The sequence below is a fragment of the Benincasa hispida genome, chromosome 4 (assembly GCF_027475165.1).
Source record: "Benincasa hispida cultivar pf3 chromosome 4, pf3_genome.v1.1, whole genome shotgun sequence".
Classification (NCBI taxonomy): domain Eukaryota; kingdom Viridiplantae; phylum Streptophyta; class Magnoliopsida; order Cucurbitales; family Cucurbitaceae; genus Benincasa; species Benincasa hispida.
Window position 1 is genome coordinate 43820283 of NC_143481.1, and position 72089 is coordinate 43892371.

At 31.1% G+C, this 72089-nt stretch overlaps 2 protein-coding genes and 1 pseudogene across 2 annotated transcripts; 2 read left to right on the top strand and 1 right to left on the bottom strand.

The window, feature by feature from the left end:
- Positions 1-3697: 3697 nt before the first annotated feature.
- LOC120076212 (putative carbohydrate esterase At4g34215 pseudogene) lies at positions 3698-7219 on the top strand (annotated as a pseudogene).
- Positions 7220-10847: 3628 nt separating this feature from the next.
- LOC120075343 (serine/threonine-protein kinase STY8-like) lies at positions 10848-22798 on the top strand. Its single transcript, XM_039028645.2, has 16 exons — positions 10848-11268; positions 13336-13450; positions 14526-14638; positions 14776-14868; positions 15069-15144; positions 16122-16232; positions 16910-16960; positions 17220-17359; positions 17673-17780; positions 18640-18713; positions 19695-19870; positions 20878-20970; positions 21114-21194; positions 21375-21425; positions 22276-22416; positions 22502-22798. The coding sequence occupies exons 1-16, from the start codon at positions 11075-11077 to the stop codon at positions 22547-22549; spliced, it is 1665 nt and encodes a 554-aa protein (XP_038884573.1). The 5' UTR covers positions 10848-11074; the 3' UTR covers positions 22550-22798.
- Positions 22799-35532: 12734 nt separating this feature from the next.
- Positions 35533-37602, bottom strand: LOC120075147 (uncharacterized). Its single transcript, XM_039028327.2, has 2 exons — positions 36149-37602; positions 35533-35864 (listed from the first exon to the last, which is right to left on the bottom strand). The coding sequence occupies exon 1, from the start codon at positions 37330-37332 to the stop codon at positions 36172-36174; it is 1161 nt and encodes a 386-aa protein (XP_038884255.2). The 5' UTR covers positions 37333-37602; the 3' UTR covers positions 35533-35864; positions 36149-36171.
- Positions 37603-72089: the final 34487 nt, after the last annotated feature.

Sequence of the window (72089 nt, forward strand, 5' to 3'; positions counted from 1 at the left end):
TCACCACCATCCAGTATGCAAAATTTCAAGCAAGATTTATATTTCCCTTTTATTTTGTCCCTTGTTTTTATTTCTTTATCACATTGGGAAAATTGTTAGAATTTAAGTTGGGGGTGGGGGATGTATGTGCTTTGGCTAGAGACCTTGAGCATCTGAGCTCGAGCTATTTTACTATATGTGTTTAATATGCATGTTTGTTCATATTGTGTGGTTCGGTATGACAAATAGTTGATGACGTACTCTCTTGTGATTTTAATTTGTATGATAGGATGCTTGAAATGAATAGTCATGATTTTGAGCCCTTTTTTAAAACAAATTCTTATCTTTCATGCAAGTTTAAATTCTTTGGCTATCTGCATTAGACCTTGAATGCTTAGAATTGTATTACTTAGCTTATATTTTTATTGTCACTTCGAAAGGCCCCGCTGATTAGATAGTATCTTGCATGATAGGTTGAAATGTAATATTGAGGAGTCAAAATGATTTATATGCCTGTTTTAAAAAAAAATAGCTAATAAAAATTACTCTGAAAAGAAAATTATGAAAAAGAAAAAAGAAAAAAATGAACTTATAATGTTTATGCATGACTATAGGTAGAAAGAGCTACTTTTGTTGTGATTAGTTAGGGCACTCGCGAGAAAAGATTGAGTATAGTTTCCTATAGTGATGTGTGAAAGCTAATGTCCCAAGGTAAAAGGAATGCAAGTTTAGGGCCCTATAGTTTAATTTCAAGCACCTTAATTGATATATTGGCATCTTGATTTCTTTGATCCTTATAGTTAATGCTTGAGCTAGTGTAGGGAAAAACAAATTGAGAGTCATTTAAAATCATTTCGATGTGCTAGGACTTAATTAGAATGGTTTTGAACTCACTCATGTATGAAGGTCTAGAAATAATTTTAAATTGTGTTATCTTGACTGATTATAAATTGATTTCATTGTTGAGTGCAAGTTAAATCTTAGGAAATTGTTGAAATTTGAGTAACGAACCATCCAATTCTAGTGAGCATATCCTTGTGTGATTATGTGTTTTATTCTATGTTGCTCGAGGACGATCAAGAATTAAGTTGGGATTGTTTGATAGCACTGAAAATGTGTTATCTTGCTCTGCTTAACTTGGGGTTGTTCCTGAATTTTATTTGTTTATCTAGTTGTTTTATAGGTTTCAAGCACTTAAGAGGTAGAATCGAGCGTTGACCGAAACAAATCTTAATTGCATCAACCGAGAACAAAGAGCTGAAAAATGTCCATTTTTCCCCTGCCTGCACACTACCACGACACTCTGAAGATGTTCTGTGCACAAACTTCGTCAGCGTTGCGACACTGCACCCTAGCGCCACGTCGCCATCTCGATAATTATAAATAGAACATTAGCTACCTAGGGTTGGGAACCTTTGATTCCAACCAATTGTAGGTCGATTTCTCTCTCTTTCACTTTCTAGTTTGTTCATGTATCAAAGCAATTCCTTAATTTTCATCATGACAATTATGGGTCAAGGTATCTCTTTCTAGCTTGGGTTTTAGGATTTTTCTCTACTTTCATGTACTTGTGAATCTTTGAACCCAATTATATTGTGACTGTTGATTCAATTTTGTTTTAATTGACTATTATTATATTATCATATGCTTTGGAATTGTATGATTACTGCTTTTGATTAATGTATAATTCGTGATACTTGATTGTATGTTGATCCATAGGAAGCAATAAGTTAGGTTAGCTTGTGAATCAAACGTGACAAGTAATGTTCTAACCAACTTAGGATTGAATCAAACGAATATTTAACCATGGCTTTTCCTATTAAATATTCCATTTAACGTTCCCTAGATCTTAATGCAATTAGGATGAAATTGTATTCGCATATTTTACATAATACAACTTGGACTAATGAGTTGTTTAGGATTATCAATTAGCTTTTTCAATTAGTTCAGTTAGGTGCAAGACAACACTTAATTCGGGTGATGGAAATTTGATGATCAAGTATATTAAATAGAGAAATTCTATAATAACCCGAGCTAGGCTTTCTTCATATATTTTTTCTCAAGCCTTTATTTTGTTGCATTTATTTATGCAATTTAATTCTTCTTGCAATTTATTTTTTTGAAACCAAACAAACCATATCTTAAACTCTCCCCACTCCCCCCCCCCCCTCTGGTTATCCCGGGCTATAAGTCATATAATTGAGAAATTCTTTGATTCATTTGTTCGACCCATGCTGCCACTAAAATATTTAGAAGAAATGATTTAAATCATTTGGTTCAGAATTAGGCAACAAATTTCATCGAACAAAAAGCAGGTAAACAACAACAAAAGTAATCAATTGGGACCCACTTTTTACATTACCATCTATGAAGCACAGATACTTCATGTGAGGCAAAGAATCAGTATCAGACACGTATGGGATATCGATACTTCCAGATACTTTCCAGAAACGTATCTGACATGTGATTTGACGTATCTATTTCTATGCATACTTTTTTTTAAAAAAAAAAAAAAAAAAAAAAAACATTTTCCCTATCTAAAATTAGGCAATCTATTTAAAAAGCTCACTACCCGAGTCCAAAACTAAAAGAAAAATAATAAATAACGGACCAAACCCTGACTAGAATTATATAATCTCCATCTTCACATTTAAGTCCCTACAAAGTCCATCAAAATATAAACTATTTGGATATCTTCAACAATTCAATGAAGAAGTTGTTCATTTATCTTCATACTTCTCCCTCGTATGAGTCACTTTTCTATTGTATTTTATTAACTATTGTCGTTCAACATCTTAGATGTTGCTTTTTTTGTATTGTATTTCAATATTTATATTCTATTTTGTGCTATTGTTATTAACTTGTATGCTAAATTTATCTATATCCTATATTTTCTTTATAAAAAAAAATGTATCTTCAACGTATCAGTATCCTCATTGTTTAGATATATATATATATATATATTATAAAAATATATAAAAAAAAAATGGCGTATCCTTAGACGTATCCGTATCTTAGTTTTTTAGAAATTGATGAATAGTCGTATCCGATCGTATATGTATCATGTAGCCATATCTGTATTTGTGCTTCATAGATTACGATGGATGGATTACCTTTCTATTAGCGCAAACGTGGCTTCAGTTCTGTTTTACTTGTAGTCGGAAATCAATAAGACAAACTTTTCAAACAACCATTGTTTGCTAATAATTTTCAAATGTACCCTATTTTTCCACTTAATCTGTAAAAATTAGACCAATAAATATTTAATGATAAAAATTGAACCCTCAAACTTATAGAATTATTATAATTTTTATAATTATAGAAGTTTAAGGATCCACTTTTACCACTTGTAAAAATTTATGAGATCAATTTTTACAATTGAAAGTTTGAAGCTATAATTGCAACTACCACCATCGTTTAGGGGGAGTGGTTTTTGCAACTTGTCATTTCTATTTTTCAATCCTTTGTTGGTGGAAATCTATAAATGAAGCCAACTCATGACAACTGCAAAAGAATGAAAGAAGGTTGTAACTCTCAGCCATACGCCATTGAATCAAAACAAACCTCATTTCATCACAACAAACCTACCAAAGTACTTTAAAAAACCCAAAAACATGCTTTATATACATAAATAATTATTAAGAGACCAAAACAAAGAAGGCAAAGACAAAGGTGAAGCAAATTAATTAAACAAACATTTGTGTGCAAAGAAAAAAAAATGACGGATCCAATTCCTAATTCAAAAGTTAGGACTTCTCCGAACACCATTTTCATTCTCGCAGGACAGAGCAATATGGCTGGTCGAGGCGGTATCTTGCAGGACCCAACCACAAACAAAATGGTATGGGATGGATATATCCCGCCCGAATGTCAATCCAACGAATCGATCTTTCGATTGACAGCTGATTTGGTATGGGAACAAGCCCATGAGCCACTCCATTGGGATATTGACGTTGTAAAGACCAATGGGATTGGACCCGGCATGGCCTTTGCCAATGAGCTTTTGGCAATAGCTGGGGACAGGGTTGGTGTCATTGGTCTGGTTCCATGTGCTATTGGAGGATCCCATTTGAAAGAATGGGTTAAAGGGACTGATAGATATGCTAATCTGGTTGAAAGGATTAAGGCTTCGGAAAAAAATGGGGGGAAAGTACAAGGATTTTTATGGTATCAAGGAGAGTGTGATGATGCAGTTGAAGACGAAGCTATGTGTTATGAAAGAGAGCTCACTAAGTTCTTCACTGACTTGCGTGCTGATGTGAACCACCCGGACCTACCCTTCATTGTGGTTCGTGATCGTACTTTTATGTCTATAAACATATTTACTTTAGAGAAAAGCTTTCGAGTACATCGTCTTCACCTCAAATGCTCAATCTCGAGCTGCAACCTAACAATTATTTTAAAAAAATATATTTTTTTTTAACTCCAAATACTCAAGTGCAACTCAAGATACATCTATTTTTGTATATGATAACTTCATCATCATTGAGTCAATCCAACTTGAATAATCAAAGGTTCCGACTTGACCTAAGTCGAAAAGATCAAATCAAGTACCGATTTGCCTAAGCTTGGATATCTTAAACATAAGCTCATAACCCAACCTAGAAACCTTACTCGATAGGTTGAAATTAGATTGGACTTAGACTGACCATTTGGATCGGCTTCTCTAAGTAAATTATTGTTTTTTATTAAATTTAAAAATAACCTTGAAGACTTTATATGTAGAGTAAGCAAACTCCTCCATCTTCTAAGTTTTCCAATGTGGACAAGATTAGATTAATTCTTTAATGGTTTTCATTTTCTAACTCTCACCCACCGAATAGGCATTAATCTTCTCGTTTATTTTTATTACTCCTCATGTATAAATGAAAATTAGTTAATTGGCTGTTGAATTGATTTTTTTTTTTAAAGAATATTACTATTTATTAATTAGTATTAATAATTATATAAAATATATATATATTATTACGTTGGATTGACCTTTTCATCCCAACAACTTAATCCAAATACGGGCATATATATATTATCATGTTGGATTGACCTTTTCATCCCAACAACTTAATCCATATACGGGTCATATATATATTATTATGTTGGATTGACCTTTTCATCCCAACAACTTAATCCAAATATGGGTCAAACAGGTTGACCTAATGGACTGGTCCAATTCAAAAATGATAGATTTATAACCCATCCAATTTATGAAAGGGTTGAATTGAGCTAAGCTAGTTAATGATTGACCTTGGATTGGGCTTGGGCTAGATTTGGATCAACCTTTTGGCTCGATGATGAGACTGATGCATCCCACCCTCATCACATACATAAAAATATAAATAAAATATTTGAAGAAATAAGTAAGGCTCATTTTTCGTGGGGAAAACTATGATTAGAAAATTTGGTGGGCTGCACAAATATAAACGTAGCCTAAGATTAACCTAACTATTTTTCTTTTTCTTTATTTTTTAAAATATTTTTTGTCTATCGTGATTGAAGGGGATGCATGAACTCATGGGTGTACCAAGCTACACCCAAATATTGCTAAAAAGGGAATTACAATATAAGCGTGGGATGCACAAATATAAGCATAACCTAAGATTAACCTAACTATTTTTCTTTTTCTCTATTTTTTTAAATATTTTTTTGTCTATTGTGATTGAAGGAGATGCATGAACTCATGGGTGTACCAAACTACACCCAAATATTGCTAAAAAGGGAATTACACATTTATTGGGAAAATTATTTCAAATGGTAAAACTGTTGAAAATATTTACAAGATATAACAAAATTTTAGAACTATCAACGATAGGTGCTCATAGACACTGATAGACTTCTATCAATATCTATCAACGAATAGATATTGATAGAAGTCTATCAGTGTCTATAGCGTTTATTGTTGATAGTTTTAAAATTTTACTATATTTTGATTCATTTTTCTATATTTGAAAACAACCCACATTTGGTCAACAAAGTTTAGAGTTTGGCATAGCATACATTTTGATTTTGAGTTTTCAAACTCGATGTTGTACTTGAGATTTGCATTTAGTAATATTTTGGTCCTTCAATTTTCATGGGCAAAGGGATGAGAAGTCTTCCTCATCTCCGTTTTCGCAAAATTCTCGGCCAAAAAAAATTCCATCTTGGATTTCTTTACCAATTTTTTATTTAATTTCAGTTCAATAATGATTTTTTAACAAATTATCATTTTCTTAAATCTTTAAATGCAGCATTTTCAGTACAATCATTATTTAATTAAAAACATTAGAAAATTTCCTAATAAAATTAACAATATTCTATGTGCAATTCACAAAGATGATTAAAACACTACAGACATGTTTGGTAGAGGTAGAGAATTTGAAAACAAGAAATTCAATGAAACTGGAGTTGTATTTCATGTTATATGTGTTTGGTAATAGATTCATAAATTGAATTGTAATTTAAACAATTATTTAAAATGTGTTTGATTCTACATAAAACTAGTTGTAGTTATCCATTAATATTTAGTTGATATTAAACTATTATTAATTTATTTATGAATATGATTTATGTTTTAAAAAAATTATATAGTTATTATTTTGTATTATAATGCAATTTATATTACATTTCTAAGTACATATCATATTTTTTTTTAAAAAAAAAAAGTTGAAGTGAGTTTATAACATAATATATTATATTTCTAATTTTTTTTATCTTTATTTAATATAATTCTACTTTTCTTAAAATTTAAAATTCAAAATCCGGATATAATAAAAATATAAAAATGTTGTTTTAAAATTTACATTGTTTGGATATGGATTCTCTAAAATAGAAATTGAGTTCTTAGTGAAACTGAAAACATAAAATATAATATGAATTCTCTACCAAATAGAACCTAAATCTCCGTATTCATACATCACTTATATATATATATATATATATATATATATATATATATAAAAGTGATATTTAATTTGTATTTAAATGGTAAAATATTTATACATAAAAAATGCAGGTGAAGATAGTAACTCATGATTTTTTCATAAGTCCAAATATAAGCTTCAAGGAAGAAGTATGGAAGGCTTTGGAGGCAGTCACGCACAAGCTACCAAACGTAAGAATGGTGGACGGTCCGATGGCCGTGGGCAACTTTGACGAAGGCCTTAACGAAGATAAAGGTCATCTCAACGTTAAATCTGAAGTGAAATTGGGCAAAATGTTTGCTCATTCCTTTTATTCAAACTTTGCCCACAATTTCATTTCCTAATTAATGATCCTATGAAATGACACTAATGAGACGATTTCGTCAACCAATTTCATAGATTAGTATTGAATAACTCAGCTTCAATAGTAAATACTATTGAAATTTGTATATTTATATCTAAAAATTTCATCTTTCTCTTTCTCTATTTTACACATTTATTGAAAAACTTTGTTTTACAACCGTGCATTCCAAGTACAATCTCTCTAATTCTAACATATTGATAATTAACTCCAGACTTGTTATATTCACGCCGTTGGTCAAATGCACCCAATTTAATTAATAATATTCTCCAAAAAATTATATCTTATATCATTGTAACTTTGGAATAGTTAATTAATTTCATTATTATCAAAGTGAACTTAACTAAATCTAGTAGTTGCAAGGATGACTCATCAACCTTTTTTATGTGCAAATGTAGCAAATAATAAGGCCCAACTCAAATGAACATTAACTACACTAATTGCCCAACTAAAATAATCCCCAAATTGTTGATTTCTCTTCATTCTCCTTCTATCTACATTAATTTCTCTCATCTCTCTCTTCATCCACCATCAATTTGAAATTAAAGGTTGATTGACACGATGACTTTTTAATATACTTAAAATTTTAATATCGTCTTTGCTAATAGTTTGATAGTCTTCTAATGTACTCAAAATTTTAATATGCTTGTTGACTGATGCAAGATAGCTTTTGGTGTACTCGAAATCTTAATATATTTACTAATTGATGCCTAATAGTCTACGATGTACTTGAGATCTTAACATCCTTACTAATTGATGTTTGATAGCTTAATGATGTATTCGAAATTTTAGGATGCTTGTTGATTGGTGTCATGTAGTCTATTGATGTATTAAACTATTTTAATATATTTCTTGTGTACTCATATTTTAATATGCTTGTTGATTGATGTTAGTAGCTTAGCTTGTTGATGTACTCAAAATTTAATATGTTTACTTATTGATATCATATAGTTTGTTGATGAACTCAAAATTTAATATGGTTTACTAATTGATAATTGATAGACTATTGATTATACTTGAAAATTTAATATGGATGATACACTTGAAATGTTGATGGTTGTCAGATATACTATTGATACATTTATGTCTAACTTTAAGTATTTACTGATTGATGTCTGATACATTCGATCTTATATTTGACATTTAGAATGTTGATTGATGATAGATATAATGTTGATGCATTTATGTCTCATTTAGTTAAAGAAACACTTGGAATGTTGATTTTAATTGTTGTTAGATATACTGCTAATACACTTAGAATGTTGACTGATGTTAAATATAATGTTGATACAATTATGTCTCACTTTAACTATTTACTTATTGATGTATGATACACTAATGTCTTATATCTAATATACTATGATGCACTTGGAATATCATGTTTATAAAATGAAACACACATGTTTTACTTTAGAGTAAGTTACTCATTGAATGTTGATTGATTTTAGATATATTGTTGACACACTTGGAATATTGATTATTGTAAGATATACCAAATTTTAAGTGAAACACACATGCTTTACTTCAAATATGTTACTGAATTCATATTGATTATTGTTAGATATACTTAATTTGAGAAAGTGAATAAAAAAATCGAAGATTTGCTAACTGTCAAACATGATTTATGTACCAAACATATTGTAATTATAACATTATTCTTTAGTTTCAGCTACATGTGTAAATCTTATTATTATTATTTTTCTTCCTTTTTGTTCTCTAGTTATATATTTAAATTTTAAAACTTACATTATGAAAAAGAGATGATCAGCGATAGAACAAAATCACAAGAAATCAAGAGAAAAAGAAGGCCAAGCTGAATAAAAAATCAGGTTGGATTAAGAAAATAACAAAATTTGATTCACACAGAATCTAGATGAGAGAAGAACAAAAATTACGCAAGAGAAAATCACAACTGCAATTAGAAAAGGAGAAAAGAAACTTCACATAGGAGAAATAAAAAAAAAATCACGCACAACATTGTAAAAAAGAAAAAAAAAAGGAAAAAAGGAAAAATACGTTGGTGATGACAATAGGATAAAAATCTGGCATGTTTTTTTTTTTAATTAATACAAAAGTTTAAAAACTCAAGCTACAATTGCAAATACACAACTATATTTTGCTCTTCAATACAATTTCCAATCTAAATTGACATGTACTATATCTCTTTAGGTTTGGATTTGACCTTCTGATAAATTATAAAAACAAAAATAATTTCAATGCTAAAATTTTAATATATTCCAATATAATATAAAATGGATTTGTTGGATATTCGTGGTTGTGTTTCTTTAACATTTCTATAGCTTGTTAATTTTATGTATTGTTTTGTTGTTGAAAATGGCATTGGTTGGTTCATCTTCAAATGTGTCATAAACATATATTAAACTATGTATTTTATTAAATTAGGAATATTTCACTATTTATTTAAAATTTATGAATCTACTTGATAGAAATTTCGCCAATTTGATAAAAAAAAATTCAATAACTTATTATACACATTTTAAAATTTAGACATTTTAGAGACTAAATTTATAATTTAATAAAAGAAAGAAGGAATACCCAATGTGTTTTTTCACACCTTATTATTAGAGTAATACTTAGTGTTATAGGTGATTTTAGACCAAAAGTAAAATTGACATAACAAAGAGATGGTAAAATTGACATAAAAAAGAAGCAGAGACAACTGGGACAAGGAAATAACGATAAACAAACAAGCAAGCATACCAAAAGGATGGAATAATCCTAAGGAGAAGGGTTGGCTTGGCCCAAAGCCAAATCATCCTGCTCAGTCTCGACCTTGGCCTAGTCCACCATATCATGCAACTCACCCATGACATGAGCCTAAATAGAAGGTTGACTTGACCCAAAACCAAATCAACTTGCTGAATCTCAATTGAGCCCGCCAAATCAAATAGCTCTCACATGATGTAGCCCGATAGGGAAAGAGATGAGTATGTGAGCAACAAGGAAGCCTTAATTTGAAAAGATATAGGCCATCCAACCTTATAAAATATGCAAGGAAAGTGACCGACGAGGTAAGTTGACCCTCTACTATAAATTCTGTAACGAACCTCATCTTTAGATTATCTTTAGTACATATGACTTATTACACGTCGATGTGTAATTATTGTTAATTAACTTACAAGTTATCTTCTTTTTTCAAATGCATATTTACTACGACTGCCACACAGAGGTTAGACCACTTTACTAATCCACTTATGTTTATTTTTGTGCAATTTGAATATAGTATAATCTATCTAAAAAGAAAAATATTATTTAAAAAATAATTTATCACGTGATAAAATGTGATTAGACAATTAAGTGTGAGTGCCAAAAATAATAATTATTTTTTTTCGTAAAAAGAAAAACAATTATTATTATTATTATCACTTTTTACGATTACAGCAAAAAAGAACACGCGTTGGGCTTAAATTTTCATCTCGTAATTAAGAGAAAATCCGAAGGGCATTTAGGTAAATTCAAGACAACATTCTCCTTTTCGCACGTCAGGCTTTTACAGACCCCTATCCATTTCAATTCTGCCATCTTTAATTTTAAATTCCAAAAATAGAAACATAAAAATATATAATTATTAAAAACATCCTGCGAAATTCGATAATTTATTTGCCCCAAATTTCAAAACCTCAATGACGAAATTACCCTCCATCTTCACTCCAAATACCCAACCACTCCATCTTCTTCCTCAAGATTCTATCAACAGTCAAAGATCCTCTCTACTGATCAATAAATATTCCCAATCTACCTTCTCTACTTCCTTTCTCCTCCAATTTTCCCTCTCTCGCTTTCTTCCCTATGGCTTTTCCTCGTCTTTCTTGATTCTATGGCGGATATGGATTTCGTCGAAGGCGTTGGAGAGAGTTCTTCGCCGCCTCGAAGCTTCGGTGGCTTCTGTGCTGTCCACGATGTTCGGAACGATGTTTATACTCGGTTAGTTCAGTGTGGACACGAAGAGGCTGTTTCTAATCCTCAATTTCGTGAGAACTTGGATGCTCACTTCAATCGCTTGCCTCCGAGGTAGTTTCTTTGGATTTTCTTTGATTGTGATTTGGATTTTTGGTTCTTTCGCTCTTTCTTTGCTAGTTTCTATTGTGTTTCCCCCATTTTTATTTGTACTTTTGTATTTGATTTTGAGCTGCTGTAATCGAGTGAGTGGAAGTGCATTTGTGCATCCTTGCTTTATTTGGCTTTCGATCTTTTTCCTGTGAATTTGTAGTGGATATAGTTTGTCTAACTTTATTAGGAAGCTGATTTTGGTGGATTACTTTTCTGAGAAATTTTCCTTTCTATTACGTGTCTGTCATAATCCTATTGCTTCTGCTTAAACTATATGTTGTTTACTAATGCTGGGAAAGTTCATTTGATAACGGTTTCTTTTTTAATTTTCTGTTTTTGAAATTTAGTTGGGTCTCTGTATATATAATTTTGTTTTTGTTTGTTTCTTTTTTTTTTTTTTTAGTAAAGAAAATACTTTTGGAGTATTGGGCATCACGTTTTGAAAACGAAGAGCATATTCTTTTTAATTACTTTTTTTAGTTTTTAAAATTTAGGTCAGATTTGAAAATTGTATTCAGATAGGAAATGATTAATTGACTTAATTTCTTTTTTAAAAATTTATTATTAGACGACATTTGTTAAATTTTGGATTGACTAAACTTGTTGGGAGTAAGGTTGAACTTACCAGCTTAACAACTTACTGTTTAAATAATACCAACCTATAAGGAACAAACAATGGCGTAGTGATATGGTTGGAAGCAAGAGTTCATGTATGATTTGATTAAAGGTTGATATGCCTAGTGGGAAACAAGATTCTCAAAACATGCTTCAACTGCTGGTTGTAGAATAGAATTTTATCGAAAATGGAAAATAAAATCATTGATAATCAAGTTAACAAAAGTTGTTACTTACATGAATGTTACTTGGAGCTGGGAGATGCTAGAAGTTGTACTGCAGATTTTGGAATTTGAACTACGTAACATGGGTTCATATCAACATATAAACGTTTAGTTTATTTGAACCAATAGTCAGGATCCTGATACATAATCTTCTAAAGAGTTCTCTAAAGAGAGTTGCACACTTACTTGAGTGGTTTGGTTTTCATAAATGGTGAAATAGTGCTTTTCCCCTAGTTATTCAATGTCCATGAAGAGACATTTGATTTTAAATGGTGTCACTTCTTGACTTGAAAACGAAGAACTCAGGCTCATACTACCACCTAGGTAGACAAACATCCGCTAGCTACTTAGCTACTAGGCTCAGAAAAAAGCTCACGCTACGAGCATGGAATGACCTAAAGCAATCTTTGCAAGATTCACCAGACTCTTGCTTTGGCCATGAAAGAACGTTAGGTGAAGAGGTGCTGCCATCTGCTTGATCATCCTATTCATGCAGTGGACTTGCTTCATTCTATAGTTATAAAAAAAAATCTACGATAACTACGAGTCTAAGAGTCGTATACATTCCAGATTCATTGTTACAGCTTCTGTCTTTAGAAAGTGATGTGTTTCTGTGTAAAGTAATTTGAATGAGAACTAAAATTATCAAATATTTTGATTGGAGACATGGAACAGATTAAGGAATTTTTAGAAAAAGTTGATGATTAGCTTCTTTGCTATCATATCCCTGGGTAAATGCCTGCAAACTGTTTTGTAGTACCTGTGGTTTAAAATTAATGACAATATTTTTGAACATAAGTAGCAAGTTCTATGGTATCATCTCAGATTTTTTGGATAAGAAATCTACTAATTTTTGATAAGATTGGAAGTTCCTTCTTTTTATTTTTTATTTTTTTATTTTTTAAATTTAAATTTAGATTTATCATTATTTTTTTGTAACTTTTAATTTTAAATTATGATCCAGTGACTTGGGCTTGGTTGATGCCTTATCGTCATATCCTATTTCGTGTATTTATTTTAGATTGTATTTCTCATAGGAAAATAAAAGATGGAATTCCTAGTGGCTGGTGAGTGTATAAGTAGTATGGCATGTTAAAACCACATAGCTACACTATATTATCGGGTAGGGATGATCTATTCATTCTTCTTAATTTATTAACTTCTTGGTTGTTGATAATTATTCTGTCAGTTATGGACTTGATGTTAACATGGAGAAGGTGGAAGATGTTTTGTTACATCAAAAGCTTCTTTCCCTAGCAAAGGATCCAGACAAGTGCCCTGTTTACCACATTCGTTTTCTGGAGGTATTTTTTCAATTTCATTTGTTTAATTTTTAGAGGAAACTAATGGACAGTGTTGCTTGGTTCTAAACATTCTTATAGTTTTTTGCATAGAGTGTGGTTTTGCCAAACATATGGTGGAAAACATAAAACCTGAGGCAAAAATTAGAAAAATGGCTCGCAGAAAGAGAGATATTATCAGTTTCCTACTGATGACTAGTTAGAGGGTGACAATTTGGAATTACTGTATATGAGGTCATAACCATCACTTCTGAAGGTAGAACTTTCCTAATTTTGGAGGGAAAAAAAAAACTGAAGATGGCGCATTGCTACAGACTGCATCAAAATTGCCATTGGTGGCACCTAGAGGGTAGGAATGATATTTTGCTTGTTAAATATAGTCCTCCCCAGCCCCTGCTTCTTCTCAAATGGCCAATACAAAATGAATTTAGAATGTGTTTGTATGGATTTATAGCAATATGGTGCACAGAAGAAAGTCAGATGGTAATACTAAAGCAATTGAGACAATACATTATATATTTGACAATGATTCATATTCTTTCCTGTTATTGATTGATATAAGCAGCTTTATCAATTAGTGATTGCATTAATCACTCATATCTCTTTTATATGAAAGTACTTGATAATTTTTTCCTTTCAATGGCTTTTTGTCTTTTTTTTTCCCCTTCAGGTAGTCCATGTGTTAAAATAGATCTAACAATAATTTTTGCCCAAGGATGATAAAGAGAGTTTTTGGGATCTTGAAATCTTTACATTATGTTAAGCCATTTGGTTCGGGAGGAGCAAGAAAATTTTTGAAAATCAACCCGAGAATGTTGACGATAGTTGGATTTTTAATAGTTTGTGGTTATGTTGATGTGAAGTCTTTGTATGTTGTTTCTTCATATGTCTCGTTGTAGTTAGATACACAGTTGTGCAAGACTTCATACTGATTACTTATAAATCTGCAACTCCATGACATCCCTCTTATCAACAGATTCTTCATTTTTATTAAATAAAGTTTGTATCTTGTTTGTATAAGCTTTGTTTTAGTGGTCGGAGGTTTTATTGCTCTACACTTTTCTTGTTGATTTTGTAGCACATAAGTACTAAGTCAGATGGCAATGATGATCACGTTTTTCTTGATAGTATCCTTTTAAGTGGTTCATCTAACGAAGCAGCTGATAGAAGACTTCCACTGTCACACAAGAGGTAATTATTGGACTTACTGCATTTTCATTATTAGGCTGACTGTCTCTCCCTCCATGCTACCCTCTTTCCAATCCCTTAGATTTCTTTCCTCACATAGTTGATTTGTGTTAATTGATTTCTTCATAATTGGTTTGTAGAACTCGAGGAAATATAATTGACTTTGAGCCTTGTTCCAAGCTTGAGAACTTAAATTTGGATGTTAGAAAGAACTCAAAGGCCATGGATAGGAGGTATGATTTGGACAAATTTTCCAAAAGCTACAATTTAAATTGAAGTTAGAGGAATTTATGCTTAACATGTGTATTTGTATTCACTATTTCTGTGGATTTATCATATTACAAATTCTTGTAGTTCTCGTCAGGGTATAAATTTTTGACATGTTGGCTGTCTATAACTAAATATTAAGATGTTTTCTAAAAGCACAACGCAGGCCGGGTAATATTGCACATGTTCTGATACACGAAGTGATATTTTCAACGATTGACAAGCCAAAGCTTCTTAGCCAGGTAGGCTGGAATGGGTATTTTGTCTTTTATTTTTTGATAGTGTCTACATGAATGTTTTGGCAAAGCAAAACTCGCCAAAACATTCATGGCCAGGCATGCTCATTGAAGTCTTGTTTTTATGCTCCTATCGAATTGAACAAATATACTTAGGCTGGAATTCTACTGTATATTTAGCATTCTTGCTAGTTTATGGTGCAATCTTTAGAAGATGGCTTTAAAGGAACAACAGAACTTTTAACAAAGGCAGAAACTTTTTGATTGTTTGTTTGTCCGTTTTTTTCCCTCTTATTTTAAATTAGTTTTAGTCAGTGCATTATTTTGATGTATTATTCTATCTTTTGAGCGAGTCTAAATAATCTTTTGGGCAAATGGAATACTTTTTTATTTCAGTAAGAAACCTTTTGCTGAAAGAATGAAATACACCAGTTGAAGTCCTTTGTTCAACTGAGAGGGCTGTATAATAATAGTAATACTTTCTTTCCTTTTTTAAAAAGGGCTATATAATATAAGAAGGGGAATACCGTTATTTATCAGTAGGAAGGGGAATAGTTGTAAATTTCAGTTGAACCTAGGAAAAGTAGTAGCAAAAAGATATAGTGACCTAAATTTCATGGGGCCCTTTCATACTGTGCTGAAAGACTTCTATTCCTGTATAATTAAAATTTCTCAAAGAAGTGGCCCTTACAGCAGTGAACCACAAACACAAAGTTATTCTGACTAACAGAGAAAACATCAATAAATGCATGGAATTGATCTTGAAAATTAAGTGTACACAAACTAAGAGCTAGAAGCTTGTATCAGGGATGGAGAGTTAATGAACAATCTATCATGGGGCGATTAGTACTCATACTAGATGTTGAGAATAATTCAAACTTCTTCTTTCTCAATTGCTCATGTCAGTAGGTCGTTATTATGAAAGTATCAGTATGGTAGAATTCACACTAGCTTTTCTAACAACTTATCAGTTTTTTTCCTAGCTTTCTGCTTTGCTTTCTGATATAGGACTTAACATTCGAGAAGCACATGTGTTTTCAACATCTGATGGTTACTCCTTGGATGTATTTGTGGTGGATGGATGGCCTGTTGAGGTACAGTATTGTGATATATGCTAAATGTATATTTTGCTGTTTCTACTGCTGTACTCCCCTGTTTTTCATATTTTATGTTCTTGTTAGATTATTTATTTAAAATTTTCTAATTGTAACTGGTATTCTATGTTGATATACGATTATCATACGGAATGATTGGGAGATCTAATATATCTTCGCTATTTGGCTCAAAATTGCTTTCTTTGTTTGCTTATTGCCCGTTCCTAATTACATGTTATGTCACTCTCTGGCCTTAAGAATAAAGGTAGTTCAACGAACTGTAAATTTACTCTGAATTCTTACTTTATTATTTAGTCGGCCTTTCAAGTTGGATATATATGCAGCAACCACCCCAAAAGTATCCACATTTGAATTGGGATTGGAGTGCTAGTGCTTGCTCAACTGGTTGTCTGGTCTTCCAACCTGTCTATTTTAAATCAAGACATGGAAACCTGTATGAGATTTTTTGATATGACGTTTTTTAAGATCCTTCCATTTTGCATCTATATCTAAGGATTTTAAATGGAAAATTGTATCAGATGGGTTACTTAAAAGAAATTATGGATTATCCCAGGACACAACCTTCTAACATTATAAGGGGGATTGGTATTATGTATCCTTTATAACAGGATCTGTGCTAAGTCCAAATGTTGCTGACTTTGCAATCTTATGACCAGGAAACTGATGGCTTGTACGAAGCTATGGAAAAAGCAGTGGCTAGATATGAGGTAAATTGTGTGTTTTTTTTTTGACACAATTCTTTATGAGAGATATTCAAAGAAATGGTCATTAGACTCATTACCTAATTTTAATGCCTTGATATTTTTGCAGCATAATATGAATGCATTCTTTTACTAATTATTATACAAAATTGAGTGCTTTGTTTTCTATTGCCTGTGGTTGAAGATTGTTTTAAAACCTCATGTCCACCCCCTCCAAAGAATGAGAACATGAAGGAAATAATGCAACTTCTTTCATGGAATACAGGGATCGTGGTCTGGTTCTTCACGTTTTCATCCAACAGTTAAGAAAACATTAGATGCCCAGGAAAAATCAGCAGATTGGGAAATAGATAGACGATTACTGAAGATAGGTGAAAGAATTGCATCTGGATCTTGTGGTGATTTGTAAGTTTCAACTGAAAATACAATTTTCTTTGACCATGTCTTGAACTATGGTTACCTTATTATGGAAGCTTACAGATATTGCATCTGAATTTACATTAGGGTCTCGTCGTAATATTGTAATTTGAAGTTTCATATTATCTGCAATCTAGCAATAAAATCAAGTGACCATCTTGCCATTCATAGCAAAGTCGTTTCACAATATGAGATGTTCGATTATTCGTTGTTTATTTGTTCTCTGAATATTACAGGCCCCTCTTTAATATCACAATGATGCATATTACCATGTGACTCATTTTTCTTTACTCATCTGCAGGTACCATGGATTTTATCTTGGTCAAGATGTAGCTGTCAAGATATTAAGATCTGAAGATCTAAATGATGATTTAGAGGATGAATTCAATCAAGAAGTGGCAATTCTCAGGTAATCTTGATAGGTGTTATTTATTTATTTTTTTAAAATTATATCTGAGTTTGGGGTATGAACTTAGAGAACACTATTTCCTATCATCATTAGAAAAGAAAAAAAAAGAAGAAAACAAAGCCATAGGGATAACGGACAAAAGAATGTAAAATATTAATTCTTTCCAAACTTATCATATTGTAAGTTTAAGAATCCACCGATTATTTCTGCCAGAGGACATCATGTATGGATGGTAATAATTTTTATAGCTTATTTATGGCTGAGTTTTTCATGCAAACTTCTACATCTTGACAGTTTATTTAGTTTAATCATGCAGAACACATGCACAGTTTCAGCTTGAAAGTGTACATGCTAAGAGATGCACATTTTTCACTATGTGATCTCGCTGGGTAGATATTATGAAATATCTCTCCTCTTGTTTTGATTTGATAGGAGATTGTGTTTGGATATTTTACATATAGGAGGCCCTCAATTGAAAAGAAGCTCTAGAAATTAATGGCTATTCGATTAATTTATCAGAAATGAACCTGCACTCCTGATAGTGAAAGTACAAATATGATGGTCACCAATTTCCTTGCATCCAAACATCGGAATAGATTAAAATACATTCTTATCAAAAGGATCTTCTGGCAGACAGTAATGTTGGTTAGTAGCTGCAGATTCAAAATCTTCAAGTTCCGGGAACTGTTTTGATGCTTCCCACTTCACATTTTCCTCGTTTTGTTGACAATGGTTTCTTTTTATTTCCACATTTATGAAGGGAAAATTTCCAGAGTTTATGTTTTATAATCAATTTGTCATAGGTATATCTACCGCCATACATCCTTTGTGAAGGGATCTTAATTAATCTGAAATGCAGGAAGGTCCAGCATAAAAATGTAGTACGTTTTGTAGGTGCGTGTACAAACTCTCCGCATTTGTGTATTGTTACAGGTACATAAATCTCTACTTTAGTCTTCCTTATTTAACTTTTTGTCTCCTTTTCCTTCATCAGTTTCTTGTAGGATCTTCTTCTGTAGTTTACATATATATCTTGATAGATGTTTGGCTGCTTCGAACAAGAGTTGCATGCAAAATAGCGAAATTGTGGACCAATAAAAAGATAGATAGTCAAGATGTTTTCCTTCATCAGTTTCTTGTTGGAATGATTATGATAAGGGGATAGTTGCAAACATATTAATAAGAAAACTGCGAGAAAGACATGAAGATATTGAGGTTCTCTTTAGATTTCGAGTTATTTAGTATGGGCTATTTATGTGGGATAGTCAGAGTTTATAGTGTTTTCTAAATGCCAATAATTTATTTATAAATAAGAAACGGTGGTGAGGGTGAGATAGGTTTTTTTTTTTTTTTTTTTGGTGAGAATGTTACTGACCCGATTTTCGGAATACAAGATAAAATAAAAATAAATTAAACCCCCACCCCTCCCTCCTGTTTCCCAATTTAACTAAAAAATAATCTAGAGCACCCACTACCGTAAATTTCCCTAAAACTGTCACCATTTGAATTCCATTATTAAAGGAATCTAACCAACTAATTGGATTACAGAAATGAAGAAAATGCTCAATGAATATGATGAAAGATCACAAATCGGTTTAGCAAAACTGAGTTTGGCGTAGATGGTATCAAATAAAAGTAGTGTGTTGAGTAGGGATTACAATTTTGGAGTAATCATTATTTTTTAAAAATCAAACGATATTGAGATGGATATTCAGGGCAAAGGGTGGGGGTAGATTTGTTGCAATAATACAACTATATCTCCATCTGTATTTATACCTGAAATGCCTAATTTGATTTGGATTTTGGATTGGAAATTGGTCACTAAATTCACTTTCTTCTGTAGTCCTGTTTTCTGGATTTATGCTCTATCTGTATTGTTTAAATACAAATTTTAAGATTCGATGTTTCTTGCAGAGTATATGCCAGGAGGGAGTCTTTATGATTACTTGCACAAGAATCATTGCATGTTGAAGTTCTCACAACTGCTGAAGTTTGCTATTGATGTTTGTGAAGGAATGGAGTACTTACATTTAAATAACATTATCCATAGAGATTTGAAGACGGCAAATCTGCTAATGGACACTCAACATGTAAGATTAGAACATTATCTTGATGGAGTTGGCTTTGTCAGCTTCTGAACTGTAGTAGTGTAGGTATCTTAAATGATTATTTTAATATCAAACTAGTTTTTATATGAATTAGGTGTTGGAAGATAACAGAATGAAAATATAATTGAAAGTTGTTTCGGGGTTTGGAAGGAGTCATTCCATACCTTAGATAAAAGGGAAAAAGAAAGAGGAGTAACTATACTGAAATAGCTATTCAAACGAGATGTAACTCTAAGCTCTAATGTGATCATTTAATCCGTGAGATGTACTCATTCACTCTACCATCACCAACTAACCGTCACTGTTTCCCTGAGCTGACTGAAAAAGTAAACATATGAAGTGGTTTCATTTTGTCCTCTACAAAATATATGTGAAAGCGTCTTCATGCTGTTTCTTTGGATCGGGAGGTGGTTGTCATATGATTAAAAAACATTCAGCAGTTAGTCTCTAGTAAAGGTCATAATACAAAAGAGATAATAGTGGTTAAAGTTGATGTTTTTTACCTAATTAGATACAATGTGCGTTGTAGTAGTGGTTAAAATTGGTGGGTTTCTTTGGCTGTTTTGATGATTTATTTTACTGTTGAAGCGGTTGTACACATTTGTTATTACTTCAAAGTTTCCAATATTGTATGGAATTTTGGAGCAGGATTTGCATGTGTGGCCCGAGTACAAATGTATATTCTCTTGTTAAAAGATAGTACTGCTACCATATAGAGAGATCTGAAATTGTGAGACTTTTATTACAGTTCCACATAACGTTTTTTATTATAAAATTTGTTCAGTAGTATATCTCACAATTACTTCCTGTTGACTTAGCGAGTCTCTCTCGAGTGTTTCACATGCTTTCATTTTATGGAAGAGAATCAATGGAGGCCAAGGATATAAGCAAACGTCACCTAGTGATGTGCATGTGCTTTTATGAGCTTGTGCTAAAAATTGATTTTAATTTACTTTTTGAGTATAAGACGTATTCTTTTTGTGTTCAAGGTTGTAAAGGTGGCAGATTTTGGAGTTGCACGATACCAGAGTCAAGGAGTAATGACAGCAGAAACTGGAACATACAGATGGATGGCACCTGAGGTGATAAACCTGTCAGAGGATATTGGCAAATTACCATGCTGAGTTTGTTCAATTTATGAATTCAGAGACTGTACTTTAGAGTACTGGCAGCATTTCAATTTGACTTCAATCTTTTTACGTTGATTTTACTTTTCATCTTTAAGGTAATAAATCATCTGCCGTATGATCAGAAAGCAGATATTTTCAGTTATGCAATTGTGCTGTGGGAACTAGTAACAGCAAAGGTATATCTCAAGTCGACTACAATGCTACACTCTTTATCTTTTCTTTTCTTTTCTTTTCTTTATTTTTTTTAAATTGTATTTCAGGGCAGCTAATAATAAGCAATACTTTATATAAGATGAATACATGCCTTTATCATTGTCTTGTGATTATTCTTTTCACCCAAGCTTTTGGCATCTCAGGTTCCTTATGATTCCATGACACCATTACAAGCAGCCCTTGGAGTAAGACAGGTTTGTGTGTCCTAATTTTTGGTGCATTACTATTTATTATTATGTTTTAAAAAAATTAAGATACTGAGCTTTCATTGAAAGAAATGAAAGAACGTACATGGCTGTAAGAAAAAACCCAGCACAACAAGAAAGGAGACTCCAAGAAGTTACCAATAGGGACTCGGATCCAAAAAAATTAAAAAAGGTCACAGTTACAAAAAAGGTATAGTGAAGGATGCCCACATTGGACCCCGCCACCTCTCAAACCTCATCACATGGCCTCTCCAGCTCCCCACATTGAACCGCTTCTTTCCATAAAATAGTAAAGAAGATAGGTTGCCACCAAAAATGGTCCTCTCTAAAATGTGAACTCAAGAGCACCTTTTCAGTAGTGTACCCATCGCCATTCCAAGCCAAAGATAAGCTAAACATGTATGAGAAGACCAATTTTTTTTCTTCACATCTGTAGTACCTATGGACCAATGATAAATGAAGAAACTCGACATATCTGCTGTATCATCTCAGTTTGATGAATAGAAAAGGAAAAAAAAAAAAAACTCATTTATATGATACATGAACGGGGAATTAAAAATATAGGAAACTAAACATAACATTCAATTATAGTTTGTGAAGGGAAAGATGGGAGCAATAAAAGAACAAGGTTGCTGTTAAGTATAAAAAAAACATCATCAATATAAATATGATGAATCGAGAATATTTAGAAGAATGCTCCGGTTGCTGTTTCTTTTACGTTTACTTAGGATTCCCCACGTGTTTGGTATCAAGGAGTCCAAAGCATTGCTTTCTTTCCCCTTTAAGGAGTTTGGCAAAACACGGTATTCAAGGGTTACACTTCATATTCTGTTTTCAGGGACTACGTCCAGATCTTCCCAAAAATGTTCACCCCAAATTGTTGGATTTGATGCAAAGATGTTGGGATGCAGAACCGGTAAATCGGCCTCCATTTTCCGAGATAAAAGCTGAACTCAAAAGTCTCCTTGAGGAAGTTGAGGTATACTCTTCCCCGTCTTTAGAACCACACAAATAAATATGCAACATGCAACCCATCTAACTTTGAAATCCCATATGTGCTTTAGATGTGTACAAAATATGAAGAAAATTGTGCAGCAGTTAATGGCAGCTAATGTAGCTGTGTAGAAGTGCAGTATTCAATTCGGCTTTACCCTGTATTTTCCATGAGGAGATTTATTTTGTTTTCCACTTTCAGTTCTTCATATAGTTACACAAATATTGTACATCTGAGAGAGAGAGAGAGAGAGAAGTATAGAGGCTGCTCAGTGCAAAAAGAGGAAAGAAATAGCATGTTCTCATTACAAAAATACTTGACCAGGGGGTGTTTTCAGCAAATATAGTAAAATTATCTGTTGTTAGCCTCTCAAGTTGTTCAATGGCTCTATTTTTCTTTCCCTTGTGTATCTATATATATGCTTTGTTATTTTAACATATCAATAATGCTTCTTACTATACATTATAGAAAATTGGCAGCCTTATATCACCTTTGCCAAAAAGCTTATAATTATTATGAAGTTTTCAGATTCTTTCTGATTTCTTTTTGGTCTTATAAGGAACTTTAATTGTGTGTTTGTTTAAGGAAATTATGCAGGAATCTGAGTAAACTATTGCTTATCTTTTCCTTATTGAAAGAATAGGCAGGGAAAAGTAGTATGATAGTATATTGATAGTTTCCAAATTGGCTGGCATACTTCTTACCTATAAAGCAAAAGGGGGTCTAGGAAAAAGCTGAGTGGAGCTTGCAAAAGAGGCTTTGGGTTTTAAAGCTTTTTGTTTATTATTAAAACTTTGTATGATAATCATTTTGTCTAGTTTTCATAGTCAAGTTTAAAACAATAAATGAATGTTTAAATTGGGGCTGTTTTTTGAAAGCATTTTAAAAAGTTTCTTACATTTTGAAAATTGAACACAAAAATTAAATAGTTGTCAAGTGAGTTTAAGTTGTCACTAATCATTTTACTCAACAAGGCACAAAGGGAACTAAAGTCACTTCTATCAAACTATAATGAAAATTGGTGTAATTATAATGAAATTTCATTGATGGATGAATTGTAAAAATTGAACACCCTTCATTCTACAATTAGATTTTGCACGATTTGAATACATATTTTAATGTGGACACCACAACTTATTACAATATTATGGAACGCAGGTAAAGAACAATTGGAACCCACTTTTTACACACTATTGATGGATTATCTTTAGCTGGGGTAAATATGGTCCAAGTTAAAATGAAGAATTTAATGGTATGTTTGAGAGATTCTAAAATGGTTAAATTCACTTTTGTATTATTTTTGAGTGATTAAAGATGTGTTTTAGAATAATTTTGAATATGATTTTAACTAATTCAAAATCACTCACAAAACTACACTACGATATCATCCCAGAATATTTTAGGTTTTGATTGCAAAGAATGGCCAATCATTGGTTCACTTCATCAAGATGTGGTTTCTATTAAACTTACTGATTTGTATACTTCTTGTACTTGTTATCTAGATCTTTATTGATTATATTTCTGTAACTAAAAGTTAACACTAGAAAAACTTAAAAAGACATTTTACACTTAAAATCATTATGAATAATAGTTGATGATTTCTAATCAAATTTTCCATTTTAATTAGCCAATCAAACTTTAGGTTATTGTTGCAGCAATATTAAAACAGAAATGATTCCTAAAAAACTTTGTATAATAGAAAGGGAAATGGGAAAGATCTAATTGAATATCAGATTAGTCCTATGGAAATCCATTTACAGGGAAAGTAATCAAGCTTCGCTTTGAAAATATAAATGGTCCACTTGTGCAAGGCTTCCAGTTTGTACTCAAGAGATTGCAAACGATTTTTATGACAACTTTTGTAATTGTACCATCATATTTCATTGATTAGTTTCATAATTCAATGAGAGCAATGATTAAATGCAACCGAAACTGCACCTAATTTCATGCATTCTTCCTTTGATAGATAGTAAAACAAAATATAAAAAGAATTTAATTTTATAACTGCCGACGTACAAGAAAAAGTATGATCAAATATACAATTCTACCAATATAATAAAGATGAATTATGTTTTGCCCTAAAGTCAAAAGATTACTTATCTTTTCAATGTCTAAAGGGACTAAATAGTGCAACAAATTAGTATAAGTTTTATGATGAAGAACTCAAATTTTGTGAATGATGTGGCAAGTTGAAATAAATGGTAATAACTGTTATATATAATGTGAAAATTAAGTTTATTTTCTTTAGAAAATATATGAAAATAAGTTGTAAATGAATTTCTTAAGTCTTCCACAGGATTAAAATGAAAGATTTTATAGTACAATAATAATTGAATTATTTTATTAAGTTGTCAATGGTGCTTTAAGGTTTATCAGTATATTTAATTGTTGTTTTTAAAATTTTTTTTAAATAAATCTAAGCTGTAATATTGGTGGAACTTTGGAAATTGTCAATGAACAAGACATGTTTTTCCATGAATTCCCTTTCTTTTTCAAGGTTTGGTGTAACTTATAATGCAAATTGGCTGTAACCAATTAACTTGATTATTTTCATATACTCAACTCCACTTAAATACTTTGTTAACCCAAATAAAACCATAAAAATGAATTTCCAGAAAAAATATTTCCTCACTCTCACTTCCTTATCGTCAACTCCAACAATCCGAACTACTTAAATTAATTTGTAAGAATTGGAATTGAATTGAATTAAACTTTTTCTATTTTTATCGAGTTAGATTGAATCGAGAGTTGACTAAAAAAATTGAGCTGACCATACTCAACCCGAATTACATATATATTAATAAAAAAATATATTTATATTTTTCTTTGTTTAAAGTTTGATTACTTTCATTTGTGAATTTTTATTATCTTTCTTTTAGAATTGTTACGTTGTTTGTCTTCATTTAAAGTTTATAATAAATATCATAAATATTTGAGATTTAACATTTGAATTTTATGAGATTTTAGTTATTAGTTATGTGTTGTAGATAAATTTATATATTTTTAATTAAAAAGAAAAAAATTATAATCCGACAACCCAACCCAATCCGAATTTTAAGGGTTAGGTTGGGTTAGAGATTTTATTTGTGTCTTTTGAATTGTCAATCATACTAATCCGAATTTTCAAGCTGTTCAAAAAACACCTAATGTCCAATCCAATCAAAGTCAAGTACACTCCTACTTAAAAGTTGAATTCTCAAGTCTTTGGAATCTTAGAAAGAAAGATTTGAAAAAAGAAAAAAAAAAAAAAAGATTTGTTACTTTTTTTATTGCTTAAGAAAACTTCACGCCATCTAACTTTGAGAAAAAAAATGAGCTCGATTTACCATTAATGGCGGATTAATTATGCATTTAGTTTTAGCAACAAACATAGGGAAGATAAACCAGCACTTGGCATTCCTAGAATAAGATGCGACAAAACCTAAAAGCTTAAAAGCTTCGAAAGCTTCGCACTCAATAATATTAAATGGAAAAGAAATCGTATGGTAGTAATTCGACATTAAGTGTACTATCAAAATCTTACATTAATCATGCAAAAGAAACAAATCATCGGTCATGTGTATATAAATAAAGATAGTTATCTGTATTTGGCATGAAGCCAACTTAGGTGAAATCGAAAGTAAAACCAAAAGATTTATACTTATAGTAGAATATTCATTCCATTTGTAGAGATATGTCAAGAACCCTAATTTATTCTTAGTAATCTCATCAAAGTCATGTTTTAAACTTATATCCATGTCAATGAAATCTTTCGAGACCGAATAAAAACATACCCTTAAAGTCATGTTTAAAACCAAGAGCAAAACCATACAAGCTTGTGCTAAAAAAGATTATTACCGAGATATTATGGAGAATTTGTTTGTTCTTGACAAATTATATATTGAAACATTAGGATTGTATGATTTATTTATATTGTTAGAATCAACAAACAAATAAAAAGAAAACCCTAAACACAATTTGACAATACAAGAGAGATCAGGAGATATACAGGATAGCTCAACCAGGTTGACACATCTGTAATACCGACATCATTTCTCAAGACCAAAAATGATTAGAATACTTTGAAAATAAACGAAAATGTACCTCTTATTTCATACAAGAATGAAAGAAAGGGAAAACACCACTTTGAGAATACTCGGAAACAATCGAAGATTAGCATCTCAATTTCCCTTTTTTTAACCCTATCAAAGTAAAAACATTCATATGTAGCAAAAATCAAAACTTTTCAATAGAACATGTTTCCAAAATTTTGCAGAATTATTATTCTAATGTAATGCGTGTTGCCATATCTCTTGATATTATCCAAATTGGATTCTTCTTCTTGTTTCATAGGAACACTTGTCTTTTTCTTTTCTTTTTTCCTTATTATCCTGAATCGACAAAGTCTGTAGCTACTGTTCACACAACCTTATGGATGTGAAGCTAACCCCACTTTTCAACTACAGCGCACAAATATATACGATTCTGACAACTTAGCGTTTACATGAATTCAACATTAAATTTTATAAATTTGTTTGGGTTCTTTAATCTGTTTGAAAAAAATCTCTCGCTTCTACTACAAAGAAATTAAAAGAAAGCGATAAAATTGAAAACATGAGAATTTACATTAAAAACTCCCAATTCAAAAAAAAAATCACGATTGAAAGAAATCCACTATATGAAAATTTGTTACAATCACATAGAATAATTTTCTCTCCCTAATCCCAATTATAAGAGCACTCTTTCAAAACTTTTATATTACTCACACTTTTTTGCCCACCTCGAACTAGAGAGTACAAAAAAAAATTTAATTTAGAGTTATCACACTAAGCTTAATGTGTTTTTAATTGGGACTTGAAAATCAAAGGTATAGACTCATTTTATAGTACTTAGGACCTATGACTTTCCTAAACATTTTTAACGTAGGATAAATCCACGATTTTTCTAAACCTTTTAAACGTACTGCATTTTTAATATTTTGCCAAAAATCAAATATAATCTACATTTATGTATGTTAGGAAGATGAGGTAAAATAAAATTAAAAAGAAAGAACAAAAGGTTACAATAATGTTTAATTATTAGAGGCCTTTTTAAATATAAAAATATTTAAAATTATTTATACTTCAAATATTTCTAAAAGTAGAAAACACTTTTAGAACTTTTTCCTAAAATGTAAATATTTTTTGAGATTTTTCTGTTTATAAGAATTTTCCTGATTATTAAATGAAAACTCTCATGTATATTTCTAAACTAAAAGGTTTTACTATAGTCCGTTTTTTTTCTTTTCATTTGCTTGGAACATTGAGCTTATTTCTAGCTCTCATTGTACTTTTTTTTGAAGTTTTTGGATGAAGTATGACGAGGATGTTATGAATATGTCAACTTAGTAAAATATTCTGGGGCATCAACTGATCTCTCAACCGTTCGTATTCTATTAAAAAAAAAACTATTAAGTGAAAACAATACAAAATGCGAACTCATTTCGATAGAAAAGAATCTAACTAAAACCCTGAACATAAACAATGACCTATATTTTTACTCATGACTAGGAGCTGATAAAGGAGGTCAAAAGTTTAAATATCGTATCAAAGACTTTTTAAATGAGATGATAAAATAATTCTCGATGCACATCTTGACCATCTCTTTTACCTTGTGAATATTTAAAAATAAAGATGAAAGAATTCGAGTAACTCATATATGACGATGTGGAAACTTGATTGATTTGTTTTCATTATCAAAATTGATAATGAAAGGATGTTAACTTTAGAAAAATTGAGTAACTATAGAGTGTCCAATTTGACGACTACTAAAAAGGAGAAGGGATAGAGGAGAAAAGCTATTAAATAGGAGAAGATGACTTTGTTGAAAAACGTGTGGGGTTGGGACAGTACATAAATTAAACTCACTTTTCATAAAGACAATCCAAACGATGGCTATGTATTTTAACAGAAAAAAAGGAAGCCAATCTACAACTTGGTACTCTCACTCATCAAATTATTGACAAAAATGTTAATGATTTGCTGGACATTAGCCATTTGTTAATATATATAAAAAAGATACTAATATATGTTTTCTTCTATTTGTTGTTGTTTTTTTTTAATATTTGTGAGTATCCAGGTTAATTTACACACATCTAAATTAATCTCACAGGACAACCCGTCTGATTCTATAATATTTAAGTGTCAAGGAAACTCGTAAAATATTAAATCTTAAGGAGGTGGTCATTGTGGATTGGACCCACATGAGCTCCTAACTCTTTGACATTTTTTATATTCCTACTATCACTATATATTAACAATAAGTTTCTATCTCTCTATAATTTTAATTACCTGTAAAAATAACGGTTTGATCACTAGATTTTGAGTTTAGTCTCCAATTTGGTCTCTAAATTTTAAAATATTCACATTTTAATCTTAAATTTTAATTTAATTTTATTTAGCTAGTAGATTTAAAAACGTTATGTGCTTATCTTGGGTTCTAAGTTCTGTTTCATATGGTTCATAGGTTTCAAAATTGATACTTTTAACTTTGATCTTTTTTCACTAAATTCACATTTTTATTTTTGGTGTTAATGTCTATGAGTAATTTAAAAGAACTATAAAAATTATAATAATTATTTTTCAGTTAGTCTTCATCACCATTAAAATTGATATTAAAATTTTGCTCCAATTAATTGACCGAAAGTTAGCATAAATACTAAAGTGAGCATTATCGAAAACTCATGTGGTAAAAATGTAAAATTTTGAAACATGATGACCAAATGAAAATTAAACTCAAAACTCAAGATTAAAAATATAACAATGTGAAACCTAGGATCTAAATAAAAGTTAAACTCTTAATGTAAAGGTAAAAGTTCAAGATTTTGAAACATAAAAATCCAAATGAAAATTAGATCCAAAATCTAGATTAAAAAAATATTTTTTTTCCCAAAATGTTTTATACCAATAAAATGTTAATCTTTTTCACTTCTACACTTATAAACCTTTTTCAAAATTTAACTGACATGATATGGATTTTTTATGTACAAGTTGTACTCTTGAGCTGAAGGATCGACCTCGACCTATCCCTAGTTGAAGTTAAGGGTAACTTCTCATGGACCTCGGCTCGTGCCTTTACCCTGACACGAGGTCTATTTGAACCTTAAGTAAGGTATTTTGAATCTGTGCTTCGACTTCTGTCTCATTCGAGATTGATTCTTCTAAAGTTCAAATGTACCTATAACAGTTACATGATACCATTATTTCTTAAATTGATTTGAATCTTTTTCCTTTCTTCTTCTAATGTAGAGTAAGTTATGGGTTCAAAAGTCTACGCGGATTCACCAAACATTACATTGATCTTGTCTTGTCCCTTCTTTTTGTATCTTTAGTTAGTTTGACTTTTGTTTTATATTATTCAAAAGGTTTTAGAATCTTTTTTTTGGGAGAAAAAGGAAGAAGACATCTTTCTATCCATCTTCTTTGTCCATTATTCTAAAGGGTTGATTCCACTTCCCATGAATTTTCATGCTTTTTCCTCATATTATTAAGTTTTAAAGTCTGTTTAATAGATTCTTAAAAGAAAAAATAAATGGATTAATGACTTATATTCAAAATTTAAAGACTTATTATACACTTTTCAAAGTTCATTAACTCATAGATCATCAAACATAAAAGTTTATGTCCCGTTTAGTAACCATTTTGTTTTTTGTTCTTTGTTTTTGGAAATTAAGTCTATGGATACTACTTCCACCCCAAATTTCTTTCTTTGTTATCTACTTTTTAGCAATGGTTTAAAAAACCAAGTTGAATTTTGATAACTAAAAAAAATAGCTTGAAAAAAGTATTTGTTTTCGGAATTTGGTTAAGAATTCAATCATCGTACTTAAAAAAGATGCAAATTATTATAAGAAATGTGGATAAAATATGCTTAATTTTAAAAAACAAAAACAAAAAATCAAATGATTACCAAACGAGGTCTTAGAAATTTAAAGTTATATATTTAGCCCCTCATTAAGAAAATTACTTGAGTGCATCCTAAACTGTACCACTCAAATGCTAAATCAAAAGTTGTCAAGTGACAATTTTTTTTTTTTTTTTTTTTTTTTTTTTTTTTTTTTTTGTTATAGAAGGAATGTACGAGAATGGATGAAACCAAGTATTATTCTATTCATGAAATATACATTCGAACAAGTTTGCGAAAAATATTTTTGTTTTGTTTTTGCCTTTCAAGTCAGACTAAGAAAAAAAGAAAAGTGTACATCTTAGCATGGTTGGATATGTTTGTCCCAAATAGGTGAAGACTTGTTCAAGATCAAACAAAATATAAATTCATTTCTAGCTTTGTTTTGCCAATTTATCCTTCTTTTTTTTTTCTTTTTTCTTAGCAATGGAGTCAAAAAAAAGTACTGAGGAGGAAATTCTTTGGAATAGTTTCTTAAAAATGAGACACAATTGGAAATTATTAATCCTCTGAATGTTCCTTAATTGTTCTCTTGTACATTTCAACTTCATGGTACAATAGGTACAATTTATTGGAAATATATTACACCGTGTTCAAAAAGTTAATTACATCCAATAGAACTACAAGTTACTCATGATTTTTTTGTTTGTTAAATTATATATATATATATAAAGAAAACTTATTTTAACTTTTGCCATTTGTCTAAATAATCCAAGTAATGTATCATTCTCGATCTTTCTTCAATGTTTCAAAACTACGATAGAAGTAAAAAACTATTAAAGTTTTGAACATAAACTGAGACCTAAAATTGTGTAACCGAGATCTGCCACCATTTATAGACTTTTAGGTCACCATTGCATCATTCTAGATCTCAAACTTCCATTCAAAATTTTAAAATATTTATAATTCAAAACTAGTTTGGAAATGTTTATGTAAGGTTAAAAATAATGTTATATTTTTTTTTATAGTTCAATTTTTTTAGTACGGGAAGGAGACTAAACCATTTAAGATGATAATTTATGTCTTATCTACTAACACTATAATAACCACATTTTGCTACAGTAAATACTATTTTGTAGTTCTCAATTAACAGTTAACACTATTTCAAAACTCTCATTTACTACGATATTTACTATTTTACATTCATCCTTTTTTTATTATTTGCTATAATGTTTACTATTTTCTTCTCAAACTAAAATAGTTTACACTTCAAACATATACTATTATAACCCAAGCTAAAATAATCTACATCCCAAATATAAATTATTATAATCCAACTATAATAATTTATGACTATAATAACCAACTCCTTGTCCAAAATATCCCAAAAATGTTTTGTGGATACTTAAACAATTATTTTTATTTAACCCACTTTGTATTATAACTTATAACATGTGGAGAGAGTCGAAATTCACTTTAATTAATCATTTAATGAGATCTAATTTTGTTGGTAGAAAAGATCTCACTGAAAGAAAGATTAACCACTCCAATAAATAAACTCAAAATTGATCTCACAAATATTTAATTGGACGTTAAAATTAATAAAACCATTTTTCCCAAAACAAAAGCAAGACCAATTTGAGTGAGTAAATAATTCTATAAAATCAGGGAGAATGCATGCCAGCTTATTAATGAGACATTAGCAACTTAATTTAATCAATCAGTTAATAATTACTTAATGTTTTTTTTTTCCTTTAGAGATCTAACAAAAGCATAGTTGTTGTAAAATATTAATAAAATATAAAACATTCCAACGAGAAAAAAAAAAGGTAGTGCATGTTTGGTATACCAAGCTTTTAATTAATCAATTTTTATTTATTTCTGAGAAACTGGCTTTTAATTATTGCAACAGATCCCCTCCTAATTTTATATAAAGTTGACTTTGAAATTACAAAGTTTGCTAGTTTTTTTTTTTTTAAGATAAAGGAGGATCATTAGGTATATTCGAACAGTTAATTATGGAGAAAGAGAATAATTATAATATGTAATTAATCTCACATGCAAAATGTTACATCGCGGTAAACTCTCAAAGTTTAATAAGTGTTTTTTCTTTTAATAAATCAATCGGTTGTGGATGATATTATCCCAATGGCAATCTCTCGAGCACAAAATCTGCACTTTACTTTAGCTCGAGATATATTCGATTGAGTTTATATTTAACTCTTATCCTTATTATCATTTAATGGATGGTTCTAGGCTTCAAGATCTGATGAAGGTGTTACGGTTGTGTTAACTTAGTTAAAATATTTTGACACGCCTCTTGATCCCATCATTTTCTAGTATTTTGTTCAAAAAAAAACAAATGATTATTTACACGGTATTTGTAAATTTTTTCTAAAGAAATTAGAACATGGTCAAATCAAAAAGTTCAATTGACATACAAGTGTTAATAAGCACGAAGTTTTTGGTTTAAATCTCTCTACTTCTTATTATACTCCAAAAAAGGAAAAAAAAAACATATAAAGAGAGTTTTTTTTTAATTTGAAATCATTTTTTAAGTGCTTAATTAAAATAGCATTTTCTTCTATGAACTTCAGTAAATAAGCTTTGCATTCATTTAAATATTTAAATGGTATGCAAATTGTTATATCACCATTATATTCAACAAGCTAGCAAAACCAATTATTAATGGAGGACATGATAATACAAGAGTTCAATCATAAGATCTCCTGCTTCGACTACATGTTAAATCACACCATTTAAATTAAATTTAAATGAATGAATTATAATGAATTTAATTATATCCATATTTCAATAAAAATAAGAAAATAATGAAGGGTATCATTTTCTGTGAAGGAAAATTAAAATGGAATAATAAGTGCTTTTTTGGTATGTGAAAAAACTTTGAGAGACAATGAAAAACTTAGATGGTAAGTATATATAAGCATATGTGACACTTTTTTTTAATTAAAACTAAAGATTTCTAGCTCTATGCTAGTTGAGCTAACATAAAAATTAATGACTTAATTTGGTCATCTTTCCCAATTATTCAAATTTTACCATCCCAAAATTCAACTCACTAAAACCATTCTCCATTCTCAAAATTTGGACTCCCTTGGTCTTCCTTTCCAATTTTGTTTTCAAAAAATTTAATTCACATCTTGAATAGTAAACTCTATTTTTATTGACTCGTGTTACTAAAAAAATTATTGTCCATCTCTACATGTTGGTGGAAAAGATAGGAAATTTTTTAACATTTTATAAATACAACAAGGCTTAGAAGGATTGGACTAATGCATAAGTTATTATAAATCTAATATCTATATTTTGGAGAAAGTTAGAACTGAGATTGTATAATTTGATAAAAGCTAATAAATATAGTTCCCATAGTTGGATAATCTATAATAATTTTATAAAACATATGGATTAAACGATAATTATAAATTATAGAAATTAACTCCTTTCAATTTTTTCAAAATCATATAAACCAAATTTGTAATTTAACTTGAAAATCTTAAAATAATAAGAATTAATTATGTGTATCTCACTGGTTGAAATATAAATTCCATGACATAAAATAATCCTAAAAAAATAAAATACAAAATATAAAATATAAAAAATAAGTTTAAAATGATAATTCAACTTTAAAATTCAAAACCCCAAAAAGTTATTTATTTATTTTTACTTTTTAAATTAGGCTATTTACCAATATAAAAAAATGAAACAAAATATTTATAAGTATAGCAAAATATCACCATCTAATCTGCGATAGACCACGATAGGCTACTATCTGTATCTATCTAACGCGATAGACTTCTATTTGTGTTTATCTAAGACAGATAGATATAAATAGTAGTCTATCGCAATCTATTGTAAATAGACGGTGATACTTTGTCATTGTTTGTAAATATTTTCAACAGCTTTATCATTTAAAATAATTTCTTTTAAATTTGGTAAAAAAATCAATAATAATAAAATATAGGGACCTTTTCGTTGCCATAGAATAATCACCGGCCCCAATCTTCATAGCAATTATTGTGGGTGGGCCCTTGTGATTGGATTGACCATATATTAAAATAAAAAGAAGTAACTTTCATTTATGTCATAAGAAGAAACATTTTCCTAACATATTGACCCTATGCAACAATTGATAAATAGAGTTTATCAATATTTAATGTCGATAACCGCTTTAATTAACTTAAGTAAACTTTGCTAAAAAAAATATTTAGGTAAAGATGTCAATTTAAACCTATTTTAACTGATTAAGATATATATTTTAGATTTGAAACTCAAATTCACCACGTCACATGTTATTGGCTAAAAAAAAAAATGTTATTTTAATGAAAATCGTTATGGATTGTTTTTCAAAATTGAGTATTTTGATTGAGACCACAAGTCTTCATTTTTTTAGATTGTGAGAATACAATCTCAATGTGATTATAATTTTCTTATACGTTTCTTGTGACAATGTGACAATGAATCTTTACTTAAAAGTTGATCTAAAGAAAAAATAAAAGAAAGGAAAAACCTTTACTTTGAATTTGCAAAATATATAAAACTACAAACACTTTCTCATTTAATTCAAGGTTTAGCCAAGATGCAATATATATAGTTCAATTAGATTTAAAAAAAATTTTTTTTTGAAAAGAGTATAGCTTAATTACTTAAAGTCTTTTTTTTAACAAATGTTTTTTTTATCTGAAAATCTATTGTCCCTAATAATTCGAGAAATTATTGTAAGGCCTGAGTTTAGAAGGATATATGAATGAACTGAGATCACATCCGAATGAGAGGGATCATAAAGATACAAAAGTATAATTAAGAAAGACTTAAAATAATTTAAAATTACAACTTATACCAACAAGCTACTCTTTCCTTTTCGATGCTCAATCATAGTAATTTCGAAGCTAAGTCTGTTTAGCATAAAGTAATGCTATGTTGGATGATCTCTTAGGAATATTTCTATAAAACATATGAGTGTAAAGACAAAGCATGTCAAAACGATCCATGTTGATTTACAGAGATAATCTTTTTCTTAAAAGTGTCTAAGACAAATACATTAACGTAACTAGGTCCCAGGAAAATATCGAAACTATCAAGTATTGAATCCATATTTTGAATCTTGGAATTAGGACGTGACAGTTGAATATCAAATATTTACAGGTGGTTGAGGTTAATAGTCTCTTTAAATATGAATGGATGGCTTATCAGATGTATTATGAGATGGAAGAAGGGATAATGTGCGATGAAAATGCATTTATTAAGATATAAATATATATATAAAATAAAGCACAACCTCTGCTTTGAGCAAAAAAGGCTGAGCTGAGCTCCATTACAGACAAAGACAACATGGGATTAAGCTGTTTTACAAGCAAATACTTGTGAATTTAAAACTGCAATAATATTGGAAAACTGTAATAATAATATAATATATGAAAAATAAAACACCAAATATACTAGATTAATTCATTAATTCCCCTATGCACCAAACTAAAATTCACACTGTGCTTCACATCTTTCAACAAAGCCTCTTATTTTGACTTCCACATATATATATTCTCATCTTCACCTTCCTGCACAACACAGCAAATTAACCAAGTTATTATTTGGATCCCAACTTTTTATTTTTTATGGGGATATAGTTTTTTTTTTATTTAAAAAAAATAAAGAATAAACAGCCGTCCAAATTTTAGTAGTGGTCAACAAAATTTTTATGATGTTAAATCGACAGAATTATTATTATTTGTTTTATTTGAATTGACCTTTCTCTCCTCATATGAAAGTAACATATATTAATTATGTTATTGTTATATACGTGGAGAAAAGACAACGCAATTTGGTGGAAGATTTAAATTACCTTTGACGTAGGAGATTTAATTCCTAGTAGTGTGGAGGTGGTGGTGGTGATGAGTAGTAATAGACGGGAGGTGGTGGGGAGTGGTACACCGGTGGTGGTGGAGAGTGGTATACTGGAGGTGGGTTGTATACCTTCTTTGGTGGTGGTGGAGAGTAGACGGGTGGTGGGTAATATACCTTCTTCGGTGGAGGCGGAGAGTAGACGGGTGGTGGGTAATATACCTTCTTCGGTGGAGGCGGAGAATAGACGGGTGGTGGGTAGTATACCTTCTTGGGTGGTGGCGGCGAGTAGACGGGTGGTGGGTAATATACCTTCTTGGGTGGTGGTGGAGAGTATACTGGTGGTGGGTAGTATACCTTCTTTGGTGGTGGAGGAGAATGGTAGACGGGAGGTGGGTAGTATACCTTCTTGGGTGGTGGTGGAGAGTAGACGGGAGGTGGATAGTATACCTTCTTGGGTGGTGGTGGAGAGTAGACGGGAGGTGGATAGTACACCTTCTTTGGTGGTGGTGGAGAGTAAACGGGTGGTGGATAGTATACCTTCTTGGGTGGTGGAGGAGAATGGTAGACAGGAGGTGGATAGTATACCTTCTTGGGTGGTGGAGGAGAATGGTAGACAGGAGGTGGGTAGTACACCTTCTTGGGTGGTGGTGGAGAGTAGACTGGTGGTGGGTAGTACACCTTCTTGGGTGGTGGTGGAGAGTAGACTGGTGGTGGGTAGTACACCTTCTTGGGTGGTGGAGGAGAATGGTAGACGGGAGGAGGGTAGTACACCTTCTTCGGTGGTGGAGGAGAATGGTAGACGGGAGGTGGATAGTACACCTTCTTCGGTGGTGGTGGTGAATGGTAGACGGGAGGTGGATAGTACACCTTCTTTGGTGGTGGCGGAGAGTGGTAGACGGGAGGTGGGTAGTATACCTTCTTAGGTGGTGGCGGAGAGTGGTAGACGGGAGGTGGATAGTACACCTTCTTAGGTGGTGGTGGAGAGTGGTAGACGGGAGGTGGATAGTACGGTTTCTTTGGCGGTGGAGGAGAGTGGTATACTGGAGGCGGATAGTATACCTTCTTAGGCGGAGGGGGAGGAGAAGCATAGATATAATTAGCATTGGTGGTTGATGGCAAGTTTAGGGAAAGAAGAGCAACAAAGGCAGCAAAAAGAACCGCTGAAGATCCCATTTTTCCCATCCTTGAATGGATTGGTGGGTTTCCAATTCTGCCTTTCACAATACCTTCCCTCCCCTTTATATAGCTTTGGCCTTTTACCCACTTCACTCACTCAAACCCTCTAAACTTAATGATCACTGGTGAAATTTAATTTAATTACTTCACCTAACAAATAATAAACTATTTTCTTTTAATAACATACATGAAAATCATAGACATGCACACATATTATTGTCGGTAGATGACAAAGATGGTTAAAATAATAATATGTGTTGTCATCATGTTTGGACTAATTATGAAACCTTCCACCAAGGATTTCACCCTTTTTATATATGATTTTGCAGTATCTTATATTAAAGATGTGAGATTTTTTCTTAATCATATAAACAATCTTATTTAATTTAACTCACTCTAGATTTCAAAGTTGATACCAGTATATATGTTAAAGTAAGTTAGGTCTGGATAAATGATGTTAATAATGGTTGAACCAAATGAAATAATTATTAAAGTGTGTAATAATAAAATTAATTAGGGAGAAAAATAATTAAATAAAATTGAAAATATTTGGTGCAATTAGTGTTGAAATTAGGAAGGGTTGATGGGAGGTGGGACCCGGCGGCTTGACTTATTCTTCATGTAATGTTTTAAGATTGAATGGCTGGTCCAATTTGATGGGTTGCTTTCACAACTACAATTTGCATGGGCTTGGCGTTTACTTGTACTTGTTTTTCTGTGGGCGACCACTACCATACTACTATTCAAATACTTCCTCTGCTAAATTTCTTTTTTCTTTTCAATTCAAATACTTCCTCTGCTAAATTTCTTTTTTCTTTTCAAATATATTCATAGTCGAAATCAGTATAACCCGATTGATTTATAGTATATAGTATATGCTAACGATCGAGAGGTTTATAGTTAGAATCTTTCACTCTTATTGTACCAAAAACGTACAAACTTTTTAATTGCGTCAATGAAATATTTACATAGAATATTTATAGAGATGGATTAATGAATATGTCATGCCGATAATATTTTTGTTGATTGCATTAGCAATATGTGATGACTAAACTGAAATATAATTCAAGTAGTTTTTTTTTTAGGAACAAAGACAAAACAACAAAAACCAATACAATCAAATCATGCGACATGGCGAAAGAAAACCACTCAGGATGAGGAGAATAATTCAAGAAGTTAAGAGTAGGTCAAATTACAAGTTTCTTTTAAGCTTATGTCTAGTAAATTTGTGAATTTAATAAAAATGGTGAATAAGTTTATGGACCAATTGATAAAATTTTGAAAATTCCTAGACTTGGTATATTTTTTAAAAGTTTACATATATATTAGAAACAAAATTGAAAGTTATTGATAGTAGATAATGTTTAAACTTCATGAACTTTTTAAATATAAACATATTTTGTTTAAATTTTACAAACTTTTTAAATACAAATGTTAAAGTTGAGTGGCTACGCTGGAAAATTAATTATCTAGAAATATAATTGATTATGATTGATTAAAGAAATATAATGTAATCAAAGTTTAAGAACTAGATTATACTCAAGACTCTAGTGAATTATTGGGGTTGGGGTCATCTAAAAAATTTGAGTAAATCTCTCATCCTAAAGATACATTGTTTCTTCTTGTTGAGTAAGAGTGATCAATGAAACCGCTAAAATCGAACTGAATACTAAATTGATTCGGAATCGAATCAAATCCAAATTAATGTGGTTTGATATATCAAACAGAATTATTGTGGTTCGGTTTGGTTTCAAATTTGAAAATCGATTTAAAATCGAACCGAACCGTTTTTTTAATAAATATATTTAAAAAATAATATATATATATATATACGTGCGGTTCGGTTTGGTTTTCAAAAAGTACACTTTTTAAAATTTGCGGTTCGATTCAATTTGGAAATCCAACTGTGAATACCACTATGATTGGAAACATTCTATTACATAAATGATATCCAAAATCCATGTTTTGAATTGATAATTTATGTTCTTATCAAACAAAAATATCCTATTTTTCCAATACATTCATTAAAATCCCTTTTATTTTTATTTTTTTTTTGTTTTCTTCATTCCAACAACTCTAGCTCAACTTTTATTTCCCCTTCCTACTTTCTCAAATTTAATTAACTATCGACTTCAATTACATATGGTGCCCACATACTTTTCCTTTCTTTTTTTTTTTTTCTCCCCATGAAATTAATAAAATTTGATGTTTTTAATTAAAATCATATATATTTAGATAACAATTCATTTGGCTCTCACTCAATTATTATAATTATTTCTGGAAAATTCCTATATATCTTTTTGAATGTAATGAGCCTATCCTCTTTTCTCTATTCATATTCCACAAAGAAAAATAAAAAAATATTGATCATTAATCCAAGAACCGAATAGTCGGAGGACTCTTCTGACCAAACAAACAATTGTCAGTAAAGTTGTTTCTTTTTTTTCCCCTTGAAATCCAAAGAATTTTTATTACTTTATACATAACATAGGTCATCGATTCAGCATTGGATAAAAAAGCAAAAAATGAGGGTGAAATCCTCATTTTTTTTTTTAGTTTTTTAGAAAAAATTCTAATATTCTATTAAAATAAAAAATAATAAAAAAAGGGGTTCAAATCATTTTATCGACATAGTGTTCTATATCGAAAAAAAATTCCAACAAATTTGAAACGATTTATATATTAACATAGTAGTAGAAAGAGTACCATGCTGTGTCCGGACTTCAAACGGTTTAGCTTTAACCATATTAATAGTCCCACATTATTGGTTGATAGAGAATTCAGTAGTGTTGGGATAGCCCTATGAATATTATATATATTATGAGGTTCCTTAATTTTCCCGATGCGTGAGATCCCTCAACAATATATTTTAAGATTTTGATATACGTATTTTTGAAATACTTAAGCCTCCGGTAAGAAATCACAAAATGGATTTTTTCTTAGTAATATGTCTACTTACATTTAATAAGGTTGATAGACAGGTTGATATGATTAGGTGACATTCATATATATGATTTGGACTATTTATTCAAGACGTTAAATTCACATGCCCAGCCTCTCGTTAGTTTAATCCCATTTGATGACCATTTAGTTTTTGATTTTTTTTTTTTTTTTTGAAATTAAGCTTATAGACATTACTGCATTTATAAATTTTTTCATTTGTTATTTAAAACCAATAGTTTAAAAAACAAAATTAAAATTTGAAAACTCAAAAAAAGTAACTTTTAAAAACTTGTTTTTATTTTTAAAACTTGACTAAGAATTCAACCATTATATTTAAGAAAAATACAAATAATTATAAAAATAGGAGAAATAGACTTAATTTTTAAAAACAAAAAACCAAAAAACAAAATGACATCTTAATTAATTTTCAAAATTGAATCCCAATGGTGAAATGAACGTCTCGGCATACAAAGTGCAAATTAATTTGGGAATGAATATTGCATACGGTCAAGCCTCGATTCAATTTATATACTCAATCAATAACTTTACTCAAAATTTTGATGTGTTTAATATAATATAACATTATATAATGTGAGAACAGATTCAAACCTACACCATGAGCTATGCTCAAATTAAAAAGAAAAAATTGAAACTAAAATTTATATCCTTGTTAAATGTATCTATTAAAAAAAAAAGAGATTATTTTCATATATAATAAAATGAATCAACATATTTATAAATATAACAAAACGTCACTGTCTATCAGTGTCTATCATTGATAGACAATGACATTTTGTTCTATTCGAGAATATTTTCATCAATTTTGTCATTTAAAACAATTACCTCTTTTAAAAAAAATAAAGTAATTGAATTTTTTTAATATAAAATTATGGTTTAAAGACTAAATCGTTACAAATTTAAACCTATAAAGGCTAAAATGTTAAATCTTTAAAATTTAAGGTTTAGACTATTATTTCAATGAATAAATTACATTGATCACCAAAGGAGCTATTTACCCTAAAACTAACTATTATGTTTATAAAAAAAAAAAAAAGTTTGTAAATATAACAATAAATTAGAAGTTAACTAAAATATAGATGAAAATTGGAATTTCTACGATTTTAGGGTAGTTAAAGAATTAAACTATGTTTAAAGCAAGATTAAAACAAATAGAGATTAATTAATTAATTAAGGTGTGGGGGTGGGGAAGTGTATGCACGTGACAATCACATGGTATTGGATTGAATAATTTTGTGTTGGGTGTGAGTTGTTTAAAGTGGGAGTAGGTGAGAAATAGAGGTACATATATAAATTGGATGTGTTTGAGTAGGAAAAGTTGTTAACTAAATCGATGATTTAGCCATCGCTATAATATATATATATATATATTATTATTGGAGGATTCTACCTGGTGTGTTAATATTTGGCAGCACACTCATTAGAAATCAGAAGTTTCCATTTTCATCCCAAATTTAAAAAGAAAAAAAAATGTACGAAAATATCAATATCGATGGAAATTTAAAAATTTTTATGAAAATTTATTGAAATTGATCAAAATTATTTTAATTAGTTAACTATAGTTTAGTTAGATTATAGTTTACCATTTTTTAATCATCATTTCTATGAAGTAAGATAATATTTACTTGTATATTGTAATTTTTTTTTGTAAATATTGATGCGAGAGTAGACATTTTCAAAAAAGAAATGGAAAAATAATTATAATGTAATATAAAGTTTAGGAATAGTTTGAGGTGAAATGAATGATAAATGAAAGTTTTGGATAATAAAATAAATAAAAGTCACCACAATTCATTTGAGGTGATATGATGTGAAGTTTTAATGGAAAAAGTTTGGATGGGGTTAAAAATAAATAAATATATATTTTTTGTGGTTTTTTTCAAATTCAACTTCTTTGGAAATAGAAATTTTGGATTGAAAATAAAGAGGAAAGTTGTAAATTAGAAAAAGTAGCATATAAAAAAAAAAAAACTCCATTCTTCATTGAAAATGATATTGACAATACATCAACGGAAAAAATTTGAATTAAGCTAACATGGCTCGTTCTTAAAAAAAAAAATCTCAAAATCTCTTCAAAACTTTTCTTTAAATTTTGAAATTTATCAAAATTTTCTTAAAATTTCAAGGTTTCTCAAAATTTCGTTGAAATGGGGGAAAACAAAATTCTCCCTACCGAAAGTTCGATCGAAATTTTCCACTATGGTGAACTTTAAAAAATTTGGATGACTTATTTAAACATTTTTATGATAATGTTTCTAATGTTTATATCTTATTTTAGTTGCCTAAAGCATCACTCTATTAACATAAAATTTATATGATCAATTATGAGGTAAGTGATTTAATTTTTCTACTCCACTTATTTTGAAAAAATCTTATTTAAGTCTCTATGTATATTTTTTTAATCATTGGGTCAACTTTAATATTTTACTCTTTTTCAATATTCAATATATCAATTACAACATAAAAAGGAATAAATTTTTTTAGTATTCTATTTCCCTTAAAATTACGAATTCCCTTAATTAATATTAATAAAAAAAATTAATCTTTGTAATTTTACTTGTATTTTTCTTCTTAATAATATCTTGTACTTTCAAAACATCTAAATTATGGAGTTGTCCTGAACAACTTTTGAATAGTGATTATGTTGGGTCATTGTTTGTAAAATCTAACGCATAATCTATAAAGATTAAATTATAAAAATAATTAAAAAAAAACTTCCTAAATTTTCACAGTTTCAGTTAGAAAAATACTTACGTACATCCTAAATAATACCTAGTTTCATGCATCCTACCCAATTATTCAATTTTATCATAGGATACACCAAAGTATTACCTTTTCAATTATGTTTGAAGAGGCCCTTGATTACAAAGATCAATTAGGAAATAACCATGCTCAAGTTCAACATCTCGTCATTTCTACAATCCTTTGGACAGTTTAGAAGGAAATGAACAACATAATTTGTCTCTGACAAATATAATCTAGAAGCCTCGACCAACTAGTCGATGGCATTCTTATGGTATATTTGCTCTTTGTTATTAAAATCAAAGCGTTTCACCAATTATGATCTTTCATATATTGCTCTAATTTGAAAAGCTTTCATATAACTTTATATATTCTTACCTCCATCAGTACATAATACCTCTAGGTTTCGAAAAATTAATTTTCACTTGCAAAATTTGAAATTTGTTAAAAAAACATAAACTTGATGAGAGTTTTGTCACTGTAATAAAATGGAAATTGATACAACGATGCATGTGTAAAAATAGATAGACAACTTGACATTGTTTACTATAATTTCATATTAATTTATGTGATAAGTAATGGATAAAGATTAAAACCAACATCAATAAAAGTTAACAAGACTAAATTAATTTAAGTTTTTTTATTTTTTATTTTGAGGATATTGAAAACCCTATTTCTTATGGATTTGTTTTTTCTTTTTTTTTTTTAAAAAAATTTTTTAATTGACAAGATGCGCGATTTTTTATCCCCTTCTCGGAAGTTTGGTCAAAGAATGTGACTTGGCGGCTATTTAGGTGCTTAAAATTTTTAGAAAACCAAAAATATAGCTCGGTTTAATTAATCAAATTATTTTTAGCCTATTCAATTTTCCATCTAAATTTTAAAAGTGGTTGGTGAAAATTTAAGTCTTTCATTCTTGATCGATGATATAATATCTTAACTAATTAAAATACATTCAAATTGATATATCAATTGTTATTTTATATAATGGATCAATTGTATAATTCGAAATTTAACAATGTAAATAAAATAGTTTTAAAAATTTAGAGATTATAGCCACGATATTCAAATATATAGTTAAGGTATGTAATCAAATCAATGTCAAAGACTAATTCAAGAAAAAACAATAATTAAGGTACCGTTTGGTAATCATCTTATTATTTGTTTTTGTTTTTGAAAATTAAGTACACTATTTCTACCTCCAAATTTCTTTCTTTATTATCTATTTTTCACCAATGATTTAAAAAACAAGCCAAATTTTGAGAACTAAAAAAAAGTAGTTTTCTATTGTTTTTTGTTTTTAGAATTTTATTATTATGTAAATCAATTTAAGAAATATTGATGAAATAGATATAATTTTCGAAAACAAAAATAAAAAATCAAATGATTATCAAACGGGATCTAAAGAGTTTCTCTTAAAAGAAAATTTTAAGTGAAGAAAGAAAGATTTAAATGTCCACTAATACTTAAACTTCTCGATCAGATTAAAAAAGATAAAAATTAAAATAGATTAGATACATTTTAATGTGATTTATTGTTAATTAATAATTTCAAAAGAACTTGTTAGTCAATGAATTCCTAATTGTTTTCTGTACCGTCAATATGAACATATGACATTTTGGCCTTTGGATTATAATATATAATGAGTAATAATAAATTTATGAAAAAAAAATCAATAAAATAAAAAGTAGATAGCGTGGAAAGTTGAAAAAATAATGATAAAATGAGTAGTTAATGAATTAGTCAATTGTGTATCACATTTAATATATATATATATTTTTGACATGTTCGGTCACCATATAAGTGATTTGAGGGCAGATTTATTATTATTATTATTGAGAAACAGCTTCATTTTCTTCTTATACTAATATTAATTAATATATGTATTGGTATTATCGTAGCTAACAAATTGGTATATGGTCTGAAAATAGCTGTCAAATACTCAAAATTATATTATTTACTACTTGCTCAATCCCTTATCCAAAATTAGGTCCAAAGGTGACTCATCAGGGTCAAATTGGGCAATAAAAGTTTTTTTTTTCTTTGAAAAAGGCAATAATATTATTAATATGAATTAATTTAGTTAAATATGAATCCAAACCCTTATCCATATTCACAATTTGGTTAAAGATTGAATTTATTTTCTAACTTATTTTTTTAAAGTAAGGTGAGAAAAATTCAATTTGATATTCATCTTCATACTTATTTATAAAAAAGAAAATTTTCACTAATAGAAGAAATGTCAAACTATTTATAGAAATAAAAAAAAATCCTCATATAGACTTCTATCAACGTTTATCAATGATAGATTTCTATTTGTTTCTCTCACTTATAAACATTGACAGGCTTTTATCAGCCTTTATCAGTCTCTATCAAAGAAGATTAAAATTTTGCTATTTTGTGTAAATGGTTTCTCTTATTTTCTATTTTTGAAAACCTCCTTATTTAAAAATGGTAAGTAGGAGAGATGAAAAATCTCTTAAAATCGAAAAAAATTATAAAATAACCCCAAAATAAAAAACTTTTCTTCGGATTATCTCTTTCTCAAAACGTTTCTACAATTGACATTTTCCACATGTGAAATACTAGATATACCCCTACTTTTTAAAACCAAAGAAGCACCTACTCCTTCTCATTTACAAGCGTGTATTTTCCCGTTCCTATTCGCATTCGCATTCGAGTACTCTGCTCAATTTCTCTCAATGTCTCCCTTCGTCTTCGACGTCGTTTGCTACTCGTCCATTGCATCTACACATTTTCGCCTTTGTTTCAACTCTATCTCTACTGTTCCAATCATCTAAAAGAAACTTTGTATAATCGATCGTATAGATTCATATACTAGGTTGCATAGATTTATATAATCGATTGTATAGCAAAAGTTAAATGATTGCATAGCACAAGCTATAAGATCGTATAGTTTTTCATATACGATCGTTTAGGTTTTTGCTATATGATCGTATAGCTTCTGCTATACGATCATGTAGCTTTTGAAACTACAAGAGGGTAGTTTAATTTAATAAAAGGACCTAATTGCAACCATTTTGAAACTACAAGAGGGTAATTGATCAAATTGAAAGTTCAGGGTGTGATTATAACCAATTCCATATTTTAAGGGTGGTTTTTGCAATTTTCCTTTCATTTTCATCTTTTTCCCGTGAAGTTACTTCATGAGACAAACTTACATTATTATGAACAAAATAAATATGTCTCGTGAAGTCATAGATTGTCCCATGAAGTTACTTTACGAGACAAAAGACAGAAATAGACTCAATTTTCAATATATATTTAATGCAACACCAACATGTATTCAATGCAACACCAACATTTAATATGTATTCAATGCAATACCAACATTCCACCAAAGCCTTTATTCCCAACTAATATTCTACCAATGACATTGAATAACATTGATATGAACAAAAAAGAGGCCACTCTTTGTATTCACTTTCTTTCGAACCCCACGAAGTTATCCTATTGTTCTTTCGGTGTGTTCTCTCAGAGTTTCAGTCCAACATCCTCATCGTCGATCGCTTTCATTGCCAGATTCAAAAATGGAGAGAATGTAAGTGATATTATACAATATTTCTTGTCCCATATCACTTTTATACTAAGTGTCATTTAGCATCAAATGAACGATTGTATAATAATATATACATGATCGTTCATTACAATATAAACGATCGTTTATAAATTACTAAATGATCATGTAGTAATTTATAAACGATCGTTTAGTAATTTACAATCGTTTATGAATTACTACACGATCATTTAGTAATTTATAAACGATCATTTAGTCATTCATAAGCAATCGTGTTGTAACATATACACGATTGCATATACAATACTAAGCGAACACTTACCAATTACTGGGTGATTTCTTAAACTTTTATGGGATAGTTTTTAAGATTTACTTATCTAATTTTAGATCAATGATACTACTTCGTATCTTTGTACAATTTGGTAGGGATTGGAATGAGTTCAGAAGAAATTATGTTGGAGGTCATATGAAAGGCCTGAAAGTAAAAAATGATATAACAGTCAGTGAGTTAGTGAGTATTATGTACCAACGACTGAATATCAGTATAGATATGTTTGATATACACATCAAATGTTGTTACAATTTATTGGTCCCAACTCCCCCGGTTGACATAATTGATGATGAAGACCTTAGTTTTTTCTTAGAAGGCAGTGATGCATCCCGGATGTCGTTATTTGTATTAGTTACACCTCATGAAAGTCCTGGAGTACATAGAGACAATATGTACCAGCAATGCAATCGAATAAATCAACCCATTTCAACCAGTCAAAACTTTGGGTTTAACCATTCCAACACATAATATTCACGCTATGTCTTCACTTGATGATCATATTGAGCCATGTAACTTGGGGGATGACCGAAGTGAAGCTTGATTTGGTCACAACAATGAAACCAGATGTACTCCACAATTCGATATTGGACATGAATATGGACAATTTTCAGGACCACAAATAAGTCTAGGACCTTACATTCATGTTTCAACCCCACCTGCTCCCATCTCACCAGTGGTGATGCCTTCGATTCAAATGTATTCCACTGTTCCAACCCAACCCTTTGTAGATATACCCAAACCATTAGAGGGATCATCATATGACGACTTCATCATGATACCTCATAACTGTTGAATGATGAGAAAATAAAGGTTGGTCAGATTTTCTATTCGAAATATGATTTATCAGTTAAATTATCGATGCTTGCAATAAGAAAGAACTTTGACTACGTGTAAAAGAGTCAACAAAGAGCTTGCTAACTATCCAGTATTTGGTAGAGGAATGTAAGTGGAGGGTCCATGTAAAAAAAAAAAAAATGAAAGAAAGCAATTCTTTCAACATGAAGAAATATCCAAGCGAACATACATGTTCTCTTGAAATGAGAATCAATAATCTTCAACAAGCAAAAATGTGGGTTATTGGACACTTAATCAAGTCAAAATATGAATAAGTTGGTTAAACATACCGCCCGATGGATATAATTGAGGATGTTCGACGAGATTATGGAGTGAATATAAGTTACGAGTGGGCTTATCACGTTAGAGAGTATGGATTGGTATTCGCACGAGGGTCGTTGAAAGGATCATATGCTATTGTTAGGGCATATGGTGACACACTTAAGCTTGCAAATCCAGGTACGATCTTTGAGGTTGAAGTAGAGGATGGACAATACTTTAAGTATGTCTTCATGGCACTTGGTCTTTGTATCGGGGGTTTTTTGAACTGCATTCGCCTAGTAATCGTTATTAATGGATTCAATATTGTAGATGGTGAGAACGATGCATCATGGACTTGGTTCATGACTCATTTGAAGGATTTGATAGGAGACATTCTGAATTTAGTGATTATACCATATTGTCACATCTAAATTGCAAAGGTTGTCTCAAGTATATTTCCTGATGCATTTCATGCCCTATGTATATACCATATCCGAAACAATTTGATTGACAAATTCAAGAATAAGGACATAATCTCACATTTCTACATGGCGGAAAAAACTAATAGAATGTATGAGTTTCAGATATCTTGGGCTAAGCTCCATCAATATCCTCGTGTAACGACCTATCTTGAGAATATTAGATTACGATGGTGGAAAAGGTTTATCAAGTCCATTCTAGGTATGACAAGATGACGACAAATGTAGTAGAATGCTTCAATGGAGTTTTGAAAGATGCATGAGAACTACCAATCACGAAGCTATTAAAGCATATCCGTGAGTGGCTACAAGGTTAGTTCTATGTTCGACATACACATGCAATGACATGCACAAACATTGTGACTGATTATGTGATTGTTGAAGAAGAAATTTTGGACCAATCACAAATTACCACGCCATTTACTAAATTAATGACCAAATTGAAAATCATCAATTTTAGGATCAATTAGGAATGGACATGTGTCTCGAATTGAAGTTGAAGACGAAGTCCAATGACGCCACGTGGTTTTATCATGATTTTTGAATCAGATAATATTAATTTGACCCAATTTGATATTATTATTTGGGTTAAAATTCAGTAAAGCCCAGAAATAGGTTGAATTTGACTCGAATGTCAAATCAGACCCAAATCCAATTAATTAGGCCTAAAGGCCAGGCCCATGGACCAACCAAACCCAATTTGGGCCCAAGCCCATGTAAGGCCCATAAGAAACCTCTATAAATAAAGACTCTACCTCTTCATTTGGGGGGGGGGGCCCCCCCCCCAACGGTAGGCAAAACCTTTCTAAAGATCTGAAGTCTGAAGCTCCAAGGATCTGAAGAACATAACTCCTCTGATGTTTTGAAGATCAGAAGACACTAAAGCTTAGAAGATCAGAAGACATATCAAAATTCTGAAGACCGAAGTCCTTTGAAGATACAAGCATCCTGACCACGCTTGAAGACTGAAGTCCTTTGGAGATACAAGTATTCTGTGAAGGAACTCTTATTCAAGAGTACCTACGAGCGGAAGCGGATCTTTCCAATTCATTGTGACAGAATTATCGCATATACATTCAAACATACTTTCATAATGCTAAAGATATCGAGAGATCATACCAGATGAAGATTTCTTCTTCACAGCAAGTCTGAAGCCCAACCGTCTACCTCAAATGATCACCACTCGGACAGAAGGAAATGGAGAAGATAACACCACTCAGAGCCCTCAGTATTCTTGGAGTGAGAATCGAAAGTGTGGGTTTTGTTCGGATTTGGTAGAGGGAAGGAGAAAGAGAGACCATACATAACGATCAAGCAAGTAGGAGAAGAGGTCGTCCATCACATAGACAAGATGCTTGATCGTTCAAGCGAAGTATACGATCATATAGGAAAAGTAAGGATTGTCTAAACGATCGTGTAGGAAAAGGTTAGCGATCGTATGAACGATCGTGTAGGAAAAGGGTGAGAGATCGTCCGAACGATCGCGTAGGAAAAACTAAGCGATCGTCTATACGATCGTTTAATAAATACCGGGAGCTAAATAATCGCTTAGGAAAAAGGTAAACAATCGTTTAGATAATAGCGTGCGGCGGTGTAATCGGTATGCGACTGCTTAGCAATATCGTATATGTAAGCAATCGTGCAGTCACTATTGTATAGGCACTGATTTTAAACGATGACACTATCTTCTTACAATGTCCGCGCACGTTGAGATCAACACACTGTCTGCTATTTATAATGCATGCATTCATTATTTAGAACAAAAGAGGCACCTTCCCATTTCCTTTATAACCGTCCAATGAATGTGATCTTTGTTGGATTTTATGTCCTAAAACTCGTAGTTTGTAATATCATATTCTTGTTCAGTAAAGACGTTATTGAAAATATTTAGTAAATTTAAATTCTATATTCATGAATCCAATAAACTAAGGTTCCGAGGCTATTAAGTTTAAGTTTGAACTTTATGTAGTGACATAAATGTGGATCAAGTTCAAATATATATAGCCAAAATGGTCTATAGTATATGAATAAGGTTGGGCGCCTTATTCTGGGGATACTATGGATACGACCCATTTTGTAGTTAGTATAAACAATGTGATCCTAAACTGTTCATGTGGAGACATAAAAATGGGGGCATCCTATGTAAAGAGTTTACATAAGACTGAACCATGAAATAGTCACTTTTACGTTCTAAATTTCGTTTAATGTATAAAACTGACTATTTCGTTAATTGATGACCTAGGTAACTTAATCTTAATCTTGAGCTAACTATGAACTCCCGTTCACTCGGAATTATCCTTAGATCTGCATAGGTGAGGGCAGCTCATTATCGCTAGCCCAATAAGCCTCCCATTTCAGGGGTAAGATCAGGTGGATAGTTGGGAACATAGGGTACAAGAGGAAATTCACTCATACCCATTATAGGGATAGTAGATAGGTTGTTCCCTTTAGTATTGAATCCGGGTCTTGAATAATGGGCCCCACCCTTTCATTGACCTGAGAGGGTTCGGTTTATAGGTTGGACCTTAAACCAATTGTTCATTAAAGGATCAGTGGAACTTAAAGAATAAGATGTAGTCTTGGGGGTTAAACAGGTTTTATGACCCATCTGAGATTATGAACAATCTATGAAGGATTAACTTACTAATCATTATTATATCAAATGGACACAAATATATCTATAGTGAGGGGAGTGCAACTACGAGACTATAGTGGAATGACCCGTTAGTTAACGAATGTTGATTAGCTTCGTCTAAGGAGTTTAGCCAGCTAATCTCAAATCGTTGGAGCCCATGATTTATAGGTCCATTAGGTTCTCCTACTAGCTCATATGGAATAAACTTAGAACAGTATGATAGAATAATTCGAATTGTTCGAATTAGGTGAAAAGAGAGAAACCGACAAGTATATGTGATGTAGTGGTCGGATTTTTTTTTAGTTTAGAAATATAGCTTTAATATTTAAATGTGATTTAAATATCAAGAATATGAATACGTTCATAATCGGAAGCTCGGAAATAATGGAAATGGTCAAAGATATAAAAAGTCAAAGAGTTGACTTTTGACTTTGAAAAGTCAAACTTTGACCGACCTTATATTCAAATGTGATTTGAATTTTGAGAAAATGAATGTGGATTCATGCTCGGAAGGTCAAAATTAGTCAACATGGAAAAAATCATAAAAAGTCAAAATGTTGACTTTTTGGTCAAAGTTTGACTTTGACCAAATGACTATTTTGTCCTTTGACTGAAATTAGTGGGAAAATCCAAACATTTGTTGGATAATTCCACTAACTAAATAGTGAGCTAGGTGTTGGCTTATAGTGGAGACATTAAGCCCACTTAGTGGGTGGATTCTAGGTGTTAGGATTTTGTGAAGTTTTTTCATGCAATTTTGCATGGTCCTTTTCTATAAATATGGGCTTGTGATTTTGGATTAAAAACTTTTGGATTTTTGCCAAAATAGTTTTCTAAAATTGGGCTAAAAACCCAAACCCAAACCCAACCACAATCCTTTCTTCTATTTCCATATTTTCTCTTTCTCGGGTTCTTCTTCAATCGGGTCCCACAACTCGGTTCTGAGACCAGAGAATAGTAGGTTAGCTCTAGTGGTGGTCTGTTCGTGTTCGAGTGAAGATAGACGAGTTTCGGGAGCTTCAAAGGTATTATTTCAAAATAACCCTAATTGATTCTTTTGGGTTGCATGTTTAATTTGGGCCATTAGAGTAGAATTGATCATTATTTCCGCTACGCATGCCTTTTTTTCCATCATGTGGTATCAGAGCATGTTATAATTTTACTCAATTGCATGTGGTGGGTATCAATTTATAGATAATTTTGAGATTGGAGACTAAAATGGTTTTTAGGTTTTGGCAATTAAATTAAGTTTTTTTTGTAGTTTTAATTTGTAATTACTCACATTTTTATGAGCATTAATGTGTAAAAAAGGGTCTGTAAGTTTGTTGGAGTCATTAGAGTTGAAATCAGATTGTAATTGCTCGATTCCAGAAAAGAGGACGACTTCAAAATGGAGAAAAAATGCCCAAAGACCCGGTTTCATGCTCCCAGACACGAGAAAGGGTGCTCCCAGACCCGACTCGCATACTCCATGTGCTTGTCCAGACTCGAGACCTGCTTAGATCCGACTCGGATGGCCGCCGCCAGCTGTCAACCAGCATCCAGCCCGTTTCGCAACCCGACTGGTTTCTCAGCCTGCCCGTCCGACCCGGTTCGAAGCTGTCTCAGGCGACTCGCGCGCCTGCCTACTCCATCGATCCGACCCACGCCCCGCGGCTTCGTTGACTGCCCATCCCATGCATTAGTTGACCAGCCAGTCCAGACGGTCTGAACCAGTCTAGTTGAGCCGGTTTAACTGGTTCAACCTAATTTTTGGGAGTTTTTGGGCCGATTCGAGTGTTTGAAACTGGTTCGAGAGCGATTTTTTGTACTACACCAAATTATTATTGTCATAATTTAGTTGTTAGCTTAATTTAAGCGCCAAAACTAATCTATTTTAGGGTGCTTAATTAATTATGCATGTTGATGTATGTTTTAATTAAAATTTTGATGTATATTTTAAATTAAAATTTTGAATCTTGTTGTGCATATAGTATACCATATAGATTTAAAATCCCACCATAGATAAACATGTACATGCATTTAATATATGTTATAATTGTTGTAATGTATATAGTATGCATGTTAAGTTTTTTTAATATAAAATGTTATATTAAAGCATGATTATTAAGTATGAATGTATGTTATAGATGTATGATTCTAGGATTATAATGGTTATAATTTTATTTTATAATTGTTATAAAATAACCTAGACTTTAAAATCTATAACAAAGGTAAAAGTTGCATGCTCACCTAGGATTAAATTGGTGCAATTTCAATCGGCTTTTCTAAAGAGTTAGAATAGGTTGATTACTTGTTAAACAAAGAGTTATTTACTTACCCGGGGAGATCTTGTCTAAGGTTGGGGGTTCTTAAGATGACGGTTTACGGAACACCTCCTACCTGGAGATCAAACTGGCATCTAAGTCAAGTAATCCTAGTTTTAATGAGCATGTGTGAGAGATGTGAGGTAATAAAATTTGTTTATCACCTAGACATCATAGGTTAAAATCCAGTATAAAAGTTATACATGGATCTATCACCTAGACTTAGGATATGTTTAATTTAACCGAAATATATCTCTAAGTATTTTTTTATATACCCTAAACCATTATAGAACACTTCAGCTAGAGAGAAGTAGCGTACTTTTAGCTCTAGCGTCCCTAAGAGTTCACATCGTGAGGTCCATGCAGGGCTTCGGGCCGTGCTTAGGAGCGGACTCCCTTCGGAGAGTGTTTACATGGATTAATATCAAGGTGAATAGGGGAAGTAGTTCATAGTAAGTGGATAAGGGGTATGTAATAACATATTCCATGGTCTCTTCCATTAGGTCGTACCGTGAGATTCCTATAATGCGCCTGCATGTCTGCCCTGGAGTGACCTTTCCCTTTGGAGGGTTGTATTATAGGATTCGGAATACCGCGAACTCCAAATCTAGATAGGCTCTCTTAGATAAGTTTTAAAGAGATAGTAGATTCATTAAGAGAAATGTTTGGGCAACCATCATGGTCCCTTAAACACGAGGCAATTAAGCACATTTACATGAAGCGGATGAAGGAGGGGACCTCTGTTAGAGAACATGTCCCAGACATGATGATGTACTTCAATATCACTGAAGTAAATGGCGGACCCATTGATGAGGCTAACCAGGTTAGCTTTATCTTACAATCTCTTCTGAAGAGTTTTATACCTTTTGAGACAAATGTGTCTTTAAATAAGATAGAATTTAACCTCACTACCCTTCTCAACGAGCTCCAGCGATTCCAAAACCTTACTTTAGGTAAGGGGAAGGAAGTGGAAGCAAATGTTGCTACCACTAAGAAAAAGTTTTTAAGAGGATCGTCCTCTAAAGTCAAAGCTGGACCCTTTAAAGCTCAAATGAAAAAGAAGGGAAAAAGGCAGACTCCCAAGATAAAAAAAGGGAAAGAAGGATACAGATAAAGGAAAATATTTCCACTGTAACCAAAACGGACATTGGAAGAGAAATTGTCCGAAGTATCTTGCAGAAAAGAAAGCTGAGAAAACGGCACAAGGTAAATATGATTTACTGGTCATTGAAACATGTTTAGTGGAATATGATACTTCAACCTGGATACTAGATTCAGGAGCCACTAATCATATTTGTTTCTCGTTTCAGGAAACTAGTTCTTGGAAAAAGCTTGAAGAATGTGAGATAACCCTCAGAGTTGGAACATGAGAGGTTGTCTCAGCTAAAGTAGTGGGAGATCTGAAGTTGTTTTTTGAAGATAGATATCTAGCACTTAAAAATGTTTTGTATGCACCTCTTATGAAGAGGAATTTGATATCTATCGCTTGTATTATAGAATAATTATATACAATATCTTTTAATATAAATGAAGCGTTCATTTTTTGTAAAGGTATTCAAATTTGTTCTATTACACTTGAAGACAACTTATATAAGTTAAGACCAACTAGAGCAAATTTTGTTTTAAATACTGAAATGTTTAGAACATTAGAAACTCAGACTAAAAAATAAAAGGTTTCTTCCAACGCCTATCTATGGCACCTTAGACTTGGTTACATAAATCTCAATAGGATTCGGAGATTGGTCAAGAGTGGACTTTTAAGTCAGTTAGAAGATAACTCTTTACCTCCATGTGAATCTTTTCTTGAGGGAAAAATGACCAAGAGATCTTTTACTGGAAAAGGTCTCAGAGCCAAAGTACCCTTAGAGCTCGTACATTCGGATCTTTATGGACCAATGAATGTCAAGACTCAAGGTGGGTATGAATATTTCATCAGTTTTATTGATGATTATTCAAGGTATGGTCATGTTTATTTGCTTCATCACAAGTCTGATTATCTTGAAAAGTTCAAAGAATATAAGGCTGAAGTTGAGAATGAATTAGGTATAACAATAAAGATACTTCGATCAGATCGAGGTGGAGAGTAGATGGACATACGATTCCAAGACTATTTGATAGAAAACGGGATCCAGTCACAACTCTCTGCACCTAGTACGCCTCAGCAGAATGGTGTATCAGAAAGAAGAAACTAAACCTTATTAGATATGGTTCGCTCTATGATGAGCTATGCTCAATTGCCTGATTCCTTTTAGGGATATGCACTTGAATCTGCTGTCCATATTTTGAATAACGTTCCCTCTAAAAGTGTTTCAGAAATACCTTATGAGCTATGGAAAAGGCGTAAAAGTAGTTTACGTCATTTTAGAATTTGGGGTTGCCCAGCGCATGTGTTGATAAAAAATCCTAAGAAATTGGAATATCGTTCAAAATTATGCCTATTTGTAGGTTATCCAAAGGAAACAAGGGGTGGTCTGTTTTATCATCCTCAAGAGAATAAGGTATTTGTATCGACAAATACCACATTCTTAAAGGAAGACCACATAAGAAGGTAAACTATTATTGAATGAAATTTCCAAAGACGCTACAGATAAAGCTAGTTCATCTACTAAAGTAGTAGATAAAACTAATACATCAGGTCAGTCATATCCTTCTCAAGAGTTGAGAATGCCTCGACGTAGTGGGAGGGTTATTCATCAACCTGACCGTTACGTGGGTTTAACAGAAACACAAGTCGTCATACCTGATGACGGCACAGAGGATCCATCGACCTATAAACAGGCGATGAAAGATGTGGACCATGATCAGTGGATCAAAGCCATAGACCTCGAAATGGAGTCTATGTACTTCAATTCTGTCTGGAAAATTGTAGATCAACCAAATGATGTAAAACTATTTGGTTGTAAGTGGATCTACAAGAGAAAACGAGACTAAGCCGGTAAAGTACAAACTTTTAAGGCTCGACTTGTGACAAAGGGTTATACCCAGAGAGAAGGAGTGGACTATGAAGAAACTTTCTCTCCCGTTGCTATGCTTAAGTCGATTAGAATACTCTTATCCATTGCCACATTTTATGACTATGAAATTTGGCAGATAGATGTCAAGACAGCCTTTCTAAACGGTGATCTTGAAGAGAGTATCTATATGGCTCAACCAGAGAGGTTTATTGCACAGGTTCAAGAACAAAAGGTTTGTAAGCTTCAAAAATCCATTTATGGATTGAAACAAGCTTCTAGATCCTGGAATATAAGGTTTGATACTGCGATCAAATCTTAAGACTTTGAACAGAATGTTGACAAGCCTTGTGTTTACAGAAGATCGTTAATTCTACTATAGCGTTCTTAGTTTTATATGTCGATGATATTCTACTCATTGGGAATGATGTAGGATATCTTACTGACGTCAAGCAATGGCTAGATACACAATTCCAAATGAAGGATTTAGGAAATGCGCAGTATATTCTTAGGATCCAAATTGTTCAGAATCGCAAGAATAGGACACTAGCCATGTCTTAAGCATCTTATATAGACAAAATATTGTCTAAATATAAAATGTAGAATTCTAAAAAGGGTCTGTTGCCTTTCAGACATGGAATTCATCTGTCAAAAGAACAATGTCCTAAGACACCTCAAGAAGTTGAGGATATGAGAAATATTCCCTATGCCTCCGCAGTTGGAAGCCTGATGTATGCAATGTCATGTACTAGACCTGACATATGCTACTCAGTAGGGATCGTCAGTAGATACCAGTCTAATCTTGGACGTGATCATTGGACTGCCATTAAGAACATCTTAAAGTATCTCAGGAGAACTAGGGACTACATGCTCGTGTATAGCGCTAAAGATCTGATCCTTACTAGATACACTGACTCTGATTTCCAAACTGATAAAGATGCTAGAAAGTCTACATCTGGATCAGTGTTCACTCTTAATGAAGGAGCAGTAGTGTGGAGAAGTGTATAACAGACCTGTATAGCTGACTTCACAATGGAAGCTGAATATGTAGTTGCTTGCGAAGCAGCAAAAGAAGCAGTATGGCTGAGGAAATTCTTGACAGATTTGGAAGTTGTTCAAAATATGCGTCTACCCATCACCTTGTATTGTGACAACAGCGGTGCAGTTGCAAATTCAAAAGAACCTCGAAGCCATAAATGGGGAAAGCACATCGAACGCAAGTACCACCTTATCCGAAAAATTGTACACCGTGGTGACGTTGTAGTAACCCAGATACCTTCTGAGCAAAACCCAGATAAGATTGTGGTGGCGTTGTAGTGACCCAGATACCCAGATAAGATTAATTTGAACCAATTTGATATTATTATTTGGGTTAAAATTCAGTTAAGCCCAGAAATAGGTTGAATTTGACTCGAATGTCAAATCAGACCCAAATCGAATTAATTGGTCCTAAAGGCTAGGCCCATGGACCAACCAAACCTAATTTGGGCCCAAGCCCATGTAAGGCCCATAAGAAACCTCTATAAATAGAGACTCTACCTCTTCATTGAGGGGGGAAGGGAGGGGGAGAACGGTAGGCAAAACCTCTCTGAAGATCTAAAGTCTGAAGCTCCAAGGATCTGAAGAATATATGTATAAGGTAAGAGGTGATTTCCCATATTCAACAAGATTAAATAGGAAAAAAAAGCTAAAGAACAAATGGAAAGAAATCCACGACAATATCAAAATACCAAAATCTATTAATAACTACTACTTACATAGTTGTAAATCTAACCTCCACCAAATAGGCTTGTCAATAATTAAAAATTTTGATTTCTCAACTTCTTAATTGATTAAAAACTCTATTGGTCACAAATCTATTTTGAAAAGAAAAAGAACTTTTTAATTGATTAAAAACTCTATTGGTCATAAATCTATTTTGGAAAGAAAAAGTATTCAAACTCAAAAGGAGTATTGGTTTTCAACTTATTTGGATCTATGTTATTTTCATGAAATTAAAATCAAGTGTTGTTTGATGGCAATTTTATTTTTTCTTGTTACCATTTTTTTTAATAGAATACTAGAGATAGTAGAGGGATCAAGAGTACACCAGAAGATCTTAATCAAGTTGACAGTTTCATAACACCCTCATCACATCTCGACACCAAAAGTGAATTGTATTAAACATTAAAAGCAATGTACCAGACAAGCCAGAGAATAACTCGAAAAAAGATAATACAATAGGAAGTGGTTAAATAAAACCTTCCAGTTCAGAGTTAAATAGTAACATTATAATTACAAAAACAAAAAGATTTTGAGCACTAAAGAACAGCCAAATAAATGATATCATCCCATAGAGACCTTGTTGACTTATCCACGCTTTTGAAGATACGATTGTTCTGCTCCAACCAACTGCTCCAAAGACTCGCTCCAATCAAGTTAAATTGATTGTAATGGTTCGTATTTAAAAAATTATTCAGTACCCTTCTTACATAAAAATAAAAAATCAGTGCTGGATACTGATTGTTCGTATTTCATATGAGCACTGATTTTTTGCTCATATAAAACCGAACACGACAGAAAACATTATGATTAGCTTTTTACCAATTTTTCAATTTATAGTTATTATGCTTCTTAATGAAACATTCAACTTCTTAGTTGAATTTTAAAAAAATACAAATAAACATTTGCGAGCTACCATTTTTTAGTTTCCAACTTCTGAAAAAATGGACGGAAAGTGAATACAAAAACAAAAATGTGCATAAGATTTTAGTATATGATATGAATTGACCCGTCATTTTAAGTTAGGCAGGTTAAAAATAATTTTTAAAATTAAAATAAGATTTACCAGATCGGCTACTTAATATTAAAATCAAGAATCAAGATGAAAAAAAAAAAAAATTAAAACCAATTTTTAACCTTTTCCTTTTTGACTTTATTTCAGCTCTAATTGGTTATCCAACAATGATTTTTTATTTATAAGAATTTCCTTTTTTTTTTTTAATTTTTATATAAGAAGGGCACTGAATAATTGTTTAAATATGAACATTTACAATCTTAATTGTACTTTAAATAACTCCAAGTTGCGGTGGCTGCCAAGTCTTTCATATGGCGGGTTTTAAATATTTATGATTGACTTTGGAAATTATTTAACAAAATTAATTTGATTCTTTTTTGTTTTCTTATGCCATATATTATTTATAAAAAAAATAACACTGTCCATATTCTTATATTAATAATTTGTTGGGGATTAATATATTTTAAGAGAATACACAATCAACTATTCCCACTCAAAGTAGTATAGTTGTTATTTTCCTATCATCATTTTCTTTAATCTTTAGTTTAATAATACTAAAGATGGAGATCTGAATCTTTAATACTTCAATAAAAAAGTGTCTATCTACAATAGACATATGTGTCTATCTGTATCACGATAGACATAGATAGTAGTCTATCGCGATCTATCGTAGATAGATTGTAATATTTTATTATTATTTGTAAATATAGACACATATATTAGTCTATTACGATCTGTATTCTATATTTATTATATGTTTAAATCATCCTCCACCAATTGAACTTTTGTTTATACTAAAGAAAAAGATTTTTTTTTTTTTTTTGACACTTGAGAGTGAGATCTTTCGTCTTCATGTAAGAAAAAAAGGTCGTTTGAGATTAGGAAAGGATAGTTTTCATTTTCATAATTAATTTTAGAAATGGACGTTATAATTTTAAAATATTAAGTTGTTATCTTTACATGAAAATCTTAAACAAGATTTAAATGTGAGAAGAAAAAAACAGAAATGCACAAATGTGTTTGAAAATTTTAAAGAATTGAGTCTTTATGTATATATTATATCATTCATCGACTTTTATTCGTAAATGAATTATAGCATTCATATATCATTTCTTCATCATAAATATAACGATCTCCAAATATTTCTCATTTTTAGTACATTAATACCTATGCCAATAACGACTCTTTGATCATGGTTTCATTGCTACTACTTGAGAATATTTTTTAAAAAACTAAAGATGACAAATCATTATTTATAGTTATAATATATGCACTTTTATGATATATAAGAAATGTTGTTTGAATGACATTCAAACTTTAACATCATATATATTTTTTAAAATAATATGAATTAGAATTATAACGAAAAAAGACATTTTTTTTTTTTTAATATAACGCCTGTGGAGATGGAAGATTAAGCCTCTAACATTTAAGAACGAAGGTCATATAATTCACTTTGATATAAAATGGCAAGACATATTTTGTAGAAAGATGAAAGAATATTAAGGTTAAAGTACAATAAATACTGCATATTATATTCATTTAATTAATTTTTTTGAAGTAAAATTTACAAATAACTTGCTAAGTATTATAAATATTACAAATTAAAAGTGTAATTTAGATGTCTATTCTTAGTGTTAAAGGACCAAATGATATTTATCCATTACTCCATGTGTCTCAAGATTACACTGGATTTTGGAAGAGATGCACATTAGTGAGAAAAATCTATTTCAAATTTCCATTTTTCGTATTTTCTAAATTTCATATATTTTATTATTTTAGATATTTTATGGTATTAATCGGCGCATCCAATAGATGGTCACACGTATGCATATTATCAAGTCGAAACCTTGTATTTGAAAGGTTATTTGCTCAAATAATTAAGTCAAGAGTGCAATTTCTTGTGATTAAAACCATTCGTCTTGATAATGCTGGTGAATTAACATTTCAAGTTTTTGATCATTATTATATATCAATTGGAATAAGTGTTCAAAATCTTGTAGCTCATGTTCATACATAAAATGGTTTAGAATAGTCATTTATAAAACGTTTGCAATTAATTGCTAGACCATTACTTATGAGAGCTAAGCTTCTTACATTGTATGGGGACATGCTACTTTGCATGCAACATCACTTGTATGTATTAGGCATCTAGCTTATCATAAGTACTCGTCATTACAATTAACTTATGACCGTGAACTAAATATTTTCCATCTGAGAATTTTTGGATGTGCAACATATGTTCCAATTGCTCCACCACAATGTACTAAGATGGGTCCTCAAAGGAGGTTAGGAATATATGTTGGATACAATTCCCCATCAATTATTAAATGTCTTGAACCCTTGACGAGTGATTTATTTACTGCACGATTTGCTGACTGTCATTTTAATGAGACAAATTTTCCAACATTAGGGGGAGGAATTATGAAGTTGAAAAAAGAAACTACATGGAAGGCATCATTATTGTGTTATTTAGATCCCTAGATCAATGTGAACAAATCAGTTATCAGATGCATTTATAGATGCAAAGAAAGTAACTAAATCACATATACCAATTGCAAATATTCCACCGAAAGTTGATATCCCAATACAGTAAGTTATCATTAAAGAGTTTGAAACACCCAGAAGCGTGGTAGACCAATATGTTCCAAAGATAAAAATTCTAAAAAAAAAAGTAAAAAAGACTTTGTTGATGATGTAAATATCCATGAAGAAATCATTGACATGACTAGTGAAGGAGGTAAAATACCTAAAGATAATAATGAGATTTCAATAAACTATGTCATGATAGAGAAAAGATGGAATCGAACTAATGTAGTTATTGGCTACATTTTTGCATATAATGTTGCTCTTGATATTATATCTAAAAATGATGATTCTAAACCAAAACTTGTTGAAGAATATTGATATATAAAATATTGGCTTTAGTAGAGAGAAGAAACTGAGGCATAATTAAACTCACTTTCAAAATGTTAGGTTTTTGGGCTAGTAGTCCGAAAACCATAAGGTGTCAAACTTATGGGATACAAATGGGTCTTTGTGAGAAAAAAAAATGAAAATGATGAGGTCAAAAGATATAAAGCGAGACTAGTTACACAAGATTTTTCATGAAGACCTGACATTGATTATGAGGATACATATTCTCTGGTGGTGTACGCAATTATACTAAGATATTTAATTAGTCTGACTGTGTATGAAAGTTCTGGATATGCATTTTATGGATATAGTCACAACATATTTATATGAATTTCTTGATAATGATATTTATATGAGAATTTTAGAAGGATTTAAAGGTACCTGAAATATATAAATCAAATTATCGGAAATTGTATTTAATAAAGTTACAAAGATCACTATATGGATTGAAACAATCAGGAAGAATGTGGTACAATCGCTTGAGTGGATATTTGTTGAAACAAGGATATCAAAATAATCCAACATGTCCGTATGTTTTTATAAGGAAATCACAATGAGGATTTGCTATTATAATTGTATATATTGATTATTTAAATATAATTGGAATTCCTTAAGTGCTTTCAAAAGCAATAGAATATCTTAAGAAAGAAGTTGAGATGAAAGTTCTTGGAAAAATAAAATTTTTCCTTGGCTTACAAATTGAGTATTTAACATATGAGATATTTATTTATTAGTCAACTTATACAAGTAAAATTTTAAAAAAGTTTTATATGGATAAAGCACATCCATTAAATATTCCAATGGAAGTTCGTTCACTACATGTGAAGAAAGATATATTTCAACCTTGCGATAATAATAAAGAACTACTTGGTCCTAAAGTACCATATCTTAGTGCAATCAGTGCACTTATGTATCTTGTTAATAATACAAGACCAGATATTGCATTCTCAGTAAACTTATTAGCTATAAATAGTTCTTCTCCAACAAAAAGACATTGAAATGGAATTAAGCATATACTCCGTTATCTCGGAACGATCGATATGAGTTTGTTTTATTCAAATAAATCAATTTTTAATCTAGTTAGTTATACAGATTCTAGATATTTATTTAATCAACATAAAGCTAGATCTCAAATAGGTTATCTATTCCCATGGGAAGGAATTGCTATATCATGACGACGAGTGAAATAAACCATAACGACCACTCCTTTAAATCATGCTGAAATTATCCCAATTCATGAGGCTATTCAAGATTGTGTATGACTAAGATCATAACTCAGCACATTCATGGAGCATGTGGCTTGTCTTCAAGTAAAAATCTGCCAACGATATTACATGAAGACAATACAACATGTATAACCTAAACCAAATGAGGATATATTAAAGAGATAAAATAAAGCATATTTCACACATTTTTTTCTCCACGCATGATCTTGAAGAAAATGATGACATTAATGTACAACAAATTTATTCAAAAGATAACTTGATAGACTTATTTACAAAATCATTACCAATCGCAACCTTTAAAAAGTTGTGCACAACATTGGAATGCGGTGACTTAGAGATCTTAAGTGTTGTTTTCATGAGGGGAGCTAATATATTGTATTCTTTTACGAGTATAAATTATATGAAATATGTATTTTTTTTTTCCTTTACTAGGATTTTATCCTGTTGGATTTCCCGTTGTATTCTTTAAAGTTTTAACGAGGTATATCTCATATACATAATGAGCATCTAAGAAAGAGTATTATAAATATTATAAATTAAAGTTGTAATTTAGATGCTCATTCTTAGTATCAAAGGACCAAGTAGCATTTGCCCATTACTCCATATATTGTCCATGTGATATTATTAGTGTTCATGTAGTCCGTCTCTTGTTTGCCAAATTGTAAGTGGCATTTGGTGGGTGATGAGAAAAATCTATTTTAAATTTTCATTTTTCATATTTTCTAAATTTTATTTTATTTTTATTTATTTATCATTATTATATTATATTTTTTCTCTATCTGTGTTTTTTATTATGTTCAGTTGTGCTCCCCATTTAACAACATTAAGATTATGTTTCTAAACTCTCCAAAAAGAAAAAAAGAAAAGAAAAGCTTATATATTTAAACAGATGAAACTTAAGATAAAATAATAATAATAATAAAAGAATATGTATTTTAAGTTCAAACTCTCAAATAGAAGTTCCACTGCGCTATATTTCTAGAAGAAAGCTCCTAGCTTTTTTTGAAAATTATTTTTTTCAAAGAATTTGGGGAAATAAATTTTAACTAAAGTTGTTTTGAACCTAAATCTTATCATAAACATTCAAATTTCAAAGGTTTTGAGCAAAATAAAATATAGGAAAATTTTTATAAATATTTAGATTTTATAGAACTTTTTGTTACAAAATATAAATATTTTTAAATATATATTTTTTTTATGTTTAAAAAGGTCCCTAAAAATAAATCTAACAACGTAAATTCACTCTATATATAAGTATATAAAGAAACAATGAATTTAAACAACATCAAATTTTCCAAAATCCAAACAGAATAATCATGTAAGCCCGAGATATTCTCTAATTTTTCCATTTTTATTTTGATGCTTATAATACACATAAACTAAAAGAAACCAAACAAGAAAATCTTTACCACCCCACTTTGAAATAATCAAATATATCATAAAAATCAACCCATATATATCAATCAATCCATTTCAAATAATTCATTTTATAAAATTTCTCAAATTTTCATCCAATTTGCAAGTGTTTTTCTCAATGATGATGATTTAACATCGTATTAAAATTCATTAAGTCCAAATGACGAATACTTATAAAATATGGTGAATCTAAAGAGACACTATAATCTAGAATTACTCTTCTTATCGTCAATTCATATTAATTTAATATGGTATTATCTAACCCTTCCGACCTAGGATTCAAATTAGAGTTACTCGAAATTCGTACGCGACATCATATGGTCTTGACATCATCATTTCTTCTATCTTCTTAGTATGAAGACTATACTATCCTCACATATTAATCAACACAGGTCCTTCCAGCATATTTTTTACATCTACCAGTATTACTTAACTATACTTTTATATCATTCATTTCACTCAGATGTGATCTCGTTTAATTCATATACTTCTCATAAACTGAAGTGTTACATATTGAAATTCATGTAACGTTCTTCTTATTATTATTATTTTATCTCCATTAATATCGAATTTCACTCGAGGAGAGTAAAATGAAACCCAAGAACCGACCGATAGGGAGAAGAAGCATATAATTCTGCCGGTGGGTGCCCCGGATCTTTACTAGCTTTCTAATCATCAAAATTTTCTATATATTTTAAATCATGCATCACAATTTCCACAACATGTCTTTATAAACTTTTAATATAGTCAGACAGGTGGCAGCCATTTCTTGAAGATATTTTTGGCGATATGGGTAAAAGTTTAACATTATTGTAACGAATTTAATGATCTTCATAAGTCATCTATATAAAAGGAATATTAATATAATATAATTTTGATCAATAGGGTTGTTTTTGGTTTTATACATTGAAACTTATTTATTTTTCTTTAATAATAAAAAAAGAAAACCCTAATTGAAATGATTGAAAAGATGGAATTTCATATATGCAAATTGGGTTTGGTATATGCTATTTTGAAGATGCCGTCCGAATTGAATAATATTTATTTGGAAAACGACATTTATAATAAGATTTGAGTACTTGTAGATGAGAACGGTCCAGTAGAGACCAGAATGATCTGTTGAACTGTGGAACTAAAGGGGGCTTCGAAATCTTATAGGTACAATTTACAGGCATCGTCTTAAGTGGTGGGCAAGATTAAAATTTGGTAACCTAATTTAATGCAATATCATCTATTTGATAGATTCCTTCTTCATTGACTCACGTATAATTTTTTTTTCAATTTCAACTTTGACAAAAGGCTCTCCTTAAGTGTGAGATTTCCTTACCTTCATAAGCAAGTTTTTCTCAAGCTTTGATTGAACTCTCCTCAATAAAATATCAAAAACTCACCCCAAGTTCTCTATATGATGTGTTATACTAACGATTAATGTTATTAAGTCGTGAAACGGAATGTATATCGAAATTGAATTTTAGTGTATCGTGTATTGTAAATTTTAATTTGATAAATATATATAAACATAATATGAAATCTCAAAACAGAGAAATAAATAGTGGTGCATTAAATGAATCCAAATAAATATATAAAAAACATAAACTAAAGGGAAATTATTTCAAATGATAAAATTGTTGAAAATATTTATCAGATATAGCAAAATTTTCGAATTATCAATGATAGACGCTGATAGACACTGATAGACTCTATCAGTAGTGTATATCAATATCACTAATAGACGTCTATCATTATCACTAAAAGACGTCTATTGGTGTCTATCAGCATCTATCATTGATAATTCTAAAATTTTTCTATATTTTGTAAATATTTTGATTTATTTTTCTATATTTAAAAACAACCCAAGAAAATAAAACATCCAACTAATTTTCTTCTTCATACTTATTAAAATAAGTATGAAGAAGAAAATGTTAAAAGTGTAGATATGAAAAGTCTTAATTTAAAAAAAGAAAAATAATTTGAAAAGTGATTGTTATTTTAAAAAAATTGAAAAGAGAATAAACATACAGTTCATAAAAATAGAAAGAAAGAAGAAATAGCTCGAAAATGAAAACCACATGTTTTAATATTTAAAAAAACTGAGTACCAAAAGTTTATATTATTTAAATAATAAAATAAAAGGAAATTAAAAAGATTATGGATATGGACTACACGTGAATCACTTTTTTTCTCTTATTCAGTATATGTGTCTGTTCATTTTACTTCTTCAAAATCCCACCTCTCGATGAAATGGAAAACCCTTCTTCTCCGACAATATTTTCTCAATTTGTTTTTCTAAATTTCCACAATAACTCTTCTTCTTCTGTAAGAATCCTTCCTCTCCGATGTGAACTCTTCTTTTCTGGAAAACCCTTCTTCTCCGACGAGCAGTAACTCGTAAAACATATATTTTTTAATCAGTAAATCGAAAGGTTTCTATTTTTAACGAGTCACACGATTCAATATCTTTAATTGTGCGATACATAGAATTTACGATTCAAAATTGAGTCGAATCGTTTCTCCTTAGTTTCAATATGTATCTTGAATTGTTTGTTTTTGACAACATTGCTCACAATAATATAATCCAACCAAGCCTACTTGTCGGTTGGAACAAAGCCACAACGGAAAAACAAAAAGGTTTTTCTTTTTAATCACAATACATGAAGATTAAGGCTTAGACAAACCTTAAGCTCAAAACTTTCAATGCACACACTTTTCTAAAAATGAGGCTAATCTAAAAATAAATATATATGGCTAGTTTTGATAAGATCTTGAAAGAGTGAATAAATAATCTCGGCAGGAAATCAAGGAAGGCAACCATGAAATATGCAAATCCTGTTGACATATGAGGAAAAAAATATTATGTAGAATTCACAGCCCATCACATAACATGTTACAACGTTTGATATGTTGTGAAACATGTTGCTCAAAATTTGCATGTAACTGTAGTAACATGGTAGAAACAAGGGTTGCTTTATATGCAAATGTTTTTTATACAATTAAAATACAAAAGTTTTCAATTTTTTGTAACACCGATATATACTTATTTGTATCACGGGTATACTTTATACCATTTTCACGTTATTGATATAAAATATATCACCCTTATATAAAGTAGAATTATAACTAACACTCAATCTGATAACTTAAGTCCTTATACACTACATTCACTATTGAGTTTTTGTTGTCTAACTTTTACAAATGTTTTGAAATTAAATCCAAGTTCTAAAAACTAAAAACAAAAAAATATTTCTTAAAATTGGTTCAGAATCCGAATTCTTTTTTAACAAAAGACGAAAATTATTGTAAATAAATGATAAGAAAAAAGCATAATTTTAAAAAACCAAAAACCATAAATTAAGGGCCATTTGAATTCATAGTAAAATCCCAAAATAAAAGATTAGGATTATAAAAATCATTACTTTTATATTTAAAAACTAGACTTGATTTTCTAATACATTAATAGAATATGAACAATGTATCTAACAAACTCTTTGTAGCTAGTAGTATTAATAAGCTTCATTTTTTAAAAACTAAAACAAAAAATCAAATGATAATTAATCAAGACTTAAATAGTTTTAAAAGTGAGGCATTTCAATATATTTAGTTATGTGAGAGCTCTATTATTATTTCACCCTTATATTATCGTAAAAAGTCTATTATTTTTTATTATTCTATACATGTTAGTAGTGATTTCAAATATAAAAAAGTCGTGATTTTGGATGGAAAGAGCAAGATTATTTTTATTTTTTAATTAAGTTGAAAAGGATGGGTTAATTGACTATGTGAAGAAGAAATTTAGGCACTAAAGATGAAATTTGAAAAGCTTTGTAACACATAATTTGGATTAAAGTGATGAAATTACAACGTTTTCAACCCTAATTAATGTAAAGTGGAGAGTGTTGAATGAGTCTTTGTCTAGTTTGGTAAAGTGAGATAGCGAAAGAGAATGAGAAGGCTTTAGACAAAATAATAATAATAGTAAAAGGAATAAGGCCACGTGTGCGGCCTATGTAGGGGTTGGTGTATTACATGTCAAATCACTTCGTAGTTTAGGTCCATTCATTGCTGCGGATTTTCTGTTTGATTTACATTCTCTTGTGTTTTGTGGCTCCACAATTTTGGCTATGTTTACCCAATAAAGTTAATTTAGTTCAATAATATGGAACTACCTCATGAAATATATAATATCATGACGAGTTAAATTATGTCGAGATTGACTAGATAAATATATTTGGAGTTGTTTGATATGCTATGTTGAATTCACATGTCTCCGAAGGTTATATGTCTGTGTTTTGGGTATTTGGATATTGAGTGCATATTTCAAGAGTATCTGGTGTCGGGGTGGATTTAGTATGAGCCCAAGAAAGACTCGAACCTCCCTCAACTTTATGCTCTTTATAAAATATAAATATAAAGAACTAGCATAACATTAAAACTGTTAGTTAGCTCAATAGTAAATTTATCTTATAGCCCCTTTTGGACCTAGGTTCAAGTCTCACTCATTACATTTATTTTACTAAATTATATAAAGTCCACTCATGAACCAAATTTCTAAATCCTCTCGTGCAGTTTTTTTTTTTACATAAATAATTTGTTTTTATGATTTCTTTTTTGTTTGAAACTTTTTTATTCAATACTTCTGCATATATATATATATTATAAATTATAGATTGTACTTTATTTTGTTGTTTTCTAAGCACACATGTATTTTTGGGTATGTTGGAAAATGGAGTTTCGGGTTTATTTTTGGAAAATAACTTTCATTTTCTTTTAATTTAAGCAATCATTTTACAAATTTGTGCATGTGACATTTCTAGTTAAGTCATTTTCATTTTAACACTTTTGATAAACATGTTTTAAAATAAAAATACTCATGTGTCTTACAATTTTTTCTTAAAAGTGTTTTTACATACAAATATGATTTATTTTTTACACGATAAAAGTGATTTTATTAATGTTAAGATTGACTACAAAATATTATGGACTAATAAAAAAATCGGGAATTCAACGTTTTTTACAGAACTTATGTACTTTTGTGTCAACAAAAGTGTTTTTATTGACAATTTTGTGTGTCAACTTAAATATAAAAATGTATTGATATTTTAAATGTATTTTTCAATTAATAGTTATATTTAAGCTTTAAATTAAGGTTTTATTTTATTTTATTTGAATAGGTAATATAATTATACAACAACAAGGAGGATCCCACAGTCTGGGATCAAGGCAACAAGCAGAAGCTAAGACAGAGCTCGACACAAATAAAGCCAAACCAAACACAAAACATCACAGTCCACCAAGGAATAAGACAAAGAACAGAGAACAAAAATAGAAAACCCCACAACTGGAGCCAATAGCAAAAAAAAAAAAGACCAACAACAAAAAAAAAATGAAGAAAAACATCAAATCGCTACGAAAACTACATAAGACCAAGAAGATCAAGCCACCAGGAAATAGCGCGAGTATGAACCGTAGAGATAATAAGATGAAACAGAGCAGATGTAGTAGATGAAGCACACTAGAAGATATGCAACAACTTACTATGCACCCCTCACCCGACCCCAATCGACACACCCAACTCAACTTTACATCCCATTCTGCCACCCGATGAGACAAACTCAACTGACGCACCACCCCCGGCTACACCTCTCTCCCAAATCCACACTAAAAAAAATAGATACACCCCCCCCCCCCCCTCACACACACACACAAAAGACACCCCACCTTCTCAACCAATTCCGCGTGCCCAGTGTAACGGTCATGCTTGTCCAGGGCCTGTTGCCCATGGCCGCATGCCCAATCCAACCCCCTTCTAGCATACTTTCATATCCTGTATTGTATTAGTTTAGTTAGCTTGCTTTCTTTACATTTCCATTGTAAGTGACCACTCGCCCTTTTGCATATGCAAGGGCGCCAGTTGGCTTTTTGTTCAGAATGCACTATATGGGGATAAGACTAACCATCATTTCCTCATACCCGGAGTAGTACTCTATAAAGCCGTTGTTGTTGCTTATTGCTTTCTAGTCTACTACAATCTTTCTTTCTTTATTCACACTCACAAATCTTCTTACGAAAACCTTTTCTCTAAACCCGTTTTCTAAAACCGTTTTCCCTAAAACGGGGGTGGAGGTTGCAAGAGGCACTCGGTGTGCCATCGGCAGTCCGTATTCGAGTTGGCTGGCTTGTTCGTGAGCGGGAACAAGTGCCGCACAATCGCTAAGAGAAGCTTCCGAAAGAGCGATTGTGACAGTTGGTATCAGAGCCAAGTTGGCTTATAGAGGGAAGATCAGTGATCATGTCGGCGACGAAGAACCTGAACAAGTCCCATGTGGACAGATTGGTAGAGGTGGAAGAACAAATGCTCTACCTGAGAGAGGTCCCAGATAATGTTCGTTTCCTTGAGACTCGGCTACAAGAAGTTGCCGAGAAAGCCGATGGAGTTGATGCGGTGGTAGGCCGCCTAGACGGATTACCCGTCATAGAATTGATGATGAGGGTAGAGACCCTCGAGACCAAAACAGTACGGTCCGGCAACTTTGAACGAGGCGATAGCTCCTCGGGCTCTGTTGCCCACATAGAGGAGCGTGTCGAAGAGCTGGACAACTCCTAAAAAGCAATACTTCAGATGGTAACCGATTTATCTGAAGACTTTCGATCGGCCCTGGATGTCGTCAGAGCCGAGATAGCGGATGTGAGTGCTAGGGTGAATCTCACCATCCGAGCGGTAGGGAACCAAGCCCCACCTGGGGGAGCCATGGCAGTGAGCCGAATAAAAATCCCAGAACCGAAACCCTTCTGTGGGGTGCGAGAAGCGAAAGCCCTGGAAAATTTTATCTTCGACCTTGAGCAATACTTCAAGGCGACGAACACAGTGACTGAAGAGTCGAAAGTCACAATAGCAACGATGCATCTAGTTGAAGATGCGAAACTGTGGTGGAGATCACGATTTACAGACATACAGGAAGGACGTTGCACTATTGATACTTGGGATAGATTGAAACAAGAACTTCGTTCGCAGTTCTTCCCTGAAAAATGTCGAGATCTTGGCTCGACGGAAACTCCGAGAGCTAAAGAAAACAGGTAACATTAGGGACTATGTAAAACAGTTTGCAGGACTCATGTTGGACATACGAGATATGTCTGAAAAAGACAAGGTCTTTTGCTTTGTGGAAGGGCTGAAACCGTGGGCGAAATCAAAACTATATGAACAGAGAGTGCAGAATCTCCCCTCTGCCTATGCGGCAGCTGAACGACTATACGACCTTAGCACTGACTCACAAGATGTGAGGAAGCAATCAACTTCCTCAAATGAGGAAAATAAAAACAGCCGTTCTAGCCCTCCCAGACCTGGGGGAGGAAACAAGAACACAGGGGGGGACCGTAAATCATCCCAACCGAGA

Excerpts from the sequence above, each read along its gene's own strand:
- LOC120075343 (XM_039028645.2), top strand. The coding sequence starts at position 11,075 with ATGGCGGATATGGATTTCGTCGAAGGCGTTGGAGAGAGTTCTTCGCCG. Across the intron at positions 20,971-21,113 it reads ACAGATGGATGGCACCTGAG|GTAATAAATCATCTGCCGTA; the intron begins GTGATAAACCTG and ends TTCATCTTTAAG. Across the intron at positions 21,426-22,275 it reads CAGCCCTTGGAGTAAGACAG|GGACTACGTCCAGATCTTCC; the intron begins GTTTGTGTGTCC and ends TTCTGTTTTCAG.
- LOC120075147 (XM_039028327.2), bottom strand. The coding sequence starts at position 37,332 with ATGGGAAAAATGGGATCTTCAGCGGTTCTTTTTGCTGCCTTTGTTGCT.